This window comes from Symphalangus syndactylus, chromosome 8 (genome assembly GCF_028878055.3).
Source record: "Symphalangus syndactylus isolate Jambi chromosome 8, NHGRI_mSymSyn1-v2.1_pri, whole genome shotgun sequence".
In the NCBI taxonomy this organism is placed as follows: domain Eukaryota; kingdom Metazoa; phylum Chordata; class Mammalia; order Primates; family Hylobatidae; genus Symphalangus; species Symphalangus syndactylus.
The window spans coordinates 139,237,014-139,309,102 of NC_072430.2; the positions used below are offsets into that span (position 1 = coordinate 139,237,014).

Genomic DNA, 72,089 nt, shown 5'->3' on the forward strand with positions numbered 1-72,089 from the left:
TCAGAGAAGATTCTGGTCCTAGAAACAGCACTGTAGGTAGTGCTTTGGATGAAAGATGAGCTGCAGCTGGGAAGCTCTCCAGCTAGCAGGCTTCTGAGAGAAAGCATGGTTGTGATGACAGGAAAAAGGACAATTGCTCCATGTTTTCACCACAGTAAGTGGACTTGTCCCCATCTGAGTGATACTGCTCAGATTGACTTTCCTAAGCACCCACCGGATGCCCTTTTTTCTCATGGACAGATTTGGCTCTAGACTGGCTAATACCATGGGTCTGGGCATGTCTTTGCATATCTCTGATATGATCCACTAAGCACGGACTTTTAATTTTAACTCTCAGGGTTTAAGGGATTGTCTGTTTGAGTACTAAGTCAAAATATGACTCCTTTTTAACTATATGGTTTTTAAAAAAATCAAACCCTGTCTATCCTCTATTTTGGGATGGCTGATCTTGCTGATGCCCAGCCACAAAGGAGAACCCCAAGCTCTTTGCAGAGGAGCATCAGCCTGCCTAGGGAGGCATTCAAAGACCACGGAAAGCCGGAGATTTGTTTCCCTCCCTCTTTTCTTTTCTTTTCTTCTTTTCTCTCCTTGCTTCCTTTCTTTCTTTCTTTTTCTTTCTTTTCTTTTTTCTTTCTCTTTCTTTCTCTATTCCTCTCTCTCTCCTTCCCTCCTTTCCTTCCCTCCCTTCCTTCCTTTCCTTCCTTCCTTCCCTTCCTTTCTCTTTCTTCCTTTCTCTTTCTTCTTTCTTTCCTTCCTTCCTTCCTTTTCTTTCTCTCTCTCTCTCTCTTTCCTTCTTTTTCTTTCTTGCTTTTGTTTGAAAGACAGGGTCTCACTTTGTTGCCTAGGCTGGAGCACTGTGGCACAAAAATGGCTCACTACAGCCTCCACCTCCTGGGCTCAAGTGTTCCTCCTGCCTCAGTTTCCCAAGTAACTGGGACTACAGGTGTGCACTGCCACCTGTAGTGGGCTAATTTTTTAATTATTACTTTTTGTAGAGACAAGGTCTCACTATGTTGCCAGGCTGGTCTCAAACTCCTGAGTAATCTTTCTGCCTTGGCCTCCCAAAGTGCTGGAATTTCAGGCATGAGCCACCATGCCTGGCCTATTTCTTTATCTTTTGATTTCTTTCTTTGTCTTTTTATTTTGTAAAGTTTTACTTCAGTTTGTTTATTTTTACCCAGTCTTCTCTTTAAGCTTCGGGTCTTAGCATTTTATTTTGTTTCTATTTATCTGTTTGAAGTGGTTTTTTTGTTTTCTCAATTAGTTCATGATGTTTTAATTTTATCTTTATCTTACTGTTTTGACATTTTGATTGTAGCCTTCTCATCTTTAACATGAATTTGTTTTATTTTTGCATGTGGTTTCATTTTTCTATTCACCTCTCTTTTTCCTAAAGTTTTGTCTGTTTGCATTGTAGCTTCCCATCATTCCCTCCATTGCTTTAATATCTCTTTACAATTTATTTTATCCTGTTATTGTTTAATTGTTGTATAGAGATTTAGTTCTTGATTTTAGGAATTCTAGCCATGGAAGTCTGGTATCAGAGTGACAGATGAGGGAAAGCTGTCACAGGGCCCTGAACACGTCACACCCACTTAATTAGGAAGCCAAGCAACAATGGAATGAATGTGCACTTGCCATGTGTACCCAGGATCTCAGAAACAGGTCCCACGATAATGAATGAGCAACATTTATTCTCATGATAGCCCATTCCCCCAACCCCCAAAAAGGAGAATCTAAAAAATTTGTATTTAGAATTCTTGGTGTTCTGACAATGTATACTACTGAAATTCAGGCGGAAAAACCTAGGCACATTAGGATGTCATATACAAGTGTGTCATGGGTTGTGTGGAAGAAGACACCAATAAACAAATCTTCTTCCTTTTAGTCTGTTCATTACAGGATTTAGGTTGTTATCTGAACAGAAGTGGGCAGAAATAGGAGAAGATAGGAGAAGTTATTTTGATAAATGGGCAATGGCTTACTTAGGAAATCCTGAGCGTAGGTCTCCTTCTCCAAGTTGTATTTTGTGTGGGACAGTCCACTTTCCTGCTATTGAAGACACTGTGGGGTCAATAAAACCACTGGTGATCCTGCAGGCTGAGCAGGTCTCACCTCTTTACTTTAGCTCAGGATTTTAAAGAAGTCTTGGCCAAAGGAGAATACTCCGCTTCACCAGGGAGCAAAACCATTTTCATTGTTGTCCCTTGATCAACAAATCTTAGACAGAATCCAATAGTACCATTTTGCAATGCTGTATTTTAATTCCTGAGAGAGGTAAAAGTCATCAGAAATCTTGCAAATGAGCCCCGATGTTGCCGAAATCAGCATTTTCCAATCTGTATACACAGGTATTTATAATTGTCCAATGTTTCACTGTATGTCGGCAGAGGCTGATAGTGATTAAGATGGTAGGAAAAAATGTCATAACTATAAAGGTGGAGAAAATTGAAGTGCAATGTGCTCTTCAGACAGCAAATGGAAAAATAAATGGGTCAGGTTCTCATTTTGGCAATTCAGAGGGAAATTTTTTCAAGTAATGAAGGGAACTAGAATTAGATAGAATGAGAAATTGGCTCATGAATTGAAAGGCATCGTCTGTATCCTAAGTAATAAGAAATTCCAGACGTCGGTTAGAGTATTCACATTGCCCTGATGACATCTCAATAGAGTCTTCAAATGTTTATTGCAAGGGAATGTAAAAATTTTATAGGCAAAACATATTAGCCAAAAAAGCACTGGATTATAACAAAAAGGAAAACAGCTTTCATTAATTCTATATAATGCATCTAGCACTTCCCTACCCATTTTAAGGTGATTGTGTGGTTTCATCCTCTCAAGAACTCTGTTGCTGCAAACAAGGAATATGAGGCTAAACACTTCAGCTTCTTGTTCAAGCTCACACAGCTGGGAAATGGCACACCTGGGTCCTCAAGCAAGGAACCTTGAACACAGATGCTTTTCCACTTGATCCCACCCTTCCCAAGATTCTGAGCTAGGTTCAGCCACAGGCCAGCAGTGTGATCTCCACTCTACTCCGGGTTAATACACACCTGCAGTGAGCTACACATTGCTGGAAGCAGGATTGGAAGCTGGATAGGCTGTTCCTGCCTCATGGTATTTACCATCTGATAGGGCCTCCAGCAAGCAGCAATTCACCGTATCCATTAGGACAACATCAGCGAAGTCATTTAATTTCTTAGGTATCCAATTTCTTCATCTCCAGAGTGAGGAATGTTTAACCTTTCAGTGATTCAGAACTAACAGTATGCAAAAAAGTCACCTACAAAGGTTTTGAAAAATTGAGTTATCAAGGCCCTACTCCAAACCAGCTTTTGAGTTCTTACAAACCTGTATTGAAAGAACCAATAGAAATGCTGACTCCAAATTCCTTTCTAGGTCTCAGGTGCTAGTTTTATCTGTAGAAGATCTTTAAATATCTCTGTTATCCAGCATTTATACTTGAACACTGGCCGAAAAAATGCCTACTGACATTGGACTACCAGGTATTGGAGTGACTTCTGAAAAAGAAAAGGATTCGTCATCTTCACACGGGGTTACAAGTTGAAACTTTCCCCTTAGCAGAATACATAGCTAACAAGAGCTTTTCGGCTGGGCGCTGTGGCTCACGCCTGTAATCCCAGCACTTTGAGAGGCTGAGGAAGGTGGATCACAAGGTGAGGAGTTCGAGACCAGCCTGACCAACAAGGTGAAACCTTGTCTCTACTAAAAATACAAAAATTAGCCAGTCATGGTGGCGTGCGCCTATAATCCCAGCTGATCAGGAGGCTGAGGCAGGAGAATCGCTTGAATTCGGGAGGTGGAGGTTGCAGTGAGCCGAGATCACGCCACTGTACTCCAGCCTAGGTGACAGAGCGAGATGCCATCTCAAAAAAAAAAAAAAAAACGAAAACGAAAACAAAAAACTTTCATGTCAAGCAAGGAAATGAAGAATATTCCCGATGCAAATTCCCTCCACCAAAGAAATTCAAGTTCCAAACATGCTGCTGGGGAATGGACTTCTGCCTAGTAGAAAAATCAAGTATTTGGCACAGGATGATGGGAAGAAAGTGAAAGCAAGATTAAGAATTTACAGATATCATTGGGCAGGAAGTGAACTTCAGACGGTGCAATCTGGAGTACAAGCAAAGCTGAACTGGTTTTTGGAGGGGCAGAGAAGCTACCAAAATCATCCAGATCATATGTATGCAAAACACATCATTTTAGAAAATGTTTGCAAAAGGAGAGAACTTCAAGCCAAAATTGCTCTTCCTGAGTTTTCCACAAGTAGCCACAGACTTTGTAGTAAGAAAGGAAATTGAACACAATGAACACAGAATTCCATCTACACACAAAAATTCATGGAAAATCACTTCAAAGTAAAGGGAAATGCGATGATGGTAAATTACAATTCAAATTACTATCAGATCAATGCTATTTTTCCTGTTAGATTTTATTTTTCCTTCTCTGCTTCTGTAAGCTGAGGCTGTGAGAACAGGGGCTGCCTTGCTTTGATACTTAAGCCAAAGTTGGCCCATGAGACTGTACAAAGGTTAACCAGCTCTGTAGCAAGAAAAACATAAGAAGGCTATGAATTAATCTATTCACTGTCTTCCTCCCTCATTCGTTCCCACATAGCCCCCATTATCTTCAATGAACCTAAAGAGCCAGTGCCGTGTCACTACTGGTGGACCTCCCATGAGCTTCCTCTGTCCCTAAAAGTGGGGTGCCAATTCATACCCAGGAAGAACAACCACAGCTTCCACCCTCTCCCTACATAAAAATTAGCCATTCCAGGGATATGCTGAGCACGGACTAGCAGGACCCAAACCGGGGGACATGGTGCACCAGAAAACCTGGGAGCACACCTTGGACCCAGTCTAAGAGGCGCAGAGGCAATATCCCAATGGAAGCCACCAAGAGGCAAGCCAGGAAAACAGGAGCTAACGTCAGGAATCTGCCAGGCAGAAAAACCAACAGGGGACAGTGACTCCAAATGGACTATGGGAGGTGCTGGCCTGATTCCGGGAGACAGCAGGACCCTCAACCTCTCGGGTGTAGATGCTTCCGAGAAGATGAATGTGTGTGTCTCTATGGGCACCACCGGGCCCCCTGTGCATTCCACATGTGACCCTACCTCTTTCTGACACCTGTAGTCAAGCTGCCCTTTCCTATGGGGACCTAAGGGTAAGCCTCATATCAGGCCCTTCTGAAAAGTCCCCAGTACCCACATTGGAACTTCACCATTATACTTCCCTTTGAATCTGTGCTATTTTGCAAAGTAAAAGATACCTCTTCTTTGCCATGAGTTGGGCTATGTCTTAACTCCCTTGTAAGATGATAAAGTCCTTGAAGGAGATTGTTTTTGTCTTAGTCATCTTTTTCTTAATCACCATCCCCACTATGTATTTAATGCACATGATTGCGTTAAGTGGAATCCAGGGACTTTCCCTCAGTCGCTGAAAGTGTGGTTCCAACAAGCAACAAAACGCCCTCAGCTCAGACTCCAGCTCCTTAGAGCCTAGAAGGATTCCAGGTAAAATATTGCCTTGCTTTCTAAGTCAGGGAGTAGAGAAGGTCCAGGCTCCACATTCACATAGGAGGTGCCACCCTTGCCTAGAGCATCGATTTTTTGCTCCTGCTTTACATAAACATCATTTTTATTATAAAACAGATAGAAATACAGTATAAAACAAAATTCTACATATTTCTTATACAAAACATGAGTCCTCACATGACTGTCAATATCTCAATGTACCCTGCTCTGCCATTAAGACAAATCACTGCAATATGTAATCCTCAACATAGAAGCGTGAACAGAAATGTGACCTTGTTTTACCATTGCCAGACCTAGGCTTTACATGATGCTGCTTAAATGAGACACACGGCTATCCCTGGGCTTAGCAAACCAGAAGCCCAGAGGGAAATCTCTCAGAAGAATAAATACATGAATCTTTATGAAAGCCTTCCTAATCCACAGTGCTCAGTCACAGGAAGGCTTCAGTAGGTGTCACTGCAATGGCGTGGTCACCTCTTTGCTACACGGAGCGGGCTGCTGCCAGACTGGGCTCAGCTCCATACCCCTGGGGTCTCCCTTTTTGACATCTCGTGTTTGGTCTTTGCAGGGAACTGATTCCCTCGCTCTTTGTCGCAAGCTGCAAAGCCAGCACTCAGCTCTGAGATGAAGGCAGGATAGGCAGCAGGAACTCCCAGGTAGTGAGCAGATGGATTAGGACTAGTTTTGCAAAGGTGAGGGGGGAAGGTTGCCATGGGATCCTAGCTCTGAGGAATGGCAAGCAGATGCAGGCGGGGTGGGGGTTGGGGGAGGCAGCAGGAATCCCATCCAACTCAGTATGCCTTCCAATTAGGAGCCTTTCAAGTTAAGGCCTCCTTCAGGTCACCTTCAGCCACTTCTTGAAGGTTAAACAAGTTTTGCCTCTAGTGTACATTATGCAAAGTGGGTAACAATTACTTGTTGTTTATTAACATCATATATTTTATGGTCAGACGTGACCCTGCCAAGCCCCCGACAGACCTGCCTCTGGGAGAGGAGTGTCCAGCAGTCAGGGACCAGGCACCCCCAGCTCAGCTCCAGACTCTCTGCCACAGGCTGCTAAGTACTGAATTTTCTTATAAGATTCTCTTTAAAAGGAGATTCCGCCACTAAGATGTTGAAAGCAGGAGTTTGACATCACGAAGCCTGCATTCAGAACCCACACCCCTGCGTTATCTCTGCCCTAACTCCACGAGCTCACATCAGCTTGGCCTTTCAGGTTGCATGGCCTTCCCTCTATGTCCCTTGTCTGGGGACCTGAGAAACCTCAGGTGAAAACTTGGCAGAGGCTGGTGCTTCTGATGGTATCTTGAAGGTTAAGTGCAAATCCTGAAGCATCGGTTTCCTCCCTGCCCCTTGCACAGCACTGATAACCAAACCCACATGAGAAAGATGCAGAGGCCTGGTGCCCGGTATGGGCTCACTGCCTATCAGGCTCCACCCCTGCCTCCCAGCACAAACAGTGAAGCTCTGTGGAAGACTGGTGACATCATTCTTATCAAAACTTGAGGGCTGCAGACTTTGGGAAACTGAACAGCCTTTCACTCCTGCCCTGCCCAAGCCCAGCCTGCCCATCTGATGTACATGGCCCAGTGCCCTGAAAGTCAGCAGTCAGGACTGCAGCAAGGAAAGTGAAGTGGGCGATGGGCTCCACTAACCCCAACTGGGCCTTTGAGCTCCGAAACCCTTGAACCTGAGAGATCGTTACTAGGTAGGGTTTTGGTTTGGAGCAGAAAAAAACGATGGCTGCTGCATTCGCCATCTGAAATTGGTGTCGATGGATGCTCTACCATCTCTGAAATGAGAATTATGTTCTTGTCATAAATGCAGTGGGCACCCAGCTGATTTTTTTAGGAACTAGGTATTTATAAAGAAGCAAGACTGATCACCAGACATGTAACTAGGAGCCTTGGAGAATCACTAGTTTTAATTATTGGAAATATTATATTTGGATCCTATAGGATATGATCTGGAGGATCCATGAAGATCTCTTTGGTTACAACAAACAGAAATTTCAGGTCATACTAGTTGGAGCAAAAGGGGGCGCTCATGAAAAGGAAATTGAGTTGTCTCATATAATGAGATAAAGATGAGCATTAGGAACACCTGTAACTAGGCAAGAGCCTGACCATAGGAGCTCTACTTCCCCTCCAATCTCCACTGTGCTCTGAGTATCAGTTCCCTTCCCTCTCCGCAAGGTGAGTGTCCTCAGCAGGCCCCGGGACTCATACGTCCTGGCTCCCACCACCAAAGAGCAATGGGCTGTTTTCCATGTGCATTTCAAAACATTCCTGGAGAAAAAAAACCCACTTGGCCAGGCTTGGGACAGGCCATCCCTGGCCCAGACAATCAAGGCCAAGCACGAAGGCCTTATTCACAAGGGAAGAGCCACTCCTAGGGAAAGGTATGGGGTCTGGGCTGATCACACAAGACGGTCTCAGCCCCTAGGCCTGACCTTTATGTGCTAAAGCAGAGACTGGCAAACCACAGCTGAATCTGGTTGACTGCCTGTTTTTGTAAATGAAATTTTACTGGCACACAGCCACACCCAGCTGCCTTCCTACAATGGCAGAGTTGAGTAGCCATTACAGAAACCCTATGGCCAGCAAAGCCTAAACATTTACTATCTGACCCTTCGGAGGAAAAGTTTGCTGACTGTGTGCTAAAAGGTAAGACATTTTAGGAGAGAGCCCAACAGTGGTCCCCAGGTCTGGAACCAGCTCATAAGGAAATAGCCATCTTCCTGTCTCAGGATTCATGCTGTTTAGATGCATTCTATTAAGTAATAAAATGGAAATGTTGTGACTTGGGGTTGAATTTTGTGGACATGGAGCCAGTGCTGTGATTTTCTTGTGTATTCTGGATCTTTGGATCTTCAGGGAAGTGAGATGTGGGAAAGATTTGGTATTGAAATAACTTAGCTTTTGAGGCTCTCAAGGAAATATGCCAGTTCCAGTGATGTCATAAGAAACATGGAGGTTACAGAAAGAAATGCATTTACATCTATTTGATGAGTTTTTACGGGGGATAATGGGATAGGTTTAAAAGAATAGTAGCAAGTCTGCATCCTTTTTACTGAGCAGAATTCCACCACATAACTTGTGCTACCATGTGCTGGGGGTTACCCTGTGTGACTCTCCCTGGAAGGTCTGTGAGATACTGTGAGGGTACTGGAACAGAGGGGACTCTTTTCCTCCCCCTGCATAGAGGAGTTCATCAGGCAGTCATACTGGTAAGCATGGCCAACTTGAAAGCTTTCTTCAGAACCGTCAAGAGGCATTCACTGATCCCTTATGGATGTGAGGTGTGTTGGTAAGGACTGGAGAGTCTGCCCCATGAAGGAGTGGACAGATCTCTCCTGAAACATTACTCAGCTCTGCACCTAAGCACTGCAGGGAAAGCAACAGTCTTGCTTGATCCAGCCTCCAGGTATGAAGTCCACTGGCCTCTCAGAGAGAAAGAACCAGGAGGAAGGGATGGTTGGCTCGAGCCTCTCTCTCTCCTCTTCTCTCTGTCAGCACCCTACCCCCACTACACAGTTGGCACATGGAGAGGTAGGTGAAATGAACAAACCCATCTCCCAGATCATAGCCCCAAGGTCAGCAAGTTAAAGGTCAAGCAGAAAGTATGGAGTTGCTCTCCTTAAGAGGCTTTCCTTTGAGTAGCTTGGCTCGATTCCCAGACTCTCTCTCTACTGGGCTGTTCTAAGCTCCCTTTGTCTTCTCCTCATGTGGCTGAGGTTATAGGTTCATATGAGAACTTTCCTGGCCTTTGAGTGTCCTGAGACAGACACCCAGAACCAACTTTGTGTTGGCCTCAGGGTGAAATGGCCTCTATGACTTCATCTTTAGGATCAAAGTTGGTTCATCATGTGCTCCAACCCTTCTGAGCTGCAGAGACTATACTAGAACTTAGTGCATGGGGCTGGAGCTTCAACAGTGATATGATGTTCCCCTGAAATTGTTCTCTGGGCATGTACCTCTCTTGGAGATCTTAAGGGGAGGAAAGACAAAGTAAGGTTGAAATTTGGGTCTTTCTGGGTCCACTGGCCCAATATTATCTCATAATCTCATCTCTGTCCCCACAATACCAACCTAGATCCCTTATCTCGGAGGACAATGCTGTGTCCAAGCCCAGAGTGGAAAAATGCTGAGCCCATCTCACTGTCAAGTTTCTAAGCAGGAGGGAAGAGCTGTCCTGGGAAGACTGCTCTAAAGCTGTGCCAGGCACCGCCTTTTGGAAGCTCTAAGATTTTGTCATAAAAAGCAATATGGAAGAGAGGATTTCATTAAGACAAAGCCAAAATATATTCCAAGCTCACTTTCAAAAAACAAAACAAAACAAAACAAAACCATAAGACTCCTTTTGAGAACCTTTATAGGAGCTTTTCATGTCATTGAGCTCATCTAATCTAGTTACCAAATTGCTTTCTGTTCACTCATCATTCTTAGCATTCCTCATGAGGACAAACATAAAACAAAACAAAGCAAAACCAACAGCTAAACACGGCTAGGAAGCCAGTCAAACATGCCACACCACATGAGGCAGCATTCATACCCCCACATACCAGGGAGGATGCACTGATAATCATTGCTCAGTTGTTCCCTTAGAGATACAGATACCAGTGGGCTGGGGGAGATCCCTGAACACCGGTGAGACCTTGACCCCAGCCAGTGCCCAGGCTCTTGACATCTTCACGAGAAGGAATTCAAGGATGAGTCAGAAAATAGTGCAAGTATGGAGATTTATCACAAAGGGAAAAGTACACACTTTAAAAAGGGAGGTGTGGGTGCACTTCAGAGTTAAGTAAATGGAGTTTGGAGCTGCTACCTTTATGGATTTCTTTAATCAAGGGGTGGAATATTCATGAAAGTTCTTGGAAAAAGGTGAAGATCTCTTGGAACTGTGGTGTCATCCATTTTTACACCAAATATGGGTGTTCTCGGAACCATCATGGTGCTGGTGGGTGTGTGTTTAGTATGTTAATGAGCACAAAATGAGGTCCTAGGAGAAACCTAGATCAAATCCAGCACCATGTTGGTTCCAGTCATTCTTATCCAGCTTGGTCCACAGCCTGGTTTTTCAGGGTCTTATCAGCCCATGGGCTCTAGTCATGTGAAATTCCTGCCTGAAATGTTTTATTCTCTTGTGACCAACCTATATTATTCCTGTCTCAAAACAATGACCTCAGAATAACACCTGAGTTATTAGGATAGAATATGACCCACACTGAGGTCTCAGGGTGATCTGCTATGAACACCAGAGTCCTCCTGAATGAGTTAGTGGATGTCGGGACAATTTTAGAGAAGAAAACAGCACAATCTTTTCTTTGCACAGCCTCCCAGCACTGACCACTTATTGTTTCATCACAGGGCCAGGTTGCAGGTGAACCTTCTCATTATTTATATTTCCTCTACAATAAAGAGTGCCAGCAACCTGAGATTCCGTTCATTAATCTAAGCAGGTAAAAGCCAGCAGGCCTGCAGCTGGAAACGGTTTCAGGAAAATGAAGCAGAGATTGCCTTCCTTCAATATCTTATGGTAGGATGATCACCGAGCCTCTATCAGTCCTCAAAACGGGGACAAATGACACCTATTACTTCCCTGATAAAGTTTTGATGTGTGTACTCATGGGTAAAAAGCTAGGTAAATGACGAGGAAGACCATCTTCCAGTCCCCAAATAAAATAAGACTAAATAACAGAGAGGTTCAATCTCCTTCAGGGAGATTGGCAAAAAGGACGGAGTTGTCAAAATGAAGAGGGGCCACTGCTTTTTCTATGGCCATCATTTTAGTGCCTCTGCACCTTCTAAACTTGTATTTGCTCACCACCGAGGTTGCAGTTGGGATAAAAGGCGGGGGGGAAGGGGAGGCAAATATTTGCTTGAGTAAGAGATCATTGTTTCCATAGCTGTTTGCTATGTTTTCTTCCTGAGCCAAACACCACACACCTGTCTCCTAAAGAAAGGCCAGAGCCTGTTTAACCGGCAGCATAAGCAGGTGTTCTCTCGCCGTTCTAAATGCACTGCTTATTCTTGCAAGCAGAAACATGCTGCTCTAAACAAATGCCATCCAGTTGCTTCTAAATCTGTATGTCTGAAACACCTAGGGGGGCTTGCTATAAATATAAATTCCCAGACTGTACCTCCCAAGATTCTAGTCCAGTTGGTCTGGGCAGGGGCCCAGGAATCTGAATGTTGAGTAGGCACTTCTGCTTCCCTGGGAGTGCTGGGAGCTAGGCATAGCAGTTACTCTGCATTCCCACACCTCACATTAGCATTTTAGAGTAGAAAAAAAGAACTTGGAGATCATTTAACAGCCTCTTTGTTTTACACAGAAATAACATCGAATCCGAAAGAAAGGACCTGATTTGACCAGTCAGGGCTGAGACTGGAGGAAAATCTCTGGTCCAGGCCGCCTGCCTCTTGCTGAATTGAGAACTTTGAGATATGTCTCTGTAAAGGGCTAGAAGCAAATAACCTTGGGGGCAGGGGAGGCTTATTAGGAGTCATCGATAGAAAGAAGCTTTTGTTCGGAAAAGATGGCTCTGAAAAAGCAAATGTTAGTGTAAGATGCTATATTAGAGGAAGGGCCGGGAAAATCCGGCCTGGGGCACAGGGGCACAAGAACCGGGCTTTGTTCGGCCATCTGCAGTCTGCGTCTGAGTGTCCAGGGAAGAGGCAGGAACTCAGATGGCTAATAGCTTTTGAACTCCAAATAAAAGGCAAACAAAGCCATTCTTAAACAAAAGGACTGTAGTCTTGAAACAATTCTTAAAGAGAAAGGCCCCATTGATGTGTATTCCTCCCAAATGGAACTTAATTAGGCCACACATGCTCATGCACTTTGGAGACACCAGAAAACCCAATCCTTTCTGTATTCCTAGATCCAGGAGGAGCATGGGTAGCTTACAGCTGCCTCAGTAGCACTATATGGATTGTCAGAGATATTAAGTAAATAATTATGGAGTTACCTCTGATAACATGTATGCCCATAACGGAACCACTTCTGGGTACCCTGCGCACACCCTTCACCCCAATTCTTATTGAACCACAGGACCCACAGCAGAGCAGATGTTGCTGAGAACCCTGGCCATGGGCCTGTCAGGCAGGGATGTGCACATTGTGGGTGTGCTTAGTGTGGATAATGGGGATTCCTGGCAAATTTTAGAGCTGGGTAACAGCGAATATAATGATTTCTAAAATTCTGGGTGTTTCGATTTTCATTCCATTAAAACTTGCATCATGAAATGGGGGCCCTCTGAAGAATTCTTAACAAAAAGAAAATAGGAAGAAGCAGGGCCTCCCTGGGCACTTGCCCCACAGTTTGACTGTGGACCAACTGTGACGCATTGAGCTCGTCACTTTATTCATTTAGAAATGTCTGCAGTGCACGTATCCATGGGTTTCTAACCACACAGCCCATTAAGCAGAGCTGACAAAATTGAGGCCCTGTGATATCCTCGCAGGTACTGATAGAGCTGGGGCAAAGACCCAGGAGACCTCCCACACAGCATCCTTTCTCCATCAAGACACAGCCTTGATGACCCATCCTCTGTTGACATTAATTTCCAAATTATTAGCTCTTTCCTGAGTAATCAGTGACATCTCATCTTTCCTGGGTTTGCATGGAGACTTCTGGAAGATTTGGGGTCAGTCTGTACAGCAGCTGCATCTTAATGTGATCCCCCCATGAGTCAAGCCTTGTGTGACCCTTCCCCTTGAGTAGAACCTGGGACTTGATTCTAGCCAATGGAGTATGTCAGAGGTGATGGGATGCCCCTCACTAAAGGTAATGTTACATGCAAGGTGGTAGAAAGTGACCCACCTGATTGTGTTATGCTATAGGACAGGGGTCCTCAACCATGGGGCCATGGACTGGTACCAGTTAGGAACCAGGTTGCACAGCAGGAGGTGAGTGGCGGGTGAGCGAGCAAAGCTTCATCTGTATTTACAGCCGCTCCTCATTGTTCATTTACCACCTGAGCTCCACCTCCTGTCAGATTAGCAGCAGCATTAGATGCTCATAGGAGCACAAACCCCATTGGGAACTGCACATGTGAGGAATCTAGGTTGTCTGCTCCTTATGAGAATATAATGCCTGATGATCTGTCTCTGTCTCCCATCACCCCCAGACGGGACTATCTAGTTGCAGGAAAACAAGCTTAAGGCTCCCACTGATTCTACATTATGGTGAGTTGCAGAATTATTTCATTATATATTACAATGTAATAATAATAGAACATGCACAATAAATGTCATGTGCTTGAATCATCCTGAGACTGCCCCTCACCCCACCCCTGGTCCATGGAAAAATTGTCTTCCATGAAACCAGTCCCTGGTTGCTGCTGTAGGAGACGCTCTCACAGCTGACTGGAGTGAGATTACTTGAAGACATAAGCTGCCATCCTGCAAGAACATCACATGGCAAGGAACTGCAGACAGCCTTTAGGTGCTGAGAGCAGCTGCAGCTACAGCCAGCTAGAAAACAGGACTCAGTGTAGAGCCACAAGGGACTGAATTCTGCCAACAACCACACGAGCTTGGAAGAGGAACGCAGCTTGGCTGATACCTGACCACAGCCTTGGAACAACCTGAGGTCTCAACTAAGCCATGCCCAGTCTCCTGACCCACAGAAGTCGGGAGAGGATAAAGGCACAGTCGATTCTCATTATACACCGTAGTTATGTTCTGTGAAGTCACCATGAACACCGAATTAGCAAATACCATTGCTGCTATGGGGAATGCAGGGTTAGGCTCCTATGAGTCTCTGGTCACAACATTTTTTGGTCACCCAATCAATACGTAACCTTGTTTTATGTGTGTTTCTATTGACAGGCACCTGATTTAATATATATTGTTGATTCATAACATTGAACAACTCACGGCCAACAACGCCACAACTCATGCCTGCGTGAAACTTGTCTAACACAGAGATTTCCTCCAGGAAGCACATCGCAGCCTTCTCATGCTTGGGAACACCAGACGGCTCTTCCGTGCTGTGCTTGGGACCATTTTAAACAGTGAAATCACCATCAAAAACACAAATCAGTGATGAACCATGGCACTAAATAGACTGTGAAAAGGACAATTGTTTACAGCGTGCCAGCTGGAGCAAGAAGGCAGAGCATTGCTCTGTTCAACTCGGTGAGATGTGCACCTCTGGTGACTCAAATGTTTCAAAGCTCTGTGCACATCCACCAATGAGCACAAAAGCACCTCGGGTATCCATTTTGGGGTTACTAATCAATTTCAGCAGTGGGAGAATTCACAAATACGGAATCTGTAAATGATGAGGATAGGCTGTTTTGTTGTTTTCAGCTGCTGAGTTTGTGATCACTTGTTAGGCAGCCATCGCCAACTAGCTCAGTCTCTCACTGCCATCACTCTGCCTGCCGGCAAACCCCAGTCAAGCTCCCTCTCGGAAATAAAATTCTGTTTCCGATGAACATGCTGTTTCATACTCTGACTTTCTTTGCCTTCAGTCTTCCCTTGAACGTGACTCCTGTTCTACGTGTACGAGGACGTTAAACAAATACTGTTCTTCTGACACAACTTTCTGTTATTTGAGTGTTTTATAGTACATTCCTAGAACTATGTTTAGAAAAGCACAAGGAGGTGGAAGGCTTTGCTGCACTTCATAAATATATGGTCTCTGTAGCAGACACAACTCATTCCCTCAGCCTGGCTTAAACATGAGGTCAAATCTCCTTCATTCCTTGGTTTAAACCATCACATGGTTTAAGCCTGTTTCTTACCCCGCAAGATCATTTTTCTTGCTTTTACAAGAATCCCACTTCCTTTCCTGATGGATCAAAGAATTCCAGAGCTCACTCACCATGACTCACTTATACCCCAGCCAAGTTCACAGGGTCAAGAGAAAACCAGGAAAGTCGCTCTGTCCTCTGGCCAGCCCAGGCCTTGGCTGCATTGCTGTGGTCGTTGCCCTGCTGCACGATTTCTCAACCCCAGGGTCACTGGCCACCAGCTCCTTTCCTTTGCTCTCTTCTATACCATTACGGAAAATTGGATGAGTACCTCCATGTGACTGAAGCAGGGACTGTCCCTTCTCGCATCCGTCCCTCAGTGCAGGCACCCTCGCCCTTCGGACACAACCCTGAATATCATACCAGCCAGATGTGTCCCACATTAGTTTGCAGAATTGAAGCTGAGAGACCCCAGATCCTGCACCGCACAGCCTGGGCTCAGCGCCGTCTCCAGTAACTGAGCTGAGTAGGTTGACACCTGTGCATAAAGCCATCGCTTCTCCCAAGGCTTGCACAGATTTAGTGGGCAGGTTGCTAGCACCTTCTACCCTCCGTTGAACATTGTCTCAGAGACCACCATCTAACCCTCCACATTAGTGCACCCCTCATCCTCTAAGTGTGGAATCTGCCCCTCCCTCAATCAGTCCTCAAAACTAGCCTGCCCTCAAGATGGGGGGACAAAACCCCTCCCAGTTGCATATACAGATCCTCCTCCTTTACAATGGGGTTATGTCCTAATAAACCCATTGTAAGTTGAGAATATCATAAGTTGAAAATGCACTCAAGGCCGGGCGCGGTGGCTCACGCTTGTAATCCCAGCACTTTGGGAGGCCGAGGCGGGCGGATCACGAGGTCAGGAGATGGAGACCACAGTGAAACCCTGTTTCTACTAAAAAAAATACAAAAAATTAGCCGGGCGTGGTGGCGGGTGCCTGTAGTCCCAGCTACTCGGAGAGGCTGAGGCAGGAGAATGGCGTGAACCCGGGAGGCGGAGCTTGCAGTGAGCCGAGATCGCGCCACTGCACTCCAGCCTGGGCGATACAGCGAGACTCTGTCTCAAAAAAAAAGAAAAAAAAAAAAAAAGAAAATGCACTCAATACACCTCACCTACCCAACATTATAGCTTAGCCTAGCCTAGTTTAAACATGCCTTAGCCAACAGTTAGGCAAAATCATCTCACACAAAGCCTATCTTATAATAAAGTGTTGAATATCTCATGTAACTTATTGACTTCTGTACTAAAAGTCAAAAAAAGAATAGTTGTATGGGTAGCACTGCAAAGTTGAAAAATCACAAGTCAAACCACGGTAAGTTGGGACCCTCTGTGTTAAAAAATACTATCACAAAAGAGCTCAGAGAGGGACACAAACATTCTTATGCTGAACTGCACTACTGTAGCACAGGACTTAGATAAATGAAGAGAAAGAACAACACTACGTTTATGACACAGGGAGAAAAATCTGGTTGTCCACACACAATTAGCAATGTTTCCCCATCCCAGGGGCTCAGAGTGACTTGCCTATTTCCCCATGTTGCTAGGTTAATAATCATCATCTGCTTCAATGCAGCAAAATAGGAGGAGCAAAACAGGAGGAGAATTAATTAACCATTTCACAGCAAGCACTCACTGCGTCTCAGTGAGTAGCCTCAAAAATAAATTACACAGACCTGCTATATGCTTGCAGAATGCAGAGAAGAGCTAACAAAGCCATACTTTTCCCTTCTTTTAAGCCTCTGCACAAAATATATAGTTTTCCACTTTGGTTGATTCCCCTAGGGTTTTGTATTGGTGGTGATTGATTTTCTTCTTTCATCATTATCAATTGATGCTGTGTTCTCAGATCACAGAACATTAGAGATATTACAATCTCATTTATAGAAAGCTATAAAAAGTTAAATTTGGAGAATGAGGGACAATACATAAAAAGCATTCTGAAGCATACTAGCACTTTGGCCTATAAAATGAAGATAATTGTAATAATTTATCACATAATTCTGCTTAAGATTTAATTATGTTGTGACTTTGAGATTTCTTCTTTCAGAATTTATAACTGCAATGAATCTCAAAACAGTAAAGGAGTTGGAGACGAGCAAAGCAGAAGAAAATCCTTGATGTAAAAAAGATACAAGCACAGGATTCTTCAAAGAAAAAAGAAGAATGAGACAAATATATGTGCCAATGATTACTCTCAACTCAGCCGTTAGCTCATTTGCATTACTTTAATATATATCACCTGCTCATAATATTCCACTTGGCTTCAAAATTCTTCCTCCCTCCATGGCAGAAGTGATTGGACATTATTCTCATGTGACTTCTTTATCCTAGGTTTCTCCTTAACAGCTACATTCCAAACTAATATTAAGAACCGTCACATGATACCATTTACAAATCATCGGAAGCATGCGTGGAATTCAAAAGGGATAAAGTCGCATTCTCCAAAATATTTTATGGCATTCTTATTTGTGCTTCACCTATTCTGAAAAGTGTTTGAGGCTTCTCACTACTATATATGTATTAAAATGGAATTTTTAAAAGTAAGAGAAGAAAACTGTGGGAACAATGGAAAACGAGGATAGGAAAAGTAAGATGAGGTCAGTGCACCTTTATTAGTCAACTAGTACTGCAAAAGTGCTGCATAGTGGACAATGACAAAATCTCCGTGGCTGACAACTGCAGCATTCCCTTTGCACTCATAAGCCTGTGAGTCAGCTGGGGGCCTCTCTCACTGCAGACCCTGCTGACTCTGCTCCAAGAGTCTCTCACCCTCCTAGGACCAAGAGAGGCCAGTTGGGGCATGTTCTTTTCATAGTGAAGGCAGAGCACGGGCTGGCAAATGGAAATTCATGATGCTTCCTAAGGCCTAGGCTCAGACCTGGCAATTATCAGTTCCACTTTCCTCATCTTATGTAAATAGAAACTCGAAAGCAAATCTGCACAAGGAATGGGATTCTGGGAAATGTAGTTCCCAGCCTTAGATGCCTATAGTGATGGTGGTAAAGGTGAGGGTGATGGTGTGATGGTGGTAAAGGTGAGGGTGATGGTGTGATGGTGATGGGTAGTAGTGGTGATGATGGTAGTTATGGTGGTAACAGTGGTGGTAATGATGGTGATGATGGTGACAGTGGTAGTGACAGTGGTGGTTATGGTGGTGATGGTGGTGATGCTGTTGGTGGTGATGGTGGTGGTGGGTGATAATGGTGGTTATGGTGGTGGCAGCGATGGGTGGTGATGGTGGTGGCAGTGGTAGTGACAATGGTGGTTTTGGTGGTGATGGTGGTAGTGGTGATTATGTTGGTGGTGAAGGTGAATGGTGGTGGTAATGGTAGTGATGTGATGGTGATGGTGGTGGTGGTGGTGGTTATGGTGGTGATGGTGGTGGTAATGGTGATGATGGTGCTGGTAGCAGTGATATGATGGTGGTGGAGGTGCAGTGGTGGTGGTAACAAACTGAAAATAGGTAATCAAGCGCAGTATGAAAATGTTCAGTCCCTGTGCACCTTTCTAGACATAAGCTTGAAACAACTTCTATACTTTCTAGAATTCAATTCAAAGGGAAACATGATCACAGAGGCTGTAAGATTCACTTAGGGATGGGTCATTTATAATTCATTATGGAGGAGGTGCTTTTTGTGTGAAGTTTTATCTTAATCAGTTTCAATCATTTCTGTTTTTTATCTGATGATTGCACTGTTTTCTCTGTTTTCTTTTTCTGTGACCCTTATGTCTCATCATATCTCTCATTTTTTCATCTTTTTATGTTTGGGAAAAATTTTCCTGACTCTACCTTTATTTTTTAGTCTCATATAGTTGTTCTTTTCCATTTCTTTCTTTTTCAGAATATTTTGTTCTTGGTTTATGTACTAAAAATTTTACATCTCTCTATTAATTGGAATATTATTCTTAGATATTTTCTGTATCCCAAACTACCATATTTTTTCTGTTTATATTTTTTTCTGTTTCTTTATCCAAGTCTTTCTTGTTTGAGCTAGAAATCAAAAGGTATCTGAGACAAATGTCAATCAATTTAGAGGTTTATTTTGCCAAAGTTGAGGATGCACCCAGGAAAAAAAATACACAAGTTACACTAGGATCTGTGGCCTGTGCTTTATCCGAAGAGAGTTTCATGAACAACAATATTTAAAGGCAAAGAGCAGACAGGAGTGAAAGAAGGAAAGAAAAAAAAAGGAGGGCAGGCAATGAGGCAAACAGTTACATTCTTGTGAGGCTGTGATTAGTGCTCATTGCATCGACATTTTACATAAAAAGAGAGGAGTAGGGGGAAAGTCAATAACGTATTCCTCTCAAGCTCAGTAAATCTACATTTTACATAAGATAAAATTAGCATGTGAAATTACAGCTCTCTGGGAACAAAGAAAGGCAGGTTTTGTTTGTTTGTTTGTTTCTGTTGTGTGTGTTTTGTTTTGTTTTGTGTGAATCAGTTCACAGGCTGAACTTTTTGCCTCTGGCATAGTGACTTTGGGGTCTTAAGATTTTATTTTTCTTGCACGGAGTTTAGGTCTCCTCCTCTGCCCGGTGATTCTTGGTCTTCTGTTTGGGATTGAGAAAACAGGATGCGTATGTGGTGTTGGTTCTCTCTGTGGCTCAGTCTCTATGGTATGGCAGGGTGTGTTCAATTATTTTAGAAAATAGGCTACCGTGGTTTCTCTTGGAACATCTACAGACCACCTCTTCTATGGATCAAGGAGTATATATTCTTTGTGAACTTGTGAGTTATCAGGACTTTAATAACCCACCTGCATACCCAGTTAACATATTCTAGGAAGTCGCTTTGCCACATATTTCATTAGCCAACACATTTCCCTCTAAATAGCAGTGTCTGCATTTTCCATTAAATAATCCATGACTTCTCATACTATTTGCCTTTGCCAACTTCACCATATATTCAAACTCGTTCTCTAATAATAGGGCTATATGAACTAAAAATCAACACGGCTTTACAGCATTTTTAATATTTGGAAAAGTCACTTCCCTTCATAATACTTTCTTTCAAAACATTTAAAATTTATTCTCAACACTTTCTTCTTCCACATGAACTTTGGATTTATTTTACCAAGTCTCCCCAAAAATAGTATACAGACTTTGTTTGGAATTATTTTAATTATGTAAGTTGGGAAATTTAATCATACAAAACAGTCTTATCATTCAAGACATGTTATGTAAATATTGGTATTACTTATTTTTTTGTTGTGTAATAATAATAGTATCTATAATTATTATTTTTATGCTTTCCAAGGGTTATAGACATTATAAAGACCTGATTTTTTATATATTACTTTCAGAATCAGCCACTGAATTCTATCAACAATCCATATATTATTTTGATTGACAATCTGGGGTGTTTATATACAATCATACTGGCTGCAAATAGTAATACTTCTATCTTCTTCATATCAAATGTATATTACTTGTTTTTGTCTTCTGTCCAGAGCCTCCAAAGTAACATTGTAATGTGTTGATAGGAATGAGAAATGAAGACCTTCACTAGGTTTATTTTTCTACAATTTCTCTATTCCTTGACTACACTGGGCAGAGGTATTTATTGTCTTTGCAAATAAATCATTTTTTGTTTCACTTATTAATCCTATCACCTTAATAGACCAATAACAGGTTCTGAAATTGTGGCAATAATCAATAGCTTACCAACCAAAAAGAGTCCAGGACCTGATGGATTCACAGCTGAATTCTACCAGAGGTAAAAGGAGGAACTGGTACCATTCCTTCTGAAACTATTCCAATCGATAGAAAAAGAGGGAATCCTCCCTAACACATTTTACGAAGCCAGCATCATCCTGATACCAAAGCCTGGCAGAGACATAACCAAAAAAGAAAATTTCAGACCAATATCCTTGATGAACATTGATGCAAAAATCCTCAATAAAATACTGGCAAACCGAATCCAGCAGCACATCAAAAAGCTTATCCACCATGATCAAGTGGGCTTCATCCCTGGGATGCAAGGCTGGTTCAACATACGCAAATCAATAAATGTAATCCAGCATATAAACAGAACCAAAGACAAAAACCTCATGATTATCTCAATAGATGCAGAAAAGGCCTTTGACAAAATTCAACAACCTTTCATGCTAAAAACTCTCAATAAATTAGGTATTGATGGGACGTATCTCAAAATAATAAGAGCTATCTATGACAAACCCACAGCCAATATCATACTGAATGGGCAAAAACTGGAACCATTCCCTCTGAAAACTGGCACAAGACAGGGATGCCCTCTCTCACCACTCCTATTCAACATAGTGCTGGAAGTTCTGGCCAGAGCAATCAGGCAGGAGAAGGAAATAAAGGGTATTCAATTAGGAAAAGAGGAAGTCAAATTGTCCCTGTTTGCAGATGACATGATTGTATATCTAGAAAACCCCATTGTCTCAGCCCAAAATCTCCTTAAGCTGATTAGCAACTTCAGCAAAGTCTCAGGATACAAAATTAATGTACAAAAATCACAAGCATTCTTGTACACCAATAACAGACAAACAGAGAGCCAAATCATGAGTGAACTCCCATTCACAATTGCTTCAAAGAGAATCAAATACCTAGGAATCCAACTTACAAGGGATGTGAAGGACCTCTTCAAGGAGAACTACAAACCACTGCTCAATGAAATAAAAGAGGATACAAACAAATGGAAGAACATTCCATGCTCATGGGTTGGAAGAATCAATATCATGAAAATGGCCATACTGCCCAAGGTAATTTATAGATTCAATGCCATCCCCATCAAGCTACCAATGACTTTCTTCACAGAATTGGAAAAAACTACTTTAAAGTTCATATGGAACCAAAAAAGAGCCCGCATCGCCAAGTCAATCCTAAGCCAAAAGAACAAAGCTGGAGGCATCACGCTACCTGACTTTAAACTATACTACAAGGCTACAGTAACCAAAACAGCATGGTACTGGTACCACAACAGAGACATAGATCAATGGAACAGAACAGAGCCCTCAGAAATGATGCCGCATATCTACAACTATCTGATCTTTGACAAACCTGACAAAAACAAGAAATGGGGAAAGGATGCCCTATTTAATAAATGGTGCTGGGAAAACTGGCTAGCCATATGTAGAAAGCTGCAACTGGATCCCTTCCTTACACCTTATACAAAAATTAATTCAAGATGGATTAAAGACTTATATGTTAGACCTAAAACCATTAAAATCCTACAAGAAAACCTAGGCAATACCATTCAGGACATAGGCGTGGGCAAGGACTTCATGTCTAAAACACCAAAAGCAATGGCAACAAAAGCCAAAATCGACAAATGGGATCTCATTAAACTAAAGAGCTTCTGCACAGCAAAAGAAACTACCATCAGAATGAACAGGCAACCTACAGAATGGGAGAAAATTTTTGCAACCTACTCATCTGACAAAGGGCTAATATCCAGAATCTACAATGAACTCAAACAAATTTACAAGAAAAAAACAAACAGCCCCATCAAAAACTGGGCAAAGGACATGAACAGACACTTCTCAAAAGAAGACATTTATGCAGCCAAAAAACACATGAAGAAATGCTCCTCATCACTGGCCATCAGAGAAATGCAAATCAAAACCACAGTGAGATACCATCTCACACCAGTTAGAATGGCCATCATTAAAAAATCAGGAAACAACAGGTGCTGGAGAGGATGTGGAGAAATAGGAACACTTTTACACTGTTGGTGGGACTGTAAACTAGTTCAACCATTGTGGAAGTCAGTGTGGCGATTCCTCAGGGATCTTGAACTAGAAATACCATTTGACCCAGCCATCCCATTACTGGGTATATACCCAAAGGACTATAAATCATGCTGCTATAAAGACACATGCACACGTATGTTTATTGCGGCACTATTCACAATAGCAAAGAGTTGGAACCAACCCAAATGTCCAACAACGATAGACCGGATTAAGAAAATGTGGCACATATACACCATGGAATACTATGCAGCCATAAAAAATGATGAGTTCGTGTCCTTTGTAGGGACATGGATGAAACTGGAAAACATCATTCTCAGTAAACTATCGCAAGGACAAAAAACCAAACACCACATGTTCTCACTCATAGGTGGGAATTGAACAATGAGAACTCATGGACACAGGCAGGGGAACATCACACTCCGGGGACTGTTGTGGGATGGGGGGAGGGGGGAGGGACAGCATTAGGAGATACACCTAATGCTAAATGACGAGTTAATGGGTGCAGGAAATCAACATGGCACATGGATACATATGTAACAAACCTGCACATTGTGCACATGTACCCTAAAACCCTAAAGTATAATAAAAAAAAAATAAAAAATAAATAAATAAATAAATAGGATATGGTCCTAAAAAAAAAAAAAAAATCCTATCACCTTATAATTTGTTAATTTCTGATTTCATCTATATTATGTTCTAATTCCCTGCATTGAATGATAACTTACATATTTATTTTCTTCTTAATTTGGAAATGAAATAATTTATGGTTAATAATTGGCCTCTCCAGATACCTTGGAAAGCCTTAGTTATGCAGTATCTTCCTTTTTAATAATTTTCTAAATAATCTGAAATAATATTTGATATCCTATTAGTTATCTGGGAAGGCTTTTATTTTATTTGTTATATCTTAACTAATTGGGTTATCCTTTCTAAATGTTTGTTATAAATCTTGAATTTTAGAAAATTATGTTGGTGAATAACAAGTGTTGCTTTGAGGATTTTATAGAGCCAAATATATGCAACTTTTGTAAATGTTCCATGGACATTCAAAAATTAGTAGTCCTATTAGTATGAGCTTTATCTTCTCTAAGTCTAATATTATCATTGTGATAGGGTGAACAGTGGCCCCTCAAGATATACAGGCCCTAATCCCTCAAACCTTTGGATATTACTTTATAGGATAAGACTTTGCAGATGTGATTAATAGTCTTGAGATGGGGAGATTATCCTAAATCAACTTAAAGGAAAAAAAAACTGAGGCAAAATTAATAAAGTAGAGAGTTTATTTGGGCCAAATTTGAGGACTGCAACCCAGGAGCATAGATCCAAATTGCCCTGAATCTACATTCTAATTAATAGCATTTACAAGTGGGATTTTAAAGAAAAGAAGAAGAGGCAGTTCCTAAGCTGTTTACAAAGAATTTACATTAAAATAACATAGTCTATTGAATGGCTATACATTGTCCTTTGTATCACTAATTCCAGGAATAGGATACATGGGTGAGACAGCTGGTCTGAAATGCTTTTAAACAATTGCCCCCAGCATAGGTGTGGAAGGGTGGGGTGAGAATGAAGCCCTATGCTCAAGTCTCTGAGCCTGGTAAGTTCTGCCCACATCATTCAGACTGCTCTCAGCTATTTTTCTTTTCTCACCTGGATTATCCAGGTATGCCCTAAATGCAAATCACAAGTATCCTTACAAGAGGGAGGCAGAGAGAGATTTGATACAGAAGAAGAAGGCCTTGTGACCACTGAAGCTGGATGCTATGTCACTGGCTTTGAAGGTGGAGGGAGGGGCCAGGGGTCAGGGAATGTAAGGAATGCAGCTCCAAGCTAGAAAAGGCAAGAAAGGGCAAGAAAACAGGTCCTCCCCAGAGCCTCTGGAGGCGGTGAGGCCCTACTGACATCTCCATTTCAGCCCAGTGAAACTGATTACAGCCTTCTGACCTGCACAACTGTGAGACAGTCAATATGTGTTGTTTTAAACCATCACATTTGTGGCAATTTGTTATGGCAGCCATATGCAACTAATTCTCTTTTCGTTGTTTCCTGATCTACCATAGAGTAGTGGTATTGATAAACTCTCCCTAATAGTTGTGTTTTGATCATTTCTTCTTGACTTTTAAAATATGAATATACAATGCCAGTACTGTGTTTCTCAGCAGATGAAGGCTGGGGACCATTTTTACTGCTAATGCCTTTCATAACACAACATGACTTTTATTGCCACTTTAAGGCTCGAGTTGATGCCTACATTTTCTTGATACTGAAATAATTGTTTTCTCTGTCACGTGAACTTTCCTATCTTTCCCGTCTTTTATTTTAAATTGTAAAAGAGCTCTCCTTAATATTTATTTCTTCTATCATATTGTTCTATTTTTGCTTCCTATTATAAGACTTTGCTTTGACATAGCAGAATTTAAACTGCCAACATTTATCATCCTAATTAAAATGCTTGACCCTTATGCCTCTCATCTTGCTTTGTTAGGCTTTCCATTTTACACTTTACAGTAGCTTTCTTTTATATTCATGTTATTCGTACGATGGTATTTTTAAAAATTATACCAATGAATACTTTTAATTTTTAAAATGTCTATTTAAATGTGTTCTCTAATTATCTAAGTCAAGAATAAGGCAATTATTTTGACTCCTTTTGACATAAGATTTAAAATTTATTACACTTTATCTCTTCCTATGCACTTGGTTATTTCCTAGTCTTTGTTAATTTACTTTCACATTATAAACCTAGATCGACATATATTATCATTGCTATTTTTAATAAAGTAAAAATTATTTAAGATTTTTTTTCTCTTTTTAGGCCATTTTAATGTAACTAATTTATTCATCCAATAAATATTTATTGAGGACCTATACTATGAGCCAGATGCTAAGCTAAGAAGTGGCGGAGCCTTAGTGATCAAGACCACACAGCCTCTGCCTAGGCCTCATGGGCTGTGGTGCTGTGTGGTCTCTGTGTTTGATCCATTTCAGTTCTCACCTATCCTGTGTTCAGGCCACCCTGAACTGGGCTTGGTTCTTTAGAATCACCGTATCTACCATGTTACCAAGCCACCATGCCCTAAAGCCACCATGCCACTATGCCCCTATACCACCATGCTACCCCATTACCACACATCACAATGCACCATGCCACCCGTGCCATCATGTCACCATGTCACTATGCCACATCAGCTCACCACCATGCCACCATACCACCATGACATCATACCACCATGTTGCAATGTCCCCATGTCACCACTTCACCACATCATCATGCCACCATGTTACCATGCCACGACAACATCATGCCATATCACCATGTCACACATCATCATGCCACCATATCACATCATTATGCCACCATGCCATGATACCACCATGTTACCATGTCACAACATCACCATGACACCATATCACCATGCCACCATATCACCACATCATGCCACAATACCGTCACGTCACATCACCATATCACCATGCCACCATATCACATCATTATGCCACCATGTCACGATACCACCATGTCACCATGCCACAACATCACCATGCCACCATATCACATCATCATGCCACAATGCCATCATGTCACATCACCGTACCACCATGCCAGATCACCATGCCACCACCTCATCATATCATGACGCCATGTTACTTACTGTACCACTGTGTCATGATGCACCCTGTCATACTCAACTATGTTATCAAGTTACCACACCACCATCTCACCCTGTCACCATACCACCATGCACCATGCCACTATGTTACCTGTCCCCTGATAGGTGTTTGCCTGTTGATTTCCCTCTTGTCCCTTGGACTGTGGGCTTCACAAGGGCATGGACCTTTCCGGTTTTGTTCAAAATTTTGCTTACTAGCACACTGCCTTGGCACCCTGCAACCATTCGATAAATGTTTATTAACCAAAGGGGTGAAAAAGTAAGGTGCTCTTTTTCGGTAATTAATTCTTTATATTGACTGCTTTTATGTTGGCTAGAATATCTCTTAACTAATGATAAAAGAGAATGTGAACGGTCATTTTCTAATCCCCGATGTAACCGAGGATGACCTTGTGTTGTAAGAGTGTGGCTGGGTATGGTAGTCTTTGTGCCTAATTTTCACTCAATTCTTACCTCTTAGAAGTGTATGAATTCGGGGGCATCGTCCCCTGGCTTTTGCAGAAGAAATGTCTGATGTCAGATTAATTTTTGTTTGTTTTTAAATAATCTGCCCTCTTTTCTCTTTTGTCTGAATATATGTGAATTTTTATCTTTTTCCTTTAAAAAATCCCATGTAGTGTGTTGGTCTTTCCTGGTATATGGTGAGTGTTCTCCCCCCTGTGGATTCAATGTTTGTTCTATCCAGAGAAGTTTTCATGAATTACAACCTCCCTTGAACTGCCTTGTCCACATGCAGGTGGCCAAGTGAACTTCTGCCACCCACCACCATGTTGAGAACTAGAGCTCAAAGATAGAGAGGAGGAATAGAGGTAGATGAAAGTAGGAACACCACTGATGGCTTCAAAGATAGTCCTTGTGCAGTGAGAGGGTGTCTCTCTCTCTCTGTTTTCTGATTAATGTGGACTCAAACAAGGATCACCCAGGGGGTCAAAGTCTTTTCCCCCCTTCTCTAGGACCTGCTACGCTGATCTCATGCAGTGGACTCGGGGGAGTTCCCTGTGTTCCTCAATTAAACCCAAGCTCCGCTAAAATATACAAATAGTCATCCTAAACTCTAGGTCCAACATTGGCCCTAACTTTCCAAGCTGTTAGATGTTTTTATTTTCAGGATTTTTTTTTTTTTTTTGAGACGGAGTTTTGCTCTTGTCGCCCAGGCTGGAGTGCAGTGGCATGATTTCACCCCCTGCTCACTGCAACCTCTGCCTCCTGGGTTCAAGCGATTCTCCTGCCTCAGCCTCCCAAGTAGCTGGGATTACAGGTGGCCACCACCATCCCCAGCTAATTTTTGTATTTTTCGGAAGAGATGGGTTTCACCATATTGTCCAGGCTGGTCTTGAACTCCTGACCTCAGGTGATCCCCCCACTTTAGCCTCTTAAAGCGCTGGGATTACAGGCATGAGCCACCATGCCCGGCCTGTTTTCGGGATATTTTAATGGAAAGTGATAGAGTATGAATCCGGCCTGCTCAGGTAGCTCTAGGTCAGCCATGAAATCTGTGTCCTCATAAGGAGCCTGGAGAGGCTTCCTCAAATTCCCAGGCCATGGCATTGCCAGTGCAACACTTGCATCTCCTGACTTAGCCCAGCACTGCCAAGCAGACCTCACAGGTGTCATTCTGCCACCTTCGTGCTTCCTCCATCCTGGTCTCCCTGTCTGTTTACATGGGTGTTTTTCTTGGCCCAGGCCAGTGTCGTTTTCTCTCACGGCCTCTATGGTCCAGTTAGTTAGGAGAGAGTTTTGAGCAGGTGCAATTAGTGTGGAGTCTCTGGGGCCTGCACTCACACACGCGGGATCCTGACAAGCCCTGAGTCCTGGAATAGCCGCACCCTGCAGCAGCACCCATGGAGCAGCCTTTAGGCCCGGATGCTCCTTTCAAACAATCAGAAGCTTCTGTGGGTCAGAGCCGTCCATAGGGCCTTTGAGAGCCTGGGGAGGTAGAAGGGACAGTGAGGCATCCATAGCAGTGTCTGCAGGGAAAGGGGGGTTTACCTGTCCCCTGGCACAGCAAGATGTGTAGCCCACGCTTTGACTAGAGGATGCTCTTATGTGTCCACACTTCATAAAGCACTGGGCAGCTCTGTGTTGTTGCCCAGAAGGAAATGAAAACCCCCCACTTCCACTAGGGGTCTGTGAGTTGATTTGAAATGCAAATATGAATTCTCTGCGTCGCTGCATGTAGGCAGCAGGACAGCCAGCAGCAAGCTGCAGACATCCCACCATCCTGTCTGCAGCAGGAAGCCCCACATGCAGCCTGACAGTCAGGCCAAGCCATTTGGCCATTCACCAGCACTGCAAGCTCAGGCAGGTTGCTTAACCTGTCTCAGTTCCTGCTTCTGAAAAGTAAAGCTAATGGGGTCTATGCCATGAGATTACTGGAGGATTAAGTAAAATAACAAGCATCAGGCAGCTGACATAGAAAGTGTGCCTGGGGGGTGGATGAAGGGCTCCCTAGCCCCTCTCTTTGTCTTCTGGGCTGAGCCCCTCCTGATCTCCACAGGGCAAAGGCTGGCTGATTTTCAGTAGTTTAAGCTGGTGTAGCAGCAGCTAAACTCTGCATTTTTAGAGCGTTTGAACAGGAAACCTGAGATGAGGGAGCATTTGAATTGGCTCATGCAAAAAACAATATTTGCTGGAGGTTAGCTGCTGCATTATGAATTTTTAACCTCCCGTAAATCAAACTGTAAAAATGGACAAAGGCTGAGTTTCCTGTGCCAGGACCAAAATAGACACTGCCTGCGTCTCCTAGACAATTCCGATTATGTTTCCACAACCAAATCATGCTGAGATGAATAGCTGGAATATTTATATTTAGGTCCTAACGTACAATGTAAAATAAATGAAAACAGTCTATCTTCTTGGCACTGAAATTGTGCCACCATATCCATTTACAAAGACGATAACTCAAAGACCAGGCTGTGCAAAGAGCATCATGTGCCTCGGGCAGGATTTTGCTTCTCTGCTCCCATTGCTTTTCCTTATAACTGTCGTCACCAGATACCCAATACTAAATGATTAATAGAAAATCCCCAGCGGGATCAGTCCACAGCAAGGTTTAAAGTGAATCCTTTTGTGAATGCTTTATACTGAGAAATACAAACGCTTTAAAAGATCCAGGAGGTGGAATCTTGTAACTGCAGAGGACAGTATTTTAACTAAAGAAAGCTTTTATTAATTTGACAAACATATCTTTCTCTGGCAACTCCTATGAGCTACAAACTTAGATGAATATCACAACAACTAAGAGATTTTTCTTCTTTGAATTTAGTGGTAAAGGGAGATATTAAAGCACCTGATTTACTATGAGGCAGAGAGAAACATGAGCTCAAGAGTGTTACAAGCAAATGTTACAGACTTCTAGAAGGAACGACCGCACCAAAAAAGTGAAGTTGGAGCTGAACTTTAAGGGATGATAAAGGTTTTAGTATGGAAAATAGAGTTCCAGAGGCCAAGAGAAATGTGGCTACACTGAGGTGAAACTAGCAATAGGGTGTGGAGTGAAAGTATGCGATGCAAAAAATAAATTGAAAGCAAGTATGGGCCAGGCACGGTGGCTCACGCCTATAATCCCAGCACACTGGGAGACCGATGTGGGAGGATCACTTGAGGCCAGAAGTTCGAGACCAGCCTGACCCACATGGCAAAGCCCTGTCTTTACTAAAAACACAAAAATTAGCCAGGAATGGTGGCACACACCAGTAGTCCCAGGTACTTGGGAGGCCGAGGCAGAAGGATCGCTTGAACCCAGGAGGCAGAGGTTGCAGTGAGCCTAGATCATACCACTGTATTCCAGCCTGGGTGACAGAGCAAGACTCTGTCTCCAAAAAAAATAAAGCAAAGTATGAAGCAATTTGGAATAAGGAAGATAGCGCCTTATAGGAGACTGGAGGTTTTTATTTTTTTATTTTTATTTATTTATTTTTTTTTGAGAGGGAGTCTAGCTCTGTCACTCAGGCTGGAGTGCAGTGGCGCAATATCGGCTCACTGCAAGCTCCACCTCCTGGGTTCACACCATTCTCCTGCTTCAGCCTCTCCGAGTAGCTGGGACTACAGGCGCCCGCCACCACACCCGGCTAATTTTTTTTTTTTTGTATTTTTAGTAGAGACGGGGTTTCACCGTGGTCTCGAACTCCTGACCTCGTGATCTGCCCGCCTCGGCCTCCCAAAGTGCTGGGATTACAAGCGTGAGCCACCGCGCCCGGCCGAGACTGGAGGTTTTTAAAGGCTTCTAACAAAAGGGCTGATATGATATCAGCAGTGTCAATGAATCCATTCATTCACTTAACAAATATTTACCGAGCTCCTCAGTGAGGGAGGAAGTGGTAGGTAACAAAACCAATAGGCTCCTGTCCCCATGGACCCACAGTTTCGTGGGGTGACAAGCATTAACAAATAAACCTGTAAGTAAATGTATTAGGTTGACGCAAAAGTAATTGTCGTTTCTGCATTACTTATAATGCAATTACTTTTGCATCAACCTAATATAATTACAGGCAGAAGAGGGAACTAGGTAAGAAGGGTGCTTAAGGTGGTGTCCTAGGATAGCAGGGAGCTCTGACTAATACCGGGGGTTGGAGAGAGGAGAGAAGGCATTGCTGAGGATCTGGCATCCACACTGGGCCCTGGGGGGTCAATGGAGTTGGAAAGCAGGGCACTGCTGGGGCCAGGGATGCAGCAGAGATCGGGAGCATTCCAAGTGCAGGACTAGGAACAAAGGCCTTTTGGTAAATGAAGAGATAGGCATTTTCAAGAAAACAAAAGAGAAGAGAGTGGCATAAGATAACTGCAGGGCGATGGGACATCTGCAGGGCCTGGCAAGGCACATTCGGGATTTTATTTTTATTTATTTATTTATTTATTTATTTATTTGAGATGGAGTCTCGCTCTGTCACCCAGGTTGGAGTGCAGTGGTGCAATCTTGACTCACTGCAACCTCCACCTCCCAGGTTCAAGTGATTCTCCTGCCTCAGCCTCCCGAGTAGCTGGGACTACAGGCACCTGCCACCACACCCAGCTAATTTTTTGTATTTTTAGTAGAGATGGGGTTTCACCATGTTAACCAGGATGGTCTCGATCTCCTGAACTTGTGATCTACCTGCCTCGGCCTCCCAAAGTGCTAGGATTACAGACATGAGCCACCATGCCCGGACGAATTTTTGTATTTTTAGTAGAGAGGGGGTTTCACCATCTTGGCCAGGCTGGTCTTGAACTCCTGACCTTATGATCCACACACCTTGGCCTCCCAAAGTGCTGGGATTACAGGCGTGAGCCACTGCCCCTGGCCACATTCAGGATTTTAATCAGGAAGTGCAAGGGGAAGCCACTGTCTGGCGTGATAAGATCTAGCTGGTTGAATAATGTTCCTCTGGCTGCTGTGTGGAAGGTGGCTCTGAGAGCAGTGAGTTTGAAAGACGTTGTGGTGATCCTGAGGACTATCCTCTGATTTTTTTATCTTGCCCGAATTTCTATCTCAAGGGTCTGGGGAGTCATGTTCTACAAATCATAAATTCTCATCAGATGGGTTTAATTTAACCCTATATAGGATGACTTACTTTCCAACCTGACTCTGGCATAACATTACGAGACAAGGAAGAAAATCAAAATATTTTACCCCAAAACACGTTTCTTTGCCATATCTTGAAATGGCCCTGCAAAGCTGTCCTTTGTGGGGGAAAATTTGCGTCTATAAAGAATCTCTATTAACATAGCTAGTTCTTTTTCTTCAAGACCCTCCCAATCCTAAAGAGATTAACTAAAAGTCTAGCACCTTCTAAAGATCTGAATAGGAAACATTTGTCATCTGTTATCTCTAAAGGACAGCCACCTTAAGACTTCAAAAGAACCTTGGTCTTCACAATGTTTTATCTTAACCTGAGCATTTCCTTTCTGTGATCCCAGGTCTTTAGATAAACTCAACGAATTGTCAACCAGAAAATGTTTAAATTCACCTATAGCCTGGAAGCCCCTGCTTTGAGTTGTTCCGCCTTTCTGGATCAAACCAATGTATTTCTTTAATGTATTTGATTGATGTCTCATGCCTCCCTAAAATGTATAAAACCAAGCTGTGCCCTGACCACCTTGGGCACATGTTCTCAGGACCTCCTGAGGGCTGTGTCAGGGGCCATGGTCACTCATATTTGGCTCAGCATAAATCTCTTCAAATATTTTACAGAGTTTGACTCTTTTCATTGACAATGTGAAGGAGATATGTGGTGGTTTGCACAGAGCAGTCCTGGTGAACCAGGAGGCAAGAGGGCAATTTAAGACCTTCTTCAAAGGTACAGCAGACAGCTCTTGCTGATGGGTTGGGGATTGGGAGCAGTAGAGGAGAGAAAAGTCAAGAGGACTCCATGTTCTGACTTGAGCCACTGAGCAGAAGGTGGTAGTTTCCCAGAGATGGAAAAGCCTAAAGTAATGTTAATGTGTAGGCTGCGGGTGAGAGGTCAAGAAATCAGCTTGAGATTTGGAAACATTGAATGCCTATGAGACATCCAATGTAGAGGTCAAGTGGGCCATTCACAATATGAGTCAGAAGCTCAGAAAAATGAAAACAACAACAGATCATCTGGGAGGAGGGCAGAGTAGAGGCAACAGCTAGAAAGGGCAGTTTCCATCTCGGCTTCCTGTGCCTGGGATCTGCCCCAGCTGACCTTTCAAGGAAGTCTGTGGTGGTCACCTGCCTACCTTATCACAAAGCTCTCCAAAACACATCAACCTTAATTTCAGGTTCAGGTTCGCCCAAGAAGAAAAACAGTAGGCTTTTGTCTTATATCCTTTTGCAATCACTTACCCTTCTCCAAATCTGGGCCCCAAGCAATCATGAGTTTACTTTCTGTTGTGATAACTTAGCTTTGCCTGTTCTCCTCCCGGGTTCTTTGGATGTGCCTATAGTAATCTCCAACAGGTTTCTTTGATATTATGACAAGTTCTAGACACATCCTGCATTTTCCTTGACTGCCCTGGTTATTTTTTGTGGGAAATGATATTTAGAGACCACAGTCTGGGTTCAAAGGGTGCTAATTAATAGTGATTCATTGTTACTAGGCCTTTTGTAAAGCTAGGAAATTTCCAACTGGGTGTGTTGGCTCATGCCTGTAATCCTAGCACTTTGGGAGGCTGAGACAGGCAGATCACCTGAGGTCAGAAGTTTGAGACCAGCCTTTCCAACATGGTGAAACCCTGTCTCTGCTAAAAATACAAAAATTAGCCGGACATGGTGGTGCACGCCTGTAATCCCAGCTACTTGGGAGGCTGAGGCAGGATAATCACTTGAGCCTGGGAGGCAGAGGTTGCAGTGAGCTGAGATCACACTACTGCCCTTCAGCCTGGGCAACAGAGAGAGACTCTGTCTTGAAAGAAAAAAAAGTCTAGGGAATTTCTAAAAATTAAGATAAAACACTTCTTAATTCATACTGCTAGCTTCCAATCCAGATTCTGGATGTAGGCTTTTTACTAAAATTGATTAATCTTACTTCTATTCTTTTTTCTCCCATACAGAAAATTCTGGTTCTTGGTGACACCAGCATCATTACTGATTTGCTTTCTACTCACACACAAATAGCCTCCGAATAAGAATGCCAACACTATCACCAAAAAGGTAATTGCTGAAAACTGTTTAAGATCTTTAGCAGGTTTTTGGTGGGAAGGGCTTGGGGGTTTGGGAGGTTGGTTTGGCTTTTTTTTGTTTGTTTGTTTGTTTGGTTGTTTTTTTTTTGGTCCTGACATTATATCCCAGTTGGAATGTATACTGTAATTACCATATTTGGAAATCACTTGAAACACTTTCTTTTTGTGTGGTATGACATCAAATGCATATATCATGAAATTTGTCCTATTTTGCCTTCTATTTTTATGAATGGTTTTAATGGTGATTTTGTTTTGCAACTATGTAAAAATATTTACATGTCCCAAGTCAAATTCCAAAACAAGACATATTCAAAGAATTTAGCTTCTCTACCTGCTATCCCTTTCCTCTGAGATAGCGGTTTTTTAATTTTAAGATTTATACCAGCACTGTTTTTACACATGCGCATGTGCACACACACATACACACATACATATATCCCTTGTATTAGTTCATTTTCCTATTGCTATAAAGAAATACCAAAGACTGGATCATTTATAAAGGAAAAGAGGTTTAACAGACTCAGTTCCACATGGCTGGGGAAGCCACACAATCATGGCAGAAGGTGAAGGAGAAGCAAAGACACATGTTACATGATGGCCATCAAGAGAGAAGTGCAGCATGAAATGGGGGAAAGCCCCTTATAAAACCATCAGATTTTGTGAGAACTCACTCGCTATCATGAGAACAGTTTAGAGGTAACAACTCCCATGATTCAATTACCTCCCACCAGGTCCCTTTCACAACAAGATGATATTTGAGTGGAAACACAGCCAAACAATATCATTCTGCCCCTGGCCCCTCCCAAATCTTATGTTCTTACAATTCAAAACATAATCATGCCCTTCCAATAGTCCCCCAAAGTCTTAACTCACTCCAGCATTAACTCAAAAGTCCAAGTTGAAAGTCTCATCTGAGACAAAGCAAGTCCCTTCAACCTATGAACCTGTAAAATCAAAAGCAATTTAGTTACTTCCTAGATACAATGGGGGTGCAGGCATTGGGTAAATACACCCATTCCAAATGGGAAAAATTGGCCAAAACAAAGAGTCTGCAAGCCCTATGCAAGTCCAAAATCCAATAGTGCAGTCATTAAACCTTGCAGTTCCAAAATGATCTCCTTTGACTCCATGTCTCATATCCAGGGCACACTGATGCAAGAGGTGGGCTCCCACAGCCTTTGGCAGCTCTGACCCTGTGGCTTTACAAGGTACAGCCCCTCTCCTGGCTGCTTTCACAGGCTGGCATTGAATGTCTGTGGCTTTTCCAGGCACATGGTGCAGTCTGTCAGTGGATCTACCATTCTGGGGTCTGGAGGACAGTGGCCCTCTTCTCACAGCTCCACTAGGCAGTACCCCAGGGGGAACACTTTGTGGGGGCTCCAACCCCACATTTCCCTTCTGCAGTGCCCCAGTAGAGGTTCTCCATGAGGGCCTCACCTTTGCAGGAAACTTCTGCCTGGACAGCTAGGTGTTTCCATACACCCTCTGAAATCTAAGTAGAGGTTCCCAAACCTCAATTCTTGACCTCTGTGACCCTAAAGGCTCAATACCACATAGAAGCTGCCAAGGTTTGGGGCTTGTACCCTCTGAAGCCACAGCTGGAGTGGCTAGAATGCAGGACATCAAGTCCTGAGGCTTCACACAGCAGGGCAGCCCTGGACACAGCCCAGGAAACCATTTTTTCCTCCTAGGCCTCCAGGCCTGTGATGGAAGGGGCTGCTGCAAAGGTATCTGACATGCCCTGGAGACATTTTCCCCATTGTCTTGGTGATTAGCATTTGGCTCCTCACTACTTATGCAAACTTCTGCTGCCAGCTTGAATTTCTCCCCAGAAAATGAGTTTTTCTTTCCTAGTGCATCATCAGCCTGCAAATTTTTCAAACTCTTGTGCTCTTCTTCCTCTTGAATGCTTTGCTGCTTAGAAATTTCTTCCACCAGATACCCTAAATTATCTCCCTTAAGTTCAAAGTTCCACAGATCTCTAGGGCAGGGCAAAATGCCATCAGTCTCCTTGCATAGCAACAGTGACCTTTGCTCTAGTTCCCAACAAGTTCCTCATCTCCATCTGAGATCACCTCAGCCTGGGTTTTATTGTCCATATCACTATCAGCATTTTGGTCAAAGCCATTCAACAAGTCTCTAGGAAATTCCAAACTTTCCCACATCTTCCTGTCTTCTTCTGAACCCTCCAAACTGTTGCAACCTCTGCTTGTTACCCAGTTCCAAAGTCACTTCCACATTTTCAGAAATCTTTTTTTTTATTTTATTTTTTATTTTTTTTAATTTTTATTATACTTTAGGTTTTAGGGTACATGTGCACAATGTGCAGGTTTGTTACATATGTATCCATGTGCCATTGTTGATTTCCTGCACCCATTAACTCGTCATTTAGCATTAGGTATATCTCCTAATGCTGTCCCTCCACCCCCCAACCCCACAACAGTCCCCGGAGTGTGATGTTCCCCTTCCTGTGTCCATGAGTTCTCATTGTTCAATTCCCACCTATGAGTGAGAACATGCGGTGTTTGGTTTTTTGTCCTTGCGATAGTTTACTGAGAATGATGTTTTCCAGTTTCATCCATGTCCCTACAAAGGACATGAACTCATCATTTTTTATGGCTGCATAGAATAGCAGTACTTCACTCTACCAATACCAATTTACTGCATTAGTCCATTTTCATACTGCTATGAAGAAATACTCAAGACTGGATAATTTATAATGTGTAAAGGAAAAGAGGTTTAATGGACTCACAATTCCACATGGCTAGGGAGGCATCACAATCATGGCAGAAGGCAAAGGAGGAGCAAAGGCATGTCTTACATGGAGGCAGGCAAGAGAGAAGTGCAGCATGAAGCAGAGGAAAAGCCCCTTATAAAACCATCAGATCCTGTGAGAACTCACTATCACAAGAACAGTATGGTGGTAACTGCCCCCATGATTCAATTAACTCCTACTAGGTCCCTCCTATGACACATGGAGATTATGGGAACTACAGTTCATGATGAGATTTGGGTGGGTACACAGCCAAGCCATATCATTTGTATTACCTTTCTGAGATATATGGAAGTGTATTGTGTGTAAACATATTGTTCTCTTTGTTCTCATCGCCTAATATGACTGCACTGTGGCCTCCGATCATCTTCCTTCCTTTTATACCCTAATGCTCCATTACATGGAAGCACCACTGTTATTCAACCAGTCATCCATCCATGAAAATTTGTCATTTGTAATCTTCCATTATTATAAATAGGGTTGCAATAAATAGCCTTGATCATTTGTCTTTTTGTATTTCTGCTAGCACCACTCATTTTTAGGGCACTTACTACATTCCAGGCCTTAATAGTATACTAGCAGGAAGACATAAATCCCTGCTGCTATGATCGAAATGTTTGTCTACCCCCACTCCTAAATGTATATGTTGAAATCCTCACTCACAACATGATAAAATGATGGTATTAGAAAGTGGGGCCTTTGGGAGGTGAGGAGGTCATAAAGGTGGATCCCTCATGACTGGAATTAGCATCCTTATAAAAGACACCCCAGGGAGCCACCTCACCCTGTCTGCCATATGAGAAGACAGCCAGAAGGCATCATCTGTGAACCAGGAAGCAGGTTCTCACCAGATACAGAATCTGCCAGAACCTCGATCCTCCAGAACTGTGAGGACTAATTTTCTGTTGTTTATAAACACCTAGACTGTGGTATTTTATCATAGCAGCCCAGATGGACTAAGACACCTGCCCTTAAGAAGTCGTCATTCTGTTGGGGTTGGGGGAAGAAGGACATTACAGAGAATCTGTTGGCTTGTGGTAGGGGCTCTAAGGAAAAGTAAAGCTGGGTAAAGGGGTTAGGAGCGATGGGATGGGGGTGGGAATTCTAGCCTATTCAGATAAGTCCCCTCAGATAATAGGGCAGTTCAGCAGAAACCTGGAGGAAGTGAGGGAGTGAGCCACAAAGGCTCTAGGAAGAGGAACAGCAAATGCAAAGAGAAGCACACCTGAAACAGGAACAAATCACAGGCCAGTGCAACTGCAGCAAAGTGAGCGAGGGGAGGTGGCAGGAGAGCAGGTCAGAGGCATGGCTGTGGCCTGGATCATGAGGCTCATGGAACGGTATGGTGCATTCCAGAAGGCCCAGGCACGGGTAAGGCAAGCAACTGTCTGGGAGCCCCAGCACCCATACCCAAGCACCCAAGCCCAGCACCACGCTCCCGACCAGCTCCCCAGGACTTTGAAACTTGAAGCCCATTCCCATCATCTGTGGCACTGGCCCTGCTTGCTTGGACCTGGGTAGCAGAGTACATGATACATGGAATGTCTGGACAGGCCACCATGGGACAGAGCACAGAGGACACCCATACAACAGCTGAGAATGACCTCAGGCCCTCTGGACCCAGTCCCCAGCTGCTCCCAAAGCTGTCTGCTCCTTCAGTGTCCAGCTATGCCATCTACCCCAGAAGATTCCCCCTTGTCTTGATGACCTGGTTGCAGTATTTACCTTGGCACACACCTTGTATTCTTTTAGGTGATTAAAAGTAATTCCCACCAGCTCCACATGCCATAAGCCTGGGTAAGAAATGCCCCACCTGGTGCACTCCCAGGCCCCAAGCCCAATGCTAATTGGCTATTCAAGGCATTCTCTGGCACCCACCCACTCACTATGCCTCAGTTCCCACCTGTAGGTTGGCGAATATGTCATGTGACACCAGGTAAGCGTGACTTTATTGAGGAGTTAAGCTGAAGAGGAAAATTGAAGTCAGAATAGGCATACAGTGGGTTCTCTGACTTTTGAATCCTTTTGGTCCCAGTTTCCTCATTTAAAGGGATGAGGATAAAAGACCAGTTCCTGTATCATAGGATACATATGTGGGTTAAATGTTAACTGTCACGCATGTAGTGGAGTGATGCCTAATATACACTATGTGCAGAAAATGTGTTACACGATGACAGTGATTTTTATTATCATTACCATACATGGTGTCTTAGTTCTTTTGGACTGCTATAGAAAAACATCATAAACTGGGTGGCTGATAAACAACAGAAATGTATTTTGGATAGCTCTGGAGGCTGGGAAGACCAAGATCAGGGCACCAGCAGGTTCCATGTCTGGCAAGGGCCCATTTTTCTCGTTCTGAGACAGCACCTTCTCACTGTGTCCTCATGGGGTGGAAGTGCTGAGGGATCTCTCAGGGGCCTCTTTGAGAAGGTCACTAATCCCACTTGTGAGGGCTCCAGTCCCATGACCTAATCACCTTCCAGAAGCCCCACCTCCTAATACCATCATCTGGGGTTTAGGTTTCAATGCTTGAAAAAGTCAGGCTACACCAGTGACTAGAAGAATTTCATAAAATTCTGGAAAGTCTGTCATGTTCTGATAGTGCTGCTTCTGTCCTCCTGGGGGTCATGCATAAAATGCCTCAGCCATTCTGAGAGCCAGTGAGGTGATCTGCAGAAGAGAGGAAGAGCAGAGCTGAGCACAGTGTCCCCTCCACTTTGGAAGAGAACCCCGATGGACAAGGGAGTGGTGGTGACGCTCTCAAGAGGTGTTGTGAGGGAAAGGGAGAGACGGAGTGCAGACAGAGGGTGAGGCAGTGCCAAAGGAAAGATTTGCGGGTTCCTTTTAAAGACTAGATGTGCCAGCCAGGTGCGGTGGCTCACGCCTGTAATCCCAGCACTCTGGGAGGCTGAGGCGGGTGCATCACCTGAGGTCAGGAGTTCGAGACCATCCTGGCCAACATGGTGAAACCCCCTGTCTACTAAAAATACAAAAATTAGACGGGTGTGGTGGTGCGTGCCTGTAATCCTAGCTACTGGGGAGACTGAGGCACGAGAATCGCTTGAACCCAGGAGGCAGAGGTTGCAGTGAGTTGAGATCGCACCACTGCACTCCAACCTGGGTGACAGAGGGGACTCTGTCTCAAAAACAAACAAACAAACAAACAAAACCACAAAAAACAGACAAAAAAAAGAAACCCAAACTAGATGTATCTGTTAAAGCCACATTAACAAAAGCAAAACCTCTACAGGGATTTCAAACAGAGAGAATGCAATGCAGGGCTCTTACTGCCCAAGTGGCAGAGGAGGTGAGGAGCCAGCAGGGCAAGCTGAGTAACCTGGGGCTGGCATGTCTGACAGTCACAGCCACCTTGCTGGAGGGAGGCTGGGCAGTGGTGATATTTGGGGCCGGGAAGCTGGGGCTGGAGATGGAGTGTGGTATGCTGCCTTTAGGAGCTGCTGCCAGAGACCCAGCAGCGAGCAGAGAGGTGATGCAGACCAGCACCCCCTCCTCCCGCTCATCCCTAATCTTCCTCTGGGGCCTACCATTGGCCAAACCTGCCCAGGAGCCTGGGGTGAGTGGGCCTGAGGAATAGAAGAGCCAGAACTGTGGATGGACAGCTCTATGGGAGATTTGACATCCTGGGGGATAGGATGAAGGAGGTGAGAATCAGAGCCATGGGGTGGGGGGATGGGGGTCAGAGACGTGGCCGGGGTGGGTCTGGCTGGAGGAGCAGGAAGCCTGTTCTAGCAGCTGGAGCAAAGCTGGCGTTGACAGGGAGAAGGTGCTTCGCCCTCAAGGGAGCTCAGAACAGGCCCTGGGAACACTGGCCTGGGGTCTTGGGTATGCTGGCAAGGGTCCTGCAGAGGTTTCCTCACTGCCACTCCCACAGGAGGGATACTGATATGGTTTGGCTGTGTCCCTACCAAAATCTCATCTTGAATCATAGCTCCCATAATTCCCATGTGCTGTGGGAGGGACTCGGTGGGAGGTGATTGATTCATGGAGGCGGTTTCCCCCATACCGCTCTCATGGTAGTGAATAAGTCTCATGAGATCTGATGGTTTTATGGGGAAACCCCTTTTGCTTGGCTGTCATTCTCTCTCTTGTCTGCTGCCATGTAAGACATGTCTTTCACCTTCCACCATGATTGAGGCCTCCCCGGCCATGTGGAACTGTGAGTCCATTAAACCGTGTTTTCTCTATAAATTATCCAGTCTCGGGTATGTCTTTATCAGCAGCATGAAAACAGACTAACACAGATGCTCAGCCACCTCACCTCTCGGAGGAGAAACTGAAGCCTGAGACACCAAGCTCACAGCCCCAGAAGGGGCCAAATCAGGATGGAATCCAGGTGCAGACGATTCCAAAGATCAAGCCCCTTGGAGCCACACATCCTCATACACACACACCCTCCCATCTTCTCACTCACATGCACTCACAGCCTCTGGCCCCCTGGCACACTCAAACTCACACATGTTCACACCCCTCGCACACTCAGCACATCCCCTCGGTCACACTCATGCCACAGTCGCCCACCTACCCCGGGGGTCAGAGTGGCCCTTGGCAAAGCCCGGCTGTGGGAAAGGGCCCAGTGCTCTAGGGCTCCCCTGGAGGAAGTTTCGTGGAAGACCAGACCTGGGGCACACGGCGATGTCCCCTCCGTGAGGTTACTGCAGGGGTTTCCAACTTGTCCCTTTGCACAAGGACAGGCCCAGTGCCCAGCACAATGGTGCTTAGTAAACAGATGATGGAGAAATGAATGGATGAAGCCAGGCGCGTCTAGGAGGGAGCCAAAGGCCTGAGGCAGAAGAGAAGGGAGGACAGACATGAACTTGCAGGGTGGGTGGTATGTGCAAAGAGGTGGTGGAATGTTTATTATCCTGAGACCTGGGGTGGAAAGTCCTTCGAGGCAGACGCTGGTGTTTGTTCAGGATCCTCTCTACGTGGGTGGGTGGGGGCAGCTGTGTCCCCTGAGGGCTGCATGTGGGCAGGCACCCTGCTTCAGAGGAGGGAAAGCTGCCCCACCTGAGAGTGAGGGAGAGAAAGGAGGAAGAGCAGGGAAGAGGAGGGGAAGTGGGGAGAGGGAGGGGCGGCAGGCCAGGGGCTGGGACCAGACAGGGAAGATGACTTCAGGGAACGAGCTCTCCAGGCGCCTGACAGCACCAAGCTGTCTCTATTCAGCTTCTGCACCACTGCCATGCAAGACCCTTCCAGAAAAGTCTTCTCCACTCATGAATGGACATCCTAACTGACCTCAGCTTGGGTGGTGGGAGGGGGATGGACAGTGAGAGAGAGAAAGGAGGAGCTGAACTTCATGCTGAGACCATGATGCATAAACAGTCGTGTTTGCATCACTCTACAAAGGCAGACACATTCAGGGAGGGCGTTCTCAGTAGAGGAAGAATAATGGCAGCTCATAAAATATCATGGAAACCGACAGTAGTGTCTTCCAGGCAAATTTGATAAGCCTGTTCCTAAAATAAACTTAATTCAAAAGGAACACAGGCAGCAGAATGTGAATTATCTTTTAACTTTCTTATTATTTTTCTGGCGCTTCGTTCTTTTTACTCAAGATGCTCTAGTAGTAGCTTGTTTTGCCTTTACAAGGAGCAAGGGACTCCAGACTGTCAGCATCTAGCTGAAAAACTGCTTCTGCTTGGGTAGTCCTCAGTCCTCCCAGAGCGTGCACAGCACAGCGGGGAGTTTCAATCGCTGCAGGTGCCCAGGGCTTCAGCCCTGGAGATTCAGGATCAGTTTACCTGGGCTGGGAGAGCTGTACTTTTAAAAAGCTTCAAGGTCCTTCAAATGGGCACTCAGAACCAAGAACCACGCTGTTTGGTGCTGAAGCTAATGCCACTCCACCCAAAGCCTCAAAGGTTGCTTAGATACCCACACACTTCTGCTGAAACAAGCTTCCAGAAAGGAATGCACAGATGAATGTCGTTAATAAGGCAGACCAAATGTTTTGCGTTCAGATTTTTTTTTTTTTTTTTTTTTTTGAGACGGAGTCTTGCTCTGTCGCCCAGGCTGGAGTGCAATGACACGATCTCAGCTCACTGCAACCTCCACCTCCCAGGTTCAAGCAATTCTCTTGCCTCAGCCTCCTGAGTAGCTGGGATTACAGGCACGTGCCACCATGCCTGGCTACATTTTGCATTTTTAATAGAGACAGGGTTTCACCATGTTGGTCAGGCTGACCTTGTGATCCACCTGCCTCGGCCTCAAAGTGCTGGGATTACAGGCGTGAGCCATCACACCCAGCCAGAGTTCAGAAGTATTTTAACCCAGTAACTTAATTTTCTTTTTACAAATACAATGATCTTTAAGGTAGATGGCATGGTAGCAGGTGGTACTGGGAGGTTTGGCTTAATAATATGGAACATCAAAACAAGGGTAGAAACTGAATAAGGGTGTGTTTATGCTTACATTAGTTATTCGTAAGTGTATCTATATAGTTTTAAATAACTCAAGTTGTTTTTCTTTTCTTTTTCAAATACCACGAAATCCAAAAGTTATGAATTCTCTGAAATATGGACTGATGCTTAGAATGTTACACCTTCCTTTCCCCTTCCAAAGTGTCGTTACTACTTTGATAGAAGCTGTAGGCACAGGCTTCATAAGTATAATCATATCACTTTTATTCATAGCCGAGAAAAATTGAGCTTCTTATTGAGAGTACATGCCACTAAGAATCCAGCTTCTGCAGATGGGGCAGGGGGAAGGTTTTCTGCTTAGTCCCAAATTGCTTTGGCCGTGATTGGATTTCAGCGTGAAAAATTGGGGCAGCCTGTTCAGGGTGAGATAGGAGGAAGGGAATGTGGAGCCACTAGTTGCGAGCAGCCGTGAGACAGTCAGCACACATGCCATGCCTCATTTTCCCATCTACGACCAGGGGTGATTGCAGTATGTGGCATCCAAATGCTGACTACTCTACAGCTTCCACCCTGGGGTCTCAACAACACCGGGGACCTGAGAACAAGACAGAGGTGAGCCTGGTACAAAGCTTCAGCCACACGCCTACCCATCTATGCCATCATACTCACTTGGCCCTAGCCAGAACCACAGATGACATCATCCCTGGTAAATTAGCATTATTTCCACCATTTCTCACCTCTGCCTGCCCTCTTGCCTTCTCTTCTAGGAAGTTACGTATCTGAAAGTGGTAATTAATGCAAGTGAGAGATCTGGTCACTTAAATGTGTGGCACCTCTCCCCTCTTCTCTTCCTCCTGCTCTGGCTATGTGACATGTGCCTCCTCCCCTTTGCCTTCCGCCATGATTGTGAGTTTCCTGAGACCTCAGTAGAAGACACTATGCTTCCCGTACAGCCTGCAGAACCATGAGCCAATTAAACTTCTTTTCTTTATAAATTACCCAGTCTCAGATATTTTTTTCTTTTTTTTTTTTTTGGTGAGACAGAGTCTTGCTCTGTCGCCCAGGCTGGAGTGCAGCGGCGCCATCTCGGCTCACTGCAAGCTCCGCCTCCGGGGTTCACGCCATTCTCCTGCCTCAGCCTCCCGAGTAGCTGAGACTACAGGTGCCCACCACCATGGCCGGCTAATTTTTTGTATTTTTAGTACAGACGAGGTTTCACAATGTTAGCCAGGATCAGTCTCAGATATTTCTTTATAGCAATGCAAGAATGGACTAATACACATGCTTACTTTCAAAAACTTAAATATATGAAAAGTATAAGAAAAAAATTAAAAGGATGGATACTCCCAAGTAAGAAGATCATCTTTGTTTACATGTTGATGCGCTTTCTTGCAGCCTTTGGTCTAAACAGGCCTCTCAAACATCCCTGGGTCCTCCTTGTACATGGGTGCTCAGGAGGTACCAGCACTATTTGTTCCGCAATTCTCCTGGCTCATTTACTCTCACTCTCCCATTCTCAGTTGATTTTGGGCATCCACAAGGGGCTCTCACACAGGGGAAGAAGTGACTTTCACACCAGTCATCTTGTGATTTTTAGGGCACAAGTAACACTCCTTAGCACCACGGCCACTGCCATCCAAGAGGACATCACCTCCCTTCACCAAAGAGCCCCTATAACAGCCCCAAACCTACAAGGGCCAAGCAGAACTGTGCTTTCTTCAGGCCCCACTCAATCATGGCCCAAGTCTATATACTTCTGGAGGAGAGGGAAAAAACCTCCCTTGTCCCAATTATTTTGAACTTTGTCATCTGTCTTTGGAAAAATAGTCTCGTAAATTTTACCTTGCACTCCTCCCTCCCCAGTTCCCCTTTCACAGGCCTTGCCAGTTACTCAGGCAAGGAGACACATACTTGAGAGGTCGTGGGGGGTGGGGCGGGGGGCAAGGATGCCACCAGTTCCACAGTCAATCTGTTTTCTTCTTTTTAAATATATTCTTAATTGACAAATAATAATTGTATATATTTATAGGGTACAATGTAATGTTTTGATTATATATACATTATGGAATGAATTAATCAAGCTAATTAACATATCTATCACTTCACATACTTATTTTGTTGTTGTGAAACATTTAAAATCTGTTCTTGGCTGGGCACAGTGGCTCATGCCTGTAATTCCAGCCCTTCGGGAGGCCAAGGCAGGAGGATCACTTAAACCCAGGAGTTCAAGACCAGCCTGGGCAACACAGTGAAACCCCACCTCTACAAAAGAATACAAAAATTAGCCAGGTGTGGTGGTGTGCACTTGTAGACTTGTAGTCCCAACTACTCAGGAGGCTGAGGTGGGAGGATTGCTTGAGCCCAGGAGGTTGAAGGTGCAGTGAGCCGAGATCGCACCACTGCATTCCAGCCTGGATAACAGAGTGAGACCCTGTCTTCAAAAAAAAAAAAAAAAATCTTTTAACAATTTTGAAATGCACATTGCATTATTAACTATAGTCACCATGCTGTGCAAGGGATCTCAAAAGCTTATCCCTTGCTGAAACTTTGTGCCCTTTGACCAGCATCTCCATACCCACCCACGCCCAGCCCCTAGTGACCACCATTCTACTCTCTACCTCTGTGAGTTTGGCTTTTTCAGATTCCACATATTAAGTGAGATCATGCAGTATTTGTCTTTCTGTTCCTGGCTTATATCACTTAACATAATGTCCTCCCGGTTCATCCATGTTGTCACAAATGACACCATTTGTGAATAGTATTCCATGATGTATATATACCACATTTAGTGGCACATCAACATACATTTAGTTTGTTTTCATATCTTGGCTATTGTGAATGATACTGCAATGAACATAAGAGTGCAGATATCTCTTCAACATATTCATTTCACTGTCTTTGGATACATACCCAGTAGTGGGACTGGACAGCCAATCTTGATGTAGTCTTAGAACAAGGCTGTGCATGTGAATGTGTGTGTGTATGTTTATGTGTGTGCACGCATGTGCCTGTATGTTTGTACACATCACATAATTGTAAACTTTCCATCAGCACAATTTTATATTATTTTTGCTTCATGTCACTTAAGAATATATTATGAATATCTTTACATATTAAATTTTGGGAAACCTCTTACATTTGCTGCACATATATGATTTGCTTCTCCTTACTGGGCATTTGAGTACCTTGCATATTTTTCCATTTTAAATGATCTTACAGGGAATGTCTTTTGATATCAACCTTTGTTATTTGCCTTGGAGTGAAATTACTGGGTCAGATGGCATTTACGTTTTAAGCCCTAACTCTGCTTATAGAATAAAAGGCATGAGCACAATAGAGAATTTCCAAAAGCAAAGCAAGTGCAATTGTCCTCTGGGGGCTGGGGACAGTCACTCTGGAACCACAGCAGGTGAGTGGCTGTCCGCTACACTTATCCATCTAGGTGCATATATATATGATATATATATGATATATATATCTTATATCATGATATATGATATATATATCTTAGACATATTTTTGTTAGAAACAGCCCCGCAGCTTTAGCCTGCAGCTCCCCCCTCTTCCCCCCAGACATTGCTCTTAAGAGTGATGAGAATACATTCTATGAAGCTGCTGTTAGGCGAGACAGCTCCCAGTAATGCCAGCCATCAAGTGATTCCGAAAGGAGCCATGAGGGGCTGTATGGGTGAATGCTCGGCATTGCAACAGCGCACAGCAGACCACTAGTCTATTATCCACCGAATCTTGAGATTCAGCCGAGGATGCCTTCAGTTACTAAAACTGTCACGGCAGCCACTCGCTGCTAGCTCTTAGGCAAGAAAATATGCATTCCTTCAGAAATTCAGGGAAAGCCGTTGTCTCTATAAAACAAAGTCCAAAGCAATTGTGCAGCTGCATGATGTTCAGCACATTACATGGATTCTTCTCGCATCTGCCTCTTCCTTAAGTTGTGTAAAAATGATTATGCAATTCCAAATTTGGAAACTTACCTTATTGTATGCACCAGGGACTCAACAGAAATTTTTATATCGTAATCAAGAATATCAAGTGGTACCAGGACACTGATTTGGCTAGCATAAATGTTACAATTGCTAAATACATGGAGTCAGACTACCAAAGGATTCATTTGTTTCAATCAATAAATATTCATTGAACACTGAGTCTCTGTGAGACCCCGTGCCAGAACCAGGGAATGCAGTAGAGAAAGACCAGCCTGGTTCTGCCCCAGGCATTAAGCTTCCCACCATGTACACGGGGGCACTTCATCAACAGCAGGGTTATGGCCCGCCTTGGTCATGAGCATAAAGACCATTGCTACTAATCTTTATAGTAAAGCCCTGCAGAGATGGGAGCCCATCTCTTTGACATTCCAACTCACATCTCTACATTCCCCTGACAGTGAGCTTTCAATTTGCCCTTGTACTGTCCTGTCTCATGTTTCCCTTTGATCTAGAATGCTGATCTGCACCTCTTCTATTGGCATACATCATACAGCGGATCCTTCCACGCCTTGCCTACCTGTAACACTTTTAATGGGGAGTCTTGCCCAAGGCTCCAAGCAGAAACAGCCACGCTCTCCTTTATTGTGCATTGTGCATGCCTCTGTGATGATGTTACTAGGCCAGGACCTCTAGGCCATAATTTTACACATATTAATCTATTAATAGCTCCTTCTCCAGATGTGAGCTAATTGGGGACTGGGACATATAGTACTTATGGGTTGAATGAATGAATAAGTGAATGCAAAGCTGATGCATATAGATTTTAGCCACAAAGAAAAATTTCCCCAGCCATTATTAATAGAATATGAGCTTGGAGTTGCTTTTCCAGCCTTAAGAACAGCAGGGCTGGGCACGGTTGCTCACACCTGCAATCCCAGCACTTTGGGAGGTAGAGGTGGGAGGATCACATGAGGCCAGGAGTTCGAGATCAGCCTGGCCAACATAGTGAAACCCCATCTCTACTAAAAATACAAAAATTAGCTGGATGTGGTGGCAGGTGCCTGTAATCCCAGCTGCTTGGGAGGCTGAGGCAGGAGAATTGTTCGAACCTGGGAGGTAGAGGTTGCGGTGAGCTGAGATCACGCCATTGCACTCCAGCCTGGGTGACAGAGTGAGACTCCACCTCAATTAAAAAAAAAAAAAAAAGAACAGCAGGATTGGGATGTAGGACGGCTAGAGGCAGAGGTATAATCTATGTCCATGAAGCTGAGAATGACCAATGGCTTGTAAAGAGCTTAGATCCATAACCCTGGACTCACTGCCCCTTGACTGTTGACAGATAGGACCCAGAAAAGTAGTGCCACAAAGCACGAGACAGAAAATCAACCATTGTCCCAATTCTATAAAAATGGACTCATTCAATGTAACCCTGGGAGACTTGGTTGAACTTCACCGAAACCCCAGTTCCACAGCCTGTGGCAAGTGGAAGCCCTCACCGTAATGCCTGGGTCTCCATAGCTTCACTCCTCTCCCTTCTGCGCTCCTGCCACCTCGTGGGCTGTCACTAGTGGATGCTGAGACACAGAACTCTCACCTTCAGTAGGGTCCACAGGAAATCCATTCACATCAAGCATTTTGTGATTTTTGTTAAACTCGCAGTGAAGATTTTGTTTGTCAAAGAAATAGTCATATCACTCACTGCACAAATACACTCGCTCAAGCTTGCCTGTGTTGACGCTGCTTCCTTCTATTTTCTGACTCCTTTCCTTCTAGTACGGCCAAAATATTCCCCACTTGATTCTGGCCCTGTAGTTTAGTCCATACCCAGTTCCTTTAAGAAATTAGCTTCTACCTCCACTCACTGTATCAATGAAATCCCTCTGAACAAATACAGGGCCCTCTCATTAAGGACTTCTGGTGATTTTGACATTCTCTCTCCCACTTCATCAAGCAGTTGTTAGAATTTACTGTTTGCCTCCCCCAACCTCCCAATCCACAGGTCTCTTCTTTAGATATTAACATAAATCAGCATGATTTTGGGGAAACAAATCGTATTTCCATGTTTACAGGGTCACTGCTTTCTGAGCAATAGGTGCTGGCAACCTGGGTTAAAGGACGTTTGAATGGCAACAAACCTTGGAAGTTAAAGATAATAACTTCTGGAGAGATTGGCAGCAGCGTCTCCCCTAGCGATGGGTGTTTATATTCCAATGGTTGATGGACCTAGAGACCTTCTCATTCTCTCCCCAGAGAGCCTTTGTTTACATTTCAGAGCAAAAGCTCTTTCTATTTCTCTACCTGGGGTAAGAAGAGGAGGAGCAGCTATGTCAGCAGCTTTTATGTCAGCTCCAGAATTTATACTCCTCTCCAGTGGCCCAAATTCCTACATCTGGATCTTGGTTTGTCACCCTGAGGGAGATGGATGCATGGGGAATGGCGCAATGATGGCTATGTCAGCAATTAAAAATCTGTCTCTGATCTGGAAACCTGGCGTTTCCCAACAGAACAAACAAGCAAATAAGTAAAGTTATACAAGTAAAAGTTATAAAATGGATCTCTCAACATGAACTTTGTTATTTCTTAGATAAATAGATTGGAACGAAGCAGAGGACTGTGTAAAGAAAAGAGCAGGGAAGAAATTATTAACATCTCTGAATATAGTTCATGGTGATGTGTCATGTATTTCATCAAACCTAAGATAGCAGAAATTATAAGATGAACTACTATTTTGTGCACCACTACAAAAGAAAGAAAAAGGCTGCCAATTAAGCTGTAATGCAATGATTTCTAGTACCTTCGAATTTTCATTTTATTGAAAGAATTATTTTAGATTAAAATATAGATAAATCTGTCATATAAGTGACATAATTTAGTCAAGGTATTCCTAAAGCTTCGTTATATTTAAAGTCTGAAACTTGTGGATTTATTTTCAAATTTCAGGTGAACGTCAGTGTCATTGATGTTCATGTTGCTGACACAGCATTTTTTTTAATGCTGGAAGTGATTACAATTTCACCTCACAAATTAGTCCTCAATATTAATAATATCCTAATTGTTGTCGGGCCAACAGAGACTGTAGGAAGCTGTCAACTGTAGTATGCGTCCCTATTTCAAAGATATTGGAATGTGAAAAAATGTGTCTTTTGAATAATTAAAAATATGGTATATGAGATAGACTTTTTTGACCTTAAAAAGAAGGAAAGGGGAGAAGACACAAAAGTAGCAGTTGACTGAAGTTATTTTAATAAAAATGTAAGAAAAACATGTCTATTAATCACCATTAATGATCACAATAAACAATTTTTAATGTGACTTGAGTCAATTTCTGAATTTCCCTTTCTTTCAAAATTCCCAGTAAATGATTAACAACGAAAAGCCTTAGGCGTACGAAAAATACATGGGCTGAAAAACAGGAACAGTACATATCTGTGAACCTAGAGACCTCTTGACCTTGAGGATGTCAGATGATCCTTGAGTTATGAGGGGGTTCATCCTGATAAACCCATCGTAAGCTGAAAATATCCTAAGTCAAAAACACACTTAACGCACCTAACCTAACAATGAACAATATCACTTCACCCAGCCTCTCTTAAACGTGCTCAGGACACTTACATTAGCTGACTGATAGTAGGGCAATATCATCTCACACAAAGCCCATTTTACAATAAAGTATTGAATATTTTATGTAATTTCTTGAATACCGTACTGAAAGTGGAAAGTAGAATACTTGTATGGGTTTCTACCAAATGTGTAACACTTTTGTACCATGGTAAAGTTGAAAAATCATTCAGCCAAACCCTCATTAAGTTGGGGACCGTCTGTATGGATAGAAGTGGGTTGGAGGTAACCCAGCCAGTCTGATTCCACACATGTGAAAGTGCAGCCCTCCTGGACAGTATTGGACAGAATATACTCAAATCTGCAAAGACAGAGTGGCAGGAGCTGAGCACGAGGGCAAGATGGTGTCTGATCAACAGGGACGACCTACTGACCACAGCAAGGGCTCCAGGGTCTTCACACCAAGCAGGCTGGTGTTGGCTCCCAGGATCCCTGAGGCAGAAGTGGTGATGCTCCAGTGAACGGAGCCTGCACCCCACACAGGGAAAAGAAACTTCTCTGGGGAGCCCTGTTCTACCCTTTGTGGCCTAGGACCTGACACACTGACTCTGTCTGATGCATTCACCAGTGGATCTCCAGAGCTCACTCAGAAAATGGCACATAGCAGGTACTTGGGGGTTGGCTGGATTCATTTATTTTACACATATTTGAGAGCCCAGAAAGGAACAAACGGTGGTTGAATCACCGGGCATACAGGAATAAACCAATGTCAGAATCTCCAAGGAGGTTTACATTCTAATAGACGCCATAAAGAGATCAATATATCCCAGGTCAGGAGCAGATGAGCCCAGAAAGGACAGAAAAGCAGGTAAGGGAGGCAGAGCTTGGGGGATAGGGGAGCGTGGCTGCTGCTGAAGTAAAATGGTTGGGAATGAGGCTCACAGAAGTTGCTGGGGCAGCAGAGAAATGAATAAAACAATGAAATGAGTCCCAAGGACACCTGCAAGAACAGCATTGCAGAAAGAGGGAAGAGCAAGCCAAGGCTCTGAAAAAATAAGCAAATGGATGCAACAGTGAATTTACGGGACTAACCTCGCTATCCATCCAAACCCAAGCTTCCTGACTTCTATTTTACCTGAGACTACAGATTTGCCCACATCATCTCTGAAAGAAATGTCCTCAAGTTCCCATTCTGAGCAAACACCACCCTCCCTGGCTAAGAATGATGGGCGGGTGGGGGAGGGTGGAAGATGAGGTTGAAGTATAAAAAATGTATAAAAAGGTGAAGGATGTATAAAAGGATGAAGGAGTTCAAGAGAAGGGCATGATTACGGTGAATTAGAACCAATGTCCTCTAAGAAGTGGACTTGCTCCAAGGAGCAGGAGAGAATTATTTCCAAAGCATTTTTTTCATACACAGTTTTTACTTTCAACATGATGAGACAGACAAGGCAGTTCTAGAGAGAGAACATCATCCTGAGGTCAGCGAGAATTGCTTTCGGTAGAAAAGCTATTACCAAATTTTAAAACACAATAAAAGAGTTTAATAAGGTGCCTAGTTACAAAATAAATCTATAAAAATCAATAGCTTTGTTTTACACCAATAATAACCTGACACAAAATGTAATGGGAGGAAAATTCCATACACCATCACGATGATAAATACAAAATACACAGGACAATCTTCATGAGGTATGTCAACGTCCTAGATGAACACTTCAAAATTTACTTACAGAGAGAGAAGACGTCATGTTCATTAAAGGGAACAATTGATATTGTGGTTTTCATTTTCCCTGTTGTAATTTTCATTACCTTTGTATTAATTTGCTCTGATGTCTATATTTCCCACTATACTGTAAACTTAATGATGGCAAAGACTCGGTTCCGTTCTTTGCTGGGCACATATCTAAGTACATAGCCAAGTCTTGGGGCACAGGAGGTGCTCAATAAACATTAGTTGGGTTAATGAGTGAAGATGGAGATGATCACAAAACTAAGTTGTCTTAAAGTGACCTCCAGAAAAATCCAAGATTCTGCCCTGAATCAAAAGAATGGTTTCAAATCATAGCGAGTCTTGGACAATGAGGAATTTAATTCTGCCAACATAATTTTCGTGGAGCCTCAGCAAAGAGCGTACATCTCAGCGCATTTAGCATAGTAAAAGTGAAAAGGATGCTTCCAAGAAAATTACCATCTTGTGAAGCAGCAATAGCCAGGAGGCCCCTCTGACTTTTCCCAGCAGTCCTGGGGGTCAGTAAACCTCCTTGAAATGTTCCAGAGACTTCTGGGAGAGTGGTAATTCCTCCAGAACTTCCAACATTGATTACCTTGACAGTATCATGGAAGGAAACGCTTATTGTTTGAAACCAAACCTAATCTGATAGCTGCGGCCCTTTGGCCTTCTTAGAGGTGGAAATCAGAGAGCATAATCCACATAGAGGTGAAACTCAGTTTCCATTCCACCCCTTCTTCTTGACACTGGGAAGGAAAGGAGAAGGAGCTACTCTTGAAATGGATACCCCATGGTTTAGCAGAAGACATTGATGAGTTTTCAGTCTGCAAGAAGAGGTCTAGAACCCAGTATTGGGGGCAAAAAAACAGACAGCACATAATCCTTCTGTATATGGTAAGGATTTGCTTTGAGGAAGGAGATGCCATGAGCAGAATGGGAAGTCAGAGAGCAAACTAAATGGCAGCAGGACCCTGGAGCCCATGCTGGTGAGAATTGTCAAGGGATTGTCGGAACAAGAAGTCCCAGTGCTCAGTTAAGTCAGGTCTGTAAACAGATAGTTATATGAATCGAGGAAAAGGAGCCAAGTTCCACGTGTAGATTGGTACAAAGACTAGGAATTGGCTGTAGGAGGGAAGAGCTCAGCGAGGCTTTGAGTTCTGCCAGAAGTCAAACTCGGCTTGCAAAAATCACAGGGAGATTGGTGGGAGGTAGGGAGGGCTGAGGGGCAGGTGGATTACTTGGTGAAACTTGCAAGGAAGGGCCAAGAAGGCTCGTCTGAGCCAAGGCCACCCTAGCGGCAAGTCCCTGTTAGCCACACGGAAGGGGACAGGCTCGCTATTCCTTGCAGGACAAATCACCCTTGGAGAGCGATAGCCCGAGACATTTACAACCTAGAGCTTCTCTGTAAGTTACCAGGAGACAAGTGAGAGTACAAATACAGCAGACGAAGGCTAATGGAAAGAATTTGGGGTATTTGGGCTAAAAAGAGAAGTCCATGGGAGAACAAAATGGCCATTTTCAAAACATGGATGGAGTGTACTTATTATTGTTATGATTCTGGAGGGCAAATTGGGGTTAAAAGGTAGAAGTGGGAGGCCGGGTGCAGTGGTTCACACCTGTAATCCTAGCACTTTGGAAGGCCGAGGCGGGCAGATCAACTTGAAGTTCGAGACCAGCCTAGTCAACATGATGAAACCCTGGCTCTACTAAAAGTACAAAATTTAAAATTAGCAGTGGCGGGCACCTGTAATCCCAGCTACTTGGGAGGCTGAGGCAGGAGAATCACTTGAACCTGGAAGGTAGAGGTTGCAGTGAGCCAAGATCACACCACTGCGTTCCAGCCTGGGGGGCAGAGAAAGACTCCATCTCAAAAAACAAAACAAAACAAAACAAAACGTGGAAATAGCAGGAAGAAATAACTTTCTTCGATGCAAGGAAAATATTTCTGGCAATTCAAGAAGACTAAGTATGAGGGTGCCTTTCCGTGCACATCAGTTCCTTTCTCACTGGGTAAGGTGGGTCCACAGGTCAGGGGAGGAAAGAGCCCGGCTCTAGGGTTTGAGGAGGGATTTGGGGAATCGCTGGGGCAAGAGGAGGTGCTTCCATGGGATCCCTTGATAGAAGTCCCAGCATGAACACCAGCCCCAGATGCCTCCGTGGGAAGTGGGAAGTGGGAAGTGGACCCTCTCACAGGCAGGACACAGCTCCTCACCGCAGCAGTGATCAAGCGCTTTGGGGAGCATTTCTAGAGTAAGAACAGACACTCTTGAGCAAACTCAGGGACAGTCAGACAAGCACCCCTACTGACTGTCAGGTGGGCTCTTCCCAAGGGAAGAGGTGGCCAGAGCATCTGCTTTCCGGAGTCATGTCACAGAACGGAGGAAACATGGGGTACTCCCCTATGCAGAACGGTTCTCCGAGCTCTCAGCCCTGTCTGCGGGGCATTTGTGCTGAGAACCCACAGGATTAACTAGGAGGACGTGGGAGCAAAAAGCCTGAGTGCACCACTAGAGAGATGGGAAGGGACATATCGTGACTGGCTTGGGAAAGGTCTTCTGCCTTCCTGTGCAGCAAGGGCCCAGGGAAGTGGCATCTAAATCAGTGACTGTGTTGACGGCCACTACAATGAGAGGATTGGCATCGGCCGCCGTGCTCAGAGGCTCAAGGCAGCCCCCGTTGCTCACAGTGGCCCCCCAGGTGCTGGCTGACTACCCCGGTGCCACTGCAGTCAGCACACGATCAGGAGCAAGAAGCCTGGAGTCTCCCATTTCAGAGAGCAGTTTTCATGGTCACGGGCAGCACCAGAGCGACCCAGCCTGGGCCTAAAGAAGAAATCGACTCTGGAGGGAGCAAGGGCTCCCAGATATCTCTGAGGACACCCTCTGGATGCTGTTGCTTTGGCCTTTTGGTGTTGCTAATGCCCTTGGCTTTATTTTTCCCATCCCCTGCAGCGTGTAGATTAATCCAAATTCCCTGCATTTCCCATAAACCTGCCCCAAAAGCTTGGTTACATAACTTTTGAGCCTCGTAAAGTGCTCCAAGCATTGTGCTTCAGGGTGAAACCAGCTCTCCAATGTTCCAAGGCAAGAAGCATTGACCAGCTAAATAGGATTTGGAAGTTCCAAAGAGCAGGCTGGGTAACACATTTAGAGCAGTCTTAGAGCAGTGCCATAGACAATTTTCTGGATCCTTGGATACAATAGCACAGGGAAAATGTGGTTTATGTGGCCAAGCATTGCTTAGATGGGTATAAAAAGAATGTTGGCTTAAAACTGGCTGTTTTACACCAATAACAACCTGACACAAAATGTAATGGGAGGAAATTTCTATGCACCATCGTGACGATAAATATGAAATACACAGGACAATCTTCACAAGGTATGTTCACATGAAGAGCAATCTTCACATGAATCTTCACACGAAGAGGAATTCTATAGCAAAAATATCTCCTCAACATGAGGCTGACTTGAGGCTCTTTTAACATGATTGATTTAAAAGAGTCCAAAAGAAAAGAAATGAACAATGTAATTTGCTCTTATTGCTTCTACTATTATACTTAAAGTGACATGTTTATTTCTATTTTAATAAAAGATAGAAGCTAAAATTCTCTGAAGTGTGAGACAGCTGGGTTTAGAGAGGGTTTGATTAATTAAGCAAGTAAATGCCTCACAAAAACACCCTACCATTTGGCTGAAAGACAGTCTCTGCTCGGGAGAGGGCTGAGGCTGCAATAATGAGAAATACCGTTTTGCTGGAAACAGAGCACGTCAGTGGAGAGCAGATTGAATCCCATAATCAAATTTGTCATTTGAAAGTAGGCTAGATTTCTCTCTTAGCACAGGCATTAATTGGATATAAGACAGCAATCACACTGTGTTTTCAATCTATAGTAAAAATTATCTTCGTTTCCCCAAGGCCCGCAGCTTTGATAAGAAGGCCGGAGTTTTTGGAGAAGAGCGTTGTGTTCCTCTGTCTGTAGACCCCAAGACACTGATTCATAGCAAGACTCACCATGACAAGGTTTATCTTCTTAAAAACCAGAGACAAGGCCGGGGGCGGTGGCTCACGCTTGTAATCCCAGCACTTTGGGAGGCCGAGGCAGGCGGATCACGAGGTCAGGAGATCGAGACCACGGTGAAACCCCATCTCTACTAAAAATACAAAAAATTAGCCGGGCGTGGTGGCGGGCGCCTGTAATCCCAGCTACTCAGAGAGGCTGAGGCAGGAGAATGGCGTGAACCCGGGAGGTGGAGCTTGCAGTGAGCCGAGATCGCGCCACTGCACTCCAGCCTGGGCGACAGAGCGAGACTCCGTCTCAAAAAAAAAACAGAAACAAGCCATGATTTTGCAAGGGACAAAAACCAACTCTAACTTCAGTGGAAAAGGAAAATTATTAGCTTATGGACCTAAAGAACAGAGTGAAGACAGCAATAGCTACACTGCATTCAAACAACCTTCCTAGCACACACACACACAGCACACACATGCACACACGAACACACTCTCTCTCTCTGGGTTGGCCTAATCCCTCTGGCCAGCTGGCCCTATAAGTCTACCATACACCATAGAGCACTTTATCCTACAGCCTTACTATCTCACCCAGACAAGACAGACTTCTCCCATTTTTTAAAATCCAGGGAAGGACTCTAATTGGGTAGCTGAGGTCACAAGTCCATGGCTGAATCAGCTAGCAAGGCCAGGTGTACGGGTACCCTAATTGGCTGCCCCACCAGAACCATATGTTTCAAGTGGGAGAAAGAGAAGTCCTCTAAAAAAGGGGATGCAATCTTCTGAGAAGACAAAACATTACTACACCATGCTGGCAAAGTTCCAATTCTGCCTTGTTTCCCAGAGCACAGACACAAAAGGCACAGGGAACCAAGGTGATCTGCTTCCGACCTGTGCTGTCCAATATGGTGGGCACCAACCACGTGGCTGCGAGCCCTTGAAATGTGCGTGAGATGTGCTGTAATGTAAAATACACCCTGATTTTGAAGACGTACTGAAAAAAATAAAGTGTAAACATGGTGAAACCTCGTCTCTACTACAAGATACAAAAATTAGCCGGATGTGGTGGCACACGCCTGTAATCCCAGGTACTTGGGAGGCCGAGGCAGGATAATTGCTTGAAAGTGGGAGGCGGAGGTTGCAGTGAGCCGAGATCATGCCATTGCACTCCAGCCTGGGCAACAGAGTGAGACTCTGTCTAAAAAAAAAAAAAAACAAAAACCTCATTAGTAATAGTTTATTTTAATTACATATTAAAATGAAAGTATTTTGGATCTATTACATTAAGATATATTATTCAAAATTTTTACTTCTTTAATGTGGCTATTAGAACTTTTATAATTACATAGGTTATTACATTAGGTGGCTTGCACTGTATTTCTATGGAGATGGCTACCTTAGAAATTGAGGGTCAGCTTGCTTTCTTTTCTTTCTTTCCTTTCCTTTCTTTCTTTCTCCCTCCCCTCCCCTCCCCTCCCCTTTCTTCTTTCTTTCTTTTTCTTCTCTTTCTTTTTCTTTCTCTCTCTCTTTCTCTGTCTCTCTCTCTTTCTTTCTCTTTCTTCTTTCTCTTTTTTTTCTCTCTCTCTCTTTCTCTCTCTCTTTCTCTTTTCTTCCCTCTGTTGCCCAGGCTGGAGTGTAGTCGGCTCGCTGCAGACTCCCTGCCTCCGGCTCCCATGATGCTCCTACCTCGGCCTGCCGGCTGGCTGGGATTGCAGCCACGCGCCACCACCCCTGGCTGGTTTTTGTACTTTTGGTGCAGGCGGGGTTTCGCCATGTTGGCCAGGCTGACCTCCAGCTCCTGACCTCGAGTGGTCTACCCTCCTCGGCCTCCTAAGGTGCTGGGACTGCAGACGGAGTCTCGCTCACTCGGTGCTCGGGGTTGCCCGGGCTGGAGTGCGGTGGCGTGGTCTTGGCTCGCTGCAGCCTCAGCTTCCCAGCCGCCTGCCTTGGCCTCCCAGGGTGCTGGGATTGCAGCCTCTGCCCGGCCGCCACCCCGTCTGGGAGGTGGGGAGCGTCTCTGCCCGGCCGCCCCGTCTGGGAAGTGAGGAGCACCTCTGCCCGACCGCCCATCATCTGGGAAGCGAGGAGCGCCTCTGCCTGGCCGCCCTGTCTGGGATGTGGGGAGCGCCTCTGCCCGGCCGCCCCGTCTAGGAGGTCTACCACGGAGGCCAGACGCAGTGTGGAGGCTGGACGTGGTGGCTCGTGCCTGTAGTCCCAGCACTCTGGGAGGCCGAGGCAAGTTGATCACTTGAGGCTAGGAGTTCGAGACCAGCCTGCCCAACATGGCGAAACATATGAAAAATACAACAAACCAACCAACCAACCAACCCAGCAACAACAAAACAGGTCTACCCTGGAGTCATACTCTAATTTTTTCTATTTTCCTCCCTTTCTGATCCTTTATCCCACTTTCTTTTTCTTCCTCTTCCTTCTCCTTCTTCTTTGTCAAAGACATAGAGGATTGAGTTATTGTCATTGATCCATACAAAGTCCCTCTCTCATTTATTTTCTTTAGTTCCCACCCCCCATTTCTATTCCCCATCTTCCCATGTGCAACCTTCCTAATTTGTTTGATATGCATCTTTTTGTATGTATTTTTAGAAAATGTTTATTGTTTTGTGTGCAAAAAAAAATTAATTAAAAAAAAAAGAAATTGAGGGTCACAGAGGCCTTGGGTCCTGCCTCACCAAATTAAGCCAAGTGCATCTAGCAAACGCTAGCTATACGAAAAGGAAAGCAGGATGGAATTAACTTCCATTTTTACACAGCATGTCATTAGGGTGCTTAGTGTGTCTGGTTAGATGATACCAACGTTTTTTTCTTTATACTCGCCACAGTCCCTGCTTTGGTGTCTCCCAGCCACGCCCTTAAAAGATTTCTATCAAAGATCTTCATCCAGTTCTTTCGGGAGGCACCAAGCAATAACCAATGCACACAGTTATAAATCTTTGTCTGGGTACCAAAGCCATATATAAATCCATAAGCTGTCAAGTCTTCCCGTCATCCCATGAAGCGGGTTGAGCAGGCTGAAGTGATTCAGGATAAAACGTGCACTTTGTCAATGTCATTGTGTCACAAAGAGTCCAGATCCTAGACGCAGCTACCTCCAGTCTGCAGCCTCTCCATGCCCTAGTGGTCTCATGAATCTGAACAGCTTTCCTGTTTGATGCTAGCTTATTTTCTAGTGTGGCCCGTTTTTCTGCAAAAAGCCAATTTAGGTTGGTAAAGGGAATAAAGGTCTGGGTTGGAAAATTCATTACCTTTCACTCAGAAAGCTTTCAATGGGAAACACATTTAGATAGGACAGCCTTGCTTCTTTGTATGTGGAAAACACAAAGGACTTTGCGTATTTCATCAACTTCCCCTCCCAGCATCCCAGAGAGGAGGAAGGCAGGTCTCTGCATCTGGCTGACAGGAGGATTTAGAGATGTCTATTTTAGTCAAAGCCTGCCCCTAAAAGCTTGTGACCTAAAAGAAGCCCTCCAACCTTATTGCCTGCTGGGCTCTGTCTCAGTTATAAAACAAGGCATCCAAGGACACTTAAGAAAATATTTCCAAATGCAAACTACAGGGTGCCGTGCTTAAATCTCTCCAAGAGCTGCCCACACCAATGAAGTGCAAAGGCTTGCCATGGCCTCTAAGACCCTACAGAATCTGACCACAGCCTGGGCCTCCAGCTCTTCTCCTGCTGCCTCCTTCACCTCTCACAGCTCTTCAGCCACATAAACCCTGCCCTGCTTTAAGGAGAGGCAGCTGGTCCTGCCGCGGGGCCTTTCCTGGGGCAGGGTCCTGCGTCTGGAACGCTCATCCCAATAATCCTTGCCTCCGCCTCCTTAGAAGGATCTTCCTAGCGCAGTCTGAGCAATTTTCCATTTCATGCATCTAAGAAGTCAGAAGTTGTAGTTCAGGGCCATCAGGTTAGCCGAGACTGGAGAGGTCAAGATCCCAGAGAAAAGTCAAGCAGAGGCCGGGCACAGTGGGTGGCTCACGCCTGTAATCCCAGCACTTTGGGAGGCCGAGGTGGGCAGATCACGAGGTCAGGAGATTGAGACCATCCTGGCTAACACAGTGAAACCCCATCTCTACTAAAAATACAAAAAATTAGCCAGGCATGGTGGTGGGTGCCTGTAGTCCCAGCTACTAGGGAGGCTGAGGCAGGAGAACGGCTTGAACCCAGGAGGCGGAGGTTGCAGTGAGCCGAGATCGTGCCATCGCACCCAGCCTGGGACACAGAGAGAGACTCCGTCTCAAAAAAAAAAAAAAAAAAAAAGTCAAGCAGAAAGGAGCTAGTCTAACAGTCTCAGCCCCTTCCCCACAGGGACCTCAGCCTATTTGTAAAAGGCATGAACCTAGAGAAGCAGAAAAAAATTAGCTGTAAAAAGCCTGAGGACCCACACAGGGCTTTTGGCACCATCATAGCACTGGAGAAATTCTTAAAAATGGAATTCAGGGTCTGACAAGGAAGAGCTGCCCTGATAACAGCCAGGCACTCACATGGGGGCCCTGAAGAACCTTGTCCTAATGCAGTGTTTCTCAAAGTGAGATCCATGGATCCCTGGGGGTTCCAGACACTCTTCCAGGACATTCAAGAGCTCAGACTATTTCCATAATAACCCTTGCCTTTCTCACTGAGTTGACATTTGCCCTAAAGATGCAAAAGTGATAGTAGATGCCTCACCCCAAATTAAGGCAATGGCACCAAAGCCATAGGAGTCACTGTATTCACCACCACCAGGCACTCACAGAAAAGGAACAAACAAGCAAAGTTAGTTTCCCCTAAGAATACCCTTGATGTTGCAGTAAAAATGATTAATTTTATTAAATCTTGACCTTTCAGCAAACATTGTTCTAATATTCTGTGTGACAAAATGAAGTACCTCTGATGAAAAATGAAATGTGATGGTCGCTTCTGGAAAAGGAATTGTGTGATTTTTTTTTGAGTTGTTAGCTGCATTAGCCTCTTTTCATGGAATGACAATACTCCTTGAAGGAACAAGTAATAGATAGATAAATAGATCATAGATCTATCTATACACTATCTATTTATCTACCTATAGATGATAACTATAGGTAGATCTATCTATCTAGCAACTTATAGATAAATTATGGTTAATCAGACTTGAAAGACATTCTAAAAAATATACAAAATGAATCTGTCTCTTAAAGGAAAAAAATACTGAAGTATAGCATATAAAATTTGAATTTAAGTGAAAATGAGAATTTTGGAAAAATTGAATCTGTCACCAGGACTTGGTAGCATCCCAATAGTAAAAGGCTTCCCTGATAGGACTGATAATGATATTAATGAATATGCTGTTTTGATTTTGTATAATAAAATGTGTCAACACTTGCAAGATTTGTATAAGTCAATGACAAATATTTCTTGAATGACCAATGCATGATGTTATAAAATCATGCATCCATAAAAGTTTCATTCAAAGAGCAAGATAGGATAATGGCTTTCCAAGTAATAGAGTACGAAAAGTTTCTTGATATGGTTTCAAATTTCACGTTGTGACCAATCTTTAAGAAACTACCACTTGTGGACTTTTGTTGTAGTATTAAAGAATAACCACAGTCACCTGACAAGGATATTAAAATACTCCACCCTTTTCCAATTACATATTGTGTAGAGCTGGATCTTCTTTACATGCCTTAATCAGAACAACAGATAGAAACAGATTGAACACAGAAGCAGATATGAGAATCTGTCTCTCATTAAGCCAGAAATCAGAGATTTGAAAAAATGCAAAACAATGTTACTCTTATGACTAAATTTTTTTCATTTTTGAAGACAGAGATATTTTTCATAAAATATGTTATTTAGACTAACATGGAATAGGTTTATGATTATTATTTTGATTATTATTTATGATTGATTATTTTAAGTAAATATGAGTAATAATATTTTGAGTAATATTTGAGTAATAATATTTTGAGTAATATTTTAAGCAAATAATTATTGAGTAAAAAGCAAGTATAAAACTTTCTCAGTGTTTAATATGGCAAATATCAATATATGTAACCCACGTTAACAGAAGCTCTTTGGGGATCCCAGTAATTTTTAAGAGTATAAAGGAATCCTGAGACCAAAAGGTTTCAAAATTACTTATCTGGAACAATTGTCAAAATTGGCCATATGCCAGGCCTTAAGGCAAGTCATGAAAAATCTGAGTTTTGAAATTATTCAGAGTATGTTCTCTCATCATAGTGTAATTAAGTTTGACATCACTAAAAATACTTTAGAAATCCCCAATATTTAGAAATTAATCCATTCACCTCTAAATATTCTATGTCGAGAAGCTATCCCAATAGAATTTAGAAAATATTTTCAAGTAAATTACAATTAAAAATGATGTGTCAAAATTCATAGTATCTAAATAAAGGTGTACTTGGAGAAAAACTTATAGCACTAAATGTATATATTAGAAGAGAAGCTGAAAATAAGTGATCTAAATATCTATTTAGAAGAAGTAAGAACAACAAAAGCAAATTAAGTCCAAGAAAGCAGGAGGGGGGATAATAAGTTCAGAAATAATGGCTTAAAACACAAATATTCAATGGAGAATCAGTATAAAAGTTGGTTCTTCTTTGAAAAAACTAAAAATTAATAAATACTTAAATCACTCATTAAGAAAATTGGAGAAGGCATAAATTATCAAAATCAAAAATAAAAGGTGTCATTAAATAAATTTTAAGATGATGTAAGTATGAAGTTTAGAAAATCATAACTTACCAAAACTGATAGAAATAGAAAACATGAATAGTTCTATACCTATTAAAGAAATTGAATCTCTAAGTCAAAAGGTCCCTATAAGGAAAACTCCAGACTTGAATTCATTCAAATATTTTAAGAGGAAATGACATTAATCTTAAAAATTTTCTTTTTCATAGAATATAAACATCTCTTCAATTCATTTGATGAGGAAGAAAAGCTTTGATAAAGAAACTTGACAAGAACTTTACAAGGAAGAAAAATTACCAACCAATTTCTCCTATCAATGTAGACGAAAAATTCTAAACAAAATGTGAGCAAATTGAATTCCCTTTTATGTGAATAGGATAATACATTATGATGAAATCAAGTTTATTTAACAATGCAAGATTGGTTTGCTATTCAAAAATCAATGAAATATGAATACATATATAGAGAGATTAAATGTTAAGAAACTCTGGTTTCCAGTCCAACATGTGAAGAGCTTGGAAATCTTCATATTAAAAAAAAACTGAACAAATTGAAAATCAGCAATTCTTACATCTGTCAGAGAATTGAGGTCCCAGGGCAATCTGCTGCCTTGAAAATGAAAGAAGCAGACAGACAGACACAGAGAATTTCAGCTTCAAAGGAGCAGACGGCCTCAGCCGGGCGAGTTCGAGTTTAAAACTCCAGGAGGGGCCAGTCTTGGAGACGCCACATAGCTGGGAGTTTCACCTCCAGAAGCCCTACTGTTACTCAAAAGGGGTCCCGAGCCAAACCCCAAGAGAGGGTTCTTAGATCTTGTACAAAAAGGAATTCAAGGCAAGTCCATAGAGTAAAGTGAAAACAAGTTTGTTAGAAAAGAAACAAAGGAATGGCTACTCCATAGGCAGAGCAGACCCAAAGGCAGCTGGTTGCCCATTTTTATGGTTATTTATTAATTATATGCTAAACAAGTGGTGGATTATTCATGCCTTTCCTTTTTAGACCATATAGGGCAACTTCCTGACATAGCCACGGCATCTGTAAGCTGTCATGGCGCTGGTGGAAGTGTAGCAGTGAGGACGACCAGGTCACTCTCATCGCCATCTTGGTTTTGATGGGTTTTGACTGGCTTCTTTACTGCAACCTCTTATCGGCAAGGTCGTTATGACCTGTATTTTGTGCCTACCTCCCATCTCATTCTGTGACTTAGAATGCCTCTCTGGGAATGCAGCCCAGTAGGCCTCAGCCTTATTTTACCCAGCCCCTATTCAAGATGGAGTTGCTCTGGTTCAGACGTGCCTCTGACACTGCCAGTTACTCACTGTGAAGGTCCCTCATACTCCTCGCCCTGGGAGGGAGATAGCAACCATTTTAAGATATGGCCAGAGCATTTTGCTCTCCTTAACTGCTGCCCTCATGGGGAAAGCATTTTGCTAGAGCCTAACTTGGGATTTTATCCAGGCCCAACTGGCCTGAGAGAAGGGAAATACTCAATTTGGGCTCACTAAAGACTGAGCCCTGATCACAGGGCTACAGGACGCTTCCCCTCCCTGACACCTCATTGTGTTCTCAATAGAGCTCCTGTGTAATAACGGAGGATCAAGAACTGCAAGCCCTGGGCCCTATTTTAAAATTTTAAAAGTCTCTAGGAAAACCCAAAGACAACAGGGGAGACAAAAACAAGAGCACTAGAGGAAACTGTAGCCTCTGACACGACAGCCACAGTAAACAGTGTTGACAAAAAGAGTCAAACTGTAAAATATTTTAAGAGATTTATTCTGAGCCAAATATGAGTGACCATGGCCTGTGACACAGCCCTCAGGAGGTTCTGAGAACATGTGCCCACGGTGGCTGGGGCACAGCTTGGTTTTATATATTTTAGGGAGGCATGAGACATAAATCAAACGCATTTAAGAAATACATTGGTGTAGTTCAGAAAGTGGGACAACTCAAAGCAGGGGGAGCAGGGCTTCCAGGCTATAGGTAAATTTAAACATTTTTCTGGTTGACAATTGGTTGAGTTTATCTGAAGACCTGGAATCAACAGAAAGGAAATGTTCAGGTTAAGATAAAGGATTGTGGAGATCAAGTTTTACTGCACAGAGGCAGCTTTCAGATAGCCAACTGCAGAGCGAGCATGTTGTAAAATGTTTATTGTCGGACCTAAAAGGGCACCAGGCTCTTAGCTGATTATCTCCTGGATCTGGGAAGGAAAGAAGGAAAAAAAAAAGGGGAAAGGAGTTTCTCTATAGAATGTGGATTTTACCCACAAGGGACGACTTTGCAGGACCATTTCAAGATATAACAGAGAAATATGTTTGAGGTAAAATATTTTGATTTTCTTCCTTGTTATGCCAGAGTCGGATTGGAAAGTAAGTCACGATATACAGGGTTAAATCAAACCCATCTGATGAGAATTTATGGTTTGTAGGGCATGACTCCCCAGACCCCTTAGACAGGAATTTAGGCAAGATAAAAAAAAAATCAGAGCTTAGTCTTCAATAGTGAACACAGCCCAACGCCTAATCAGATAAACATAAACTTCACACTCACGTCCTATCCACCTCAGTTCCTATTACTCAATAGATCGTATTGGGCTTTCAACAAAAAAATTACAAAGTGTGCTAAAAGCCAAAACACACAGTCTGAAGAGACAAAGCAAGATCAGAACGCACTTTTGCAAAAATCATGAGAGTGAGAAAAACCTGACACAGGGAAATGATAGCAGCAAAAGAGATCTGACTGAACTGACTCCGTCTTGCCTTTAACCTCCAAACTGCTCTTGTTCATTCCTGGGCATAGGCCGAACTAACTTTGGGAGAAATTTAGTTTATAGTTTAACTTTGAAACAAACATAATAACAGCCCCTCCCTGAAAAAAAAAATACCCCTTCTTGTCTAGGGACCAAACTGCCTTTTTAAAACTAACAAATTAGCCATGAGATTAGAAATTATGGCTCAGGAGTCACACATCCAGAGCCCACAAGATTCCTAACCTCCCCAATTGCTCCTATAGATAACACTACTATTGTGAAAGCTAAGATTGGTGTTTAAGGTATTCTTCAGGCCCTGCATTCTGATGGACCAGCTAGCACCACCCAGACCAATACACTGTCTCGTCTGGTCTTGTGAACCCCACCCAGGAACTGACTCAGTGCAAGAGGACAGCTTTGTCCCCTGTGATTTCATTCCTGACCCAACCAGTCAGCGTTCCCCATTCCCTTGACCCCGCCTACCAAACAATCTTTAAAAATCCTAGACTCTGAATGTTCAGGAAGGCTGATTTGAGTAATAATAAAACTCTATTCTCTAATTTAGCTAGCTGTGTATGTATTAAACTCTTTCTCTACTGTAGTTTCCCTGTCTTGATAAATTGGCTCTATCTGGACAGTGAGTAAGAACTCACTGGATGGTTACAGAACCAAACTCAGATATGGCAGAGATTTTGAAATTATCAGGAAGGTAATTAAAATAACTACAGTAGGCCAGGTTCGGTGGCTCATGGCTGTAATCCCAGCACTTTGTGAGGCCAAGGTGGGTGGATCACTTGAGCCCAGGAGTTCAAGACCAGCCTGCGTAACATGGAGAAAACCCGTCTCTACAAAAAATTAAACACTTAACCAGGTGTATTTGAAACCAGCCTGACCAACATGGTAAAACCCTGTCTCTACTAAAAATACAAAAGTTAGCCAAGCGTGGTGGCTTGCACCTGTAATCCCAGCTACTCGGGAGACTGAGGCAGGAGAATCACTTGAACCTGGGAGGCAGAGGTTGCAGTGAGCTGAGATTGCGCCACTGCACTCTAGCCTGGGTAACAGAGTGAGACTCCATCTCAAAAAACAAACAAACAAAAAACTTAACCAGGTATAGTGGTGTGCCCCTGTAATTCCAGCTACTCAGGAGGCTGAGGTAGGAGGATCACTAGAACCTGGAAGACAGGTGTTGCAGAGAGCTGAGATCACACCACTGCACTCCAGCCTAGGTGACAGAGTAAGACCCTGTCTCAAAAAATGAATAAAATAAAAAAGACTAGTTAATATGCTAAGAATTTTAATGGACAAAGTGAACAATAGGCAATAGAGCCAGTGGTTCATATAGGCAGAGAGATGGAAACTCAAGAACGGAAAAGAGTTTAAAGGAAATGCTAGAAATCAAAAGCACTGTAACAGAAATTAAGAATCTTCTTGATGGGCTCATCAGTAGACTGGACACGTTCAAGGAAAGAATCCATGAGCCTGAAGGTATGTCAATAGGAGCTTCCACAACTGAAATGTGGAGAGAAAGAAGAATGAGAAAGATGGAACAGAATATTCAAGAACTATGGAATAATTACAAAAGGTGTAAATTATTATATATAATAACACTACCATTTGTGACAATATCAGAAAATATTATATACCAAAAAATAAATCAAACAAAAGATTGCAAGTCCTCTGCCTATAAAACCACAAAACATCATTGAGAGAAAGTAAATAAGATATAAATAAATGAAAGAACATATGATGTTCACAGATTGCGAGACTCAAAATTGAAAGATGTTCATTCTTTCCAGATTTACTCAGTACAATTCTGATTAAAAACTTCGGAAAGCTTTTTTTCTATGAAAACTGAAAAAATGATTCTATAATTTTTATGAAATGCAATGGTACAAGTGCAGCCAAGACAATCTCAAAAAACAAAGTTGAAGTCTCAAATGACTACATATCAAGATTTATTATGAAGTCATAGAAACTAAGACACAACTAGAGATAAATAGATGAATAAAACAAGATTACAACAGTCCACAAAATGTCACTTTATTTATGGAAAAGTTACATATTATAACAGTGAGGAAAAGTTGATCTTTTCACTAAAGTCAACTGGGTATCTTTATTTTTAAAAATGAATCTTGACTCCTTATATTTTAAGCAAAAATCAATTCCATTTGGATTATAGGCATAAATGTGAAAGGTAAAAAATAATAAGTTTCTAGAAGAGAATTTAAGAGAATGTCTTCATGGTTTGGGTAGCAAAATTTCCTTTTTTTAGGGAAAAATAAGTCCTAAACATAACAGGAAAATAATAAAAATTAGACTATATTAAAATTAAGAACTTGTGTTCAACAAAGACAAAATTAAAGGAGTGAAAAAGCAAACCACAGAATGGAGAAAACATATGTAATAAATGTGTCTGACAGATAAATCTACTATACACAGGGAAGTCTTCAAATCAATTTAAAAAAAGAAAAAGCAGACAACTAATAGAAAACTGGACAAAAGACTGAATTTAACTTCACAGAAGATATAAAGTGTTCAGTAAACACATAAAAAGATGCTTAACATCCTCAATTGTCAGAAAAAAATGCAAATTAAAGCAATGTGATAGCAGTACACCCCATCACAATGACAATTGTTTCCGATGTGGAGGTATTATGGACAATACTGCTATGACTATATTTGTACGTATCTTCCAGTGCATATTTGTACAAAATCTGCTGGTTGTATACCTAAAAGAAGAAATGCTGGATCACAGTATGCCCTAAAGAAATCTCCAAAGAGGTTAAGCCACTGTCCACTCCCAGCATACAGGGAAGAGCAGTTGGTAGCAAGAACGTGAAGCAACTGGAGCTCTCACATTCTGCTGGTGGGAGTACACAGTGGCATAGCCTCTTTGGGAGTTTAAGGATATCTGTGAATGTTAAATATATGCATACGCTGTGGTTCAGTATTTCTTCTTTTAGGTATATAACCAACAGATTTTATACCAATATGTGTCAAACAATATACAAATCTATTTATAGCAATATTATTCATAATAGCCCCACATCAGAAACAATCTCAATATCCAGCCATAGGAGAATGGATATATAAACTATGGGCCTGTTCATAGGAAGAAATTCTCTATAATAATCGATACAAGTGAACTGCAGCTATGTGAATGAAGCTCACACATATACTATTAAAAGAAAGAAGCTGGCCAGGTGCGATGGCTCACGCCTGTAATCCCAACACTTTGGGAGGCCAAGGTTGGCGGATCACAAGGTCAGGATATCGAGACCATCCTGGCCAACATGGTGGAACCCCGTCTCTACTAAAAATAGAAAAATTAGCTGGGCATAGTGGTGTGTGCCTGTAATCCCAGCTACTTGGGAGGCTGAGGAAGGAGAATCGCTTGAACCCGAGAAGTGGAGGTTGCAGTGAACCGAGTTTGTGCCACTACACTCCAGCCTGGGCGACAGAGTGAGATGTCTCAAAAAAAAAAAAGAAAGAAAGAAAGAAAGAAATCAGACATAAAAAAGTACACACTGTATGATCCCACTTATCTAAAATTCTAACACAGGTAGAACCAATCTATGGTGATGGAAGTAGGAACAGTGGCTGGTGTGGAGAGTTAGAGGCTTGAAAGGCGACACGGTGTGGGGGACCTGGGGGTGGGTATTGTTGGGTAGCTTGATCTGTGTGCTGGTTGCCCTGGTGTGGCCACTTTGTAAAAGTTGATCTTAACGATGTGTGCACTTTTCTGTAGGTGTATTAGATTTCAGTGAAAAAGCTTGCTTTAATGAACAACTGCAGGGAGGAGGAGTGTGGGGGTCACCTTTACCTGGAGGCAGAGGGGCAGGAGGAGAATGTTCTTTTTTTTTTTTTTTTTTAGATGATGTCTTGCTCTGTTGCCCAGGCTGGAGTGTAGTGGCTCGATCTCAGCTCACTGCAACCTCCACCTCCCGGGTTCAAGCAATCCTTTTGCCTCAGCCTCCCGAGTAGCTGGGACTACAGACATGCACCACCATGCCTGGCTAATTTTTAGTAGAGATGGGGTTTCACCATGCTGGCCAGCTGGTCTCAACAGCTGGTCTCCGCCTCCCAAAGTGCTGGGATTACAGGCGTGAGCCACCACTCCCGGCTAGCAGGACAATGTTCTAAAGAGACTACATACAGTCTCTATTTCCCTCCTTCTGAGGAAACAAACAAAAAAAACATTTTCCTCTTGTGGGCAGACAGGGTTGCCTTTTTGTTCAGCCTTGTGTTATTCACAGATCCCAGAGCAGTGACTGACATGTGGTGACTGGGGAGTCAGTACATCTTTGGTGAATGAGAAGCGAAATGTTTTTCTTCTCCACTGAGATTCTCTTTTCAATGGCTCTCTGTGGGGGCCAGAATCTATCTTCCGTCTCTTGAATCTGGCTGGTCCTGTGACCCGCTTGGGCCAGCTGAAACGGCAGAAGCAATGCTGTGCCCACTCCAGGCGTGGGCCTCCAAAGGCCTTGCACGCTTCCTCTCTGCTGTTGTGGCTGCTTGGTGAACAAACCCAGCTAGCCTGTTGGGGAATGAGACACCACGTGGCAGGAGACCGAAGCACCCCAGCAGAGAGCCAGCCAAGCCCAGAAGCACAGCCCCTTGACTGCCCTGAGGTCACTGCAGACACACAAGGGAACCCAGGCAGGACCGGAACCACACAGCCGACCTGTAGACGCATAAGCAGTAATACAGGGTTGCTATTCTAAACTACTTAGTGGAATAGTTTGATACTCAGAAATAGTTAACTGATGAAACAACCTCTGGGGCAGCTTTCGCATAAAGTGCAGTAAGAATGGACCCCCTGTGGTTTGCAGTGCAACCTGCACACACCGGATGCAGTGCTGTGGATGTGTCAGCTGGCCAACCCCACTTCCAGCCTCTCTCCTGTCTACCTTTTCTATAGAAGCTCCATATGCTTCACTGATGGCCCAGCTTCCCTGGCTGCTGGGTGTGGCCAGCCATAGGACACTGCTCTGGTCAGTTAGATATAGGCAGACACCTGCTAGTGACACCTCTCTTCTCTCTTCCTGACTGTGTCTGTGATGCCTGGAGGTGCCACAACTGTTTCTAAGGCAAACCTGAGAGATTTCCTTACAGTATCATGGAAGACAGTTGCCAGATTTAGCACAAAAGAATAAATGAATAAATAACGATTAACTGAAAGAAATGCCGGACATTCAGTTACCTTTAAATTTGAGATAAACAGAGTTTTGTTTTGTTTTGTTTTAAGACAGAGTCTTGCTCTGTTGCCCAGGCTGAAGTGTACTGGTGTGATCTTTGCCCACTGCAACCTCTACCTCTTGGGTTCCAGCTATTCTTATGCCTCAGCCTCCTAAGTAGCTGGGACTACAAGTACACCACAGTGCCTGGCTAATTTTTGTATTTTTAGTAGAGCTGGGGTTTCACCATATTGGCCAGGTTAGTCTCAAACTCCTGGCCTCAAGCCATCCGCCCACCTCAGCCTCCCAAAGGGTTGGGATTACAGGCATGAACCACCATGCCCGGCCCCCAGAGAATAATTTTTTTAGTATATCCCAAATATACCATTTTCTCCAACTCCACCATGGAGTCACACATCAACCCCCGAGTACCTGGGGTACCCATTCAGAGGCTTCCTGTACATGACTGAACCCCCATTTGCTTACTCTTCTGAGGTAGGAAGGGCTTCCCGCCACTCCGGCTGAATGAAATGCTAGCATATTTTCAAACTGACGGGCAGAGGACCCCACGCTAGTCCAGAGGCTTGATTGACAGCCCTATCCTTTCAGTGTAGGTATTGATTGCTCTGCTGTCTTGTATCTTACAGTGTTGCCAGTGGAAAGTCTGAGAACAGTTGCATTTTCTTTTAAGTATTATTTCTTTCCCTTTGGAAGCTTACAAGATTTTCTACTGATTCTTGCTGGGCA

General features: G+C 43.5%; 1 long non-coding RNA gene across 1 annotated transcript; it reads left to right on the forward strand.

The window, feature by feature from the left end:
* The first annotated feature begins 18,126 nt into the window (after positions 1-18,126).
* Positions 18,127-56,740, forward strand: LOC129487280 (uncharacterized). Its single transcript, XR_008659277.1, has 3 exons — positions 18,127-18,227; positions 34,205-34,304; positions 56,611-56,740. It is a non-coding gene; the product is annotated as an uncharacterized lncRNA (long non-coding RNA).
* The last annotated feature ends 15,349 nt before the right edge of the window (positions 56,741-72,089 follow it).